Below are 70,501 nucleotides of genomic sequence, written 5' to 3' on the forward strand. Positions count from 1 at the left end.
CCCAGTAAGCCTGACCAGGATGTAAATTTACTATTTTAGTAAATAATTAGCTAACTGGTATTTGTTTCGTTTGAAGTTTCTGGAATGACATCGCGTTTATAATCTGAATTATCTCCCTACACCGAAAACGCAACAGATCGCAACAGATATAATGAACATATCACAACGGAGTGGAGGGCCTCTATTATAAGCACAGAGCGGGAAAGAAATTAGTTTTATGCACCAGAGATAGGCGTCTGAAGAAACACCCATTGGATTACACAATACAGTTTCCCATTCAGCTCCCTGCAGGATTTTGTCAAAAAATAAATGAAAGCATGTGAAAATCGGAGAGAATTAACAATATTGCATTGGAAAAGGTTCCAAAAAAACACAGTTGGCCCGTACGGGGATCGAACCCGCGACCTTGGCGTTATTAGCACCACGCTCTAACCAACTGAGCTAACCGGCCAGTTACGAAAGAGTTGTTTCCTGGATAGCTGTTGAATGTAATAGGGGATGTTAAAATCGTGAAAGTGAACGCTAGATGGCGAAATCACACTACTGAACTTTACTCTCGCCTATCACCACACGCCATTATGCTTACATAAATAGAGCACTCCATATTCCTATTTCAGGCTTTATTCCAGATCAAACAAATCAACCAGGAAGTCGAATTTCACATTTGCCCGAAACGTGGGGCAAAACGGGAGAGAATGAGAGAGAGGAAATGATAAAACACCGAAACAGAATGATTTAAGCAGTTACATTCTGTGCTGATCTGCAAGCTGCTTAGTCACATACAGTAATAATGATAGTAATTTTGGGGGTATTAAAACTGCAGTTAACTGCGATAGCGTACAGGGGTGTGTGAATTGTACGCAATCAATTTTCATTGAAGGATAGCTATCCACAGTGCGCCCAAAAAGGAGAAGGAGAAGAATACAGTATCTCCAGCCCGTTCTTTGGGAAAGGCACCAAAAATAGCTTTTTGTCAGAAGTGGGATTCGAACCCACGCCTCCAGGGGAGACTGCGACCTGAACGCAGCGCCTTAGACCGCTCGGCCATCCTGACAGTTGTTGGCCACTCTTTGCTGTGTTGCAGTATTAATAATTTGTTATTATGTAATTCTGTTCCAGTTTTAAACCGATAAAATATGTATAATAATCATTGAACCACTGGGTTAACAAATGACTGTCTCTCTCTTCTATCTCAGAACTATTAGGGCTCTAAGTTAGCGGCACCAACCTGGAAGGCTTTGAACGATGGTTAGTCGCAGTGGCTACGTTCTCTGTCCCCTGTTGGAGGCAGTGGGTCTAGTTCCTGAGAATCACAAGTGGGGAGAATGCTGTGCACCCCCCCCCACCCGAGCCCCTCCCCACCTCCTGCTTTTAGGCTTCCCATGGGCCCCATGGCTGGACCAATGTAAGGACAGGTTGCCGGACAAGGTGGGCCACTGGCCCGATGCAACAGCTGGGCTCTTCTTGTGTTCTTACCTTTCCGGGAGGAAACAAAGGGAAGGACAGTGTGCCAAGAACCTGCAAGCTTGCTATGCCAAAACACACTACACTACTCCTGAAACAAGGCACTCTCAGAGCCCGGATAGCTCAGTCGGTAGAGCATCAGACTTTTAATCTGAGGGTCCAGGGTTCAAGTCCCTGTTCGGGCGGCTGAATTTTTTAAAATTCTTTTTTGTTTGTTTTGTATGTTTGTCTTTTACCTTTCTTAAGGAGATTGCTTTGAATCCTCTCCAAATAGCAAAAAAAAAAAAAAAAATTAAAAATAAATCAAAGAAGTGCCCTTTTCGATAATCAAGTATGTTTTGTTCTTTCATTTCCGCATCTGGCTAAGCAGCCCCTCCCCCTCCTTTGCCTAACTAAGCATGTATATAGAAACACAAGAAACACATTTTTTAAAATATGTTGGAAGTTGGCCGTTGGAAGGAGACCTCTTTTAACGATGAATTTCATCCTAACGCCGTTCAGCTCAGCTTGCGCGTTCATAAGTATCTGCTTTTATAAACCGCAAGGCTTGGCTTGCAACCATTTGTGATCACAGTGAATTGCAAACGTAGCAACTAGTGAATCCGAATGATTTTTTAAAGCATCCTTTCCTTTTCTTCTTGGATCACATTTCGTGCATCACATTTCATTGGGGCTTGTTTTTAAAAAGCTGCGGGCTTGTTTGCACCTTTGCTGTCAGAGCATATCAAATTAAACTGTGTGAAGGGGGTCCCCCATCGAATACTATCACGGGCCATGAGCTTGCAGCGAAATCTTAAGCAAGCTTACTCAGAAGTAGATCTGGCGTTCAGTGAGGATACGTAAGTGTCAGGTTTTGAGCCACAAACTCTTTTTCTGCTATATATATAAAATCGCATTTGGGTGATGCCCAACTCACAATGCAAGCCTCAACCATGTCTACTGCTCAGAAGTAAGTCCTATTTAATTAAGTGGGGCTGCTTCACCCCCATTTACGCGGGAGCGAGCCCCGTTGAATGCAATAGATTTTTAAATGCATTTTAAAAAATGCTTATATACCGCAATTTCATTCAAAAAACAACACAAAGCGATTTACCAGAATGATATATACAATTTTTAAAAAACCCACACAAATCAACGGCTAACTATTACAGAAAGACATATTTTTCAATACCTTTTATGAGTAATCATAGTTAAGTTTGTACTGCTCGAGTGGACCCTGATATAACCCATTGATTGGCGTCTTCCTTTCCCTGAAGGGGAAACAGAGTTATTTAAACAAAAGACTTCTGTCTCCAGACATCTAAACTGGAAGGTATTGCAGCTATTTGAGACTCGAATTGCCTGCATATTAATTTCAAGGAGGTATTTGTCTTCTTCCACATTGCTACCAAATTAAAATGTCACCCTCAAAAAAAAAAAAAAAATCAAACTTAGCAGAGGATGGTTTCGATCCATCGACCTCTGGGTTATGGGCCCAGCACGCTTCCGCTGCGCCACTCTGCTCCACGAGGATAAGGTTTGCATTACATTCCTAAATAGTCGTTGCTGCGTATTACAAAGCAATGAAAGACTGTCAATTGAAATAGGACCATGGATTTGAAACGATGCGGTGCATTTTAGAGCCAGCGAATTCTGACAAGCAATTCTGGGTCTAAAACATATTGACTTCCTCACCTTTGCATACTGATGGGCATTGGGAGGGGGAAGGTTGGCTTTGAATTGAATTTGCAAATTCCCCAAATGTGAGGTGCTAAAAAGTTGAAACATGACTTGGCAATACAAATGATATTGGTTATATTAATATAATTTAGGGTTTTTTTCTTGGTAAGTAAAATGCATGTAAACTTGCATGGAAATATTTAAAAATGATTGCCAAAATATGCAGTTATATTATATATCCATATATCTTTATATCTATATATCAATATATATAGATATAGATATATAGATATATTCTTTATTTAGATATATTCTTTATTTATTTATATTATTATTATTCAGCATTACCTGACATTTTCAGAAGTTAAAATTAAAATTCTTTGGTTCCCCAAAAGCAGTTTATATGCTTCCTCATCATTTACCAAACTAAATGCTGCCCAATAGCAGATTTGAGTTCTTCCCAAGCAAAAACATATTTTTAAGACCCCCTTCACTGACAAATCTTGCGAAAATTAAGCTTCATCCCCTAAAATGGCATGGACTAGGCTCACATTCCTTTGGCGCCACTCTTGAATGCAGCCGCCTGTCACTGCCAGTGCCGGTTTTCTGTATTCATACAAGGCAACAGCATAGTGGCAAACTCAAAAGTGTTGGGTCCCTTCATGAGAATTGCAGCCACAGCTGTTCTAAGATCATACAATAATCTTCTAATTATACATTTAATAAAAATTAGGAGTGTGTTGCAACAATCCAGGCAGATCTCCATGTGTTGCCCTTCAGCTTGATGTACTATTTTCTGTGCGCATACATGATTTGGAGTGCTCCAATATCTTATTTTGGAGTGACTTTAAGTTGTTTTCCGTAAATCTCCCTTTAAGTAACAGATCTTGAAGTACCTTCTTCTGAAACTGAAGCACCTTGTATTTTCAGTGTTCCCAAATGCTTAGCTTTGGGGCATATAGTGGCTAAAAAGATCCCTTTTCATGCTGGCTGATAGGATAGGAGTCAGGAATACAATGAAATATGTGTAGTATTCCCCACATGAAGTGTACATTGGGGTCATCAACATTGTGGTGAATTGCCTGAATTTTCCAAGCATGAATCCCTATGTGGGGGGGGGGGATCCACAAAGGAGGTATCAGCAGGCTCAAGTGAAATCCCAGGTACGTAGATGTACAAAACAACTTTAGGGGAGAGACTTCGTCAGCCAAGGCCTCTTTCCACCTGCCTTGCTCCACCCTCTAGTCTCGGCTTCTCAAATTTTTTTGTTTGTTTTATTGATTATAGTTTAGAAATTATTTATTGTAACTGTTGAGTGGATTTCTGTTTAACTTTTATGTGTTGATATTATTATTATTTTATATTATCCTAATGGTTGTTGAATGTTACTTTTGTGATGTAGGTTATTTTAAAGTTACGTTTTGTGTTGTTTTTATGGTGTTAGCCGCTCTGAGCCTGGCCTCGGCTGGGGAGGGCGGGATACAAATAAAAATTTATTATTATTATTAGAAAGAAAAACTGAGGGGACCACAAAACACCGATGAGGTCTGGACATGCTCAGTAGCTGTGGAAAGTTGACCAACTGCTGCAGATCAAGCGAAGGGAGGTACTGGCATCCTGAAAAAGGGCTTTCCACACTGCAACATTTTCTTGCAGGTCCCACTCATGAACCTCAAAACTGCACATAGGACCATTTATAAGCAGAGGTTTTCCCTAGTCATCATTTCTCACAATGCACAAAAAAATTCTCACAAGTGCCAAAAATCTGTAGAGGATCACTGCTCAGTTTCAGGTACTCCAAATTCCCAGTTACCACAGACACATGACTGTTCTTTAAATAATGTATTTCAAAAGAAAAAAAGAGAACAGTAAAAAGGGTTAAAATGAGAGACAACCCCACACACACAAATACAGTGGTACCTCGGGTTACATACGCTTCAGGTTACATACGCTTCAGGTTACAGACTCCGCTAACCCAGAAATAGTACCTCAGGTTAAGAACTTTGCTTCAGGATGAGAACAGAAATCATGCTCCGGCGACACGGCAGCAGCAGGAGGCCCCATTAGCTAAAGTGGTGCTTCAGGTTAAGAACAGTTTCAGGTTAAGAACAGACCTCCGGAACAAATAAAGTACTTAACCCGAGGTACCACTGTACACATTCCAAAGCTCCGCAGACACGCTACTTCTCTTAAAATAAGACATACATAATATATATTATAAAAAGTTTAAAAGGAAGCAGAACAAGAAATATCCTCCTCAAGGACTGTCTTTCCGTGATTCCCCGGGCACCGAAATATGTGCCAAGCTGCGGCACTGGTCTTCCAAAACGCCGTGGAACACCTCAAAGTGGTGGTTCAGGTCCTTGCGGCGGTGGATGTGGTAGTTGGTCCCCAGGGCGCCGTGAGCGGACGGCACGCCGTAGAAAACCCGTCCGATGCGCGAGTGCACCAGAGCCATGGCACACATCACACACGGCTCCCGCGTCAAGTACATATCGTAGCCGGTGCAGATATAGGGGAGCCCGTCGCCCGACGAGGAGGAATGGCCTGAGTCGCCATCCGGCTGAAAGAAGGTACAGGAAGGGTAATCTTTGTAACCGTACGCCCCACCTCCCTGGCCGCAGGCCACCAGGTCGATGCAAACCATAGCGGCGTGCAGCAACGGGTTGAAGCCTTTCCTGCAGTCATGCGCCGCCGCCAGAACTCTCCCAGAAGCTTGGTCAACCACCACGGCCCCCACTGGCTCCATGTTGAGCCGCGCACCTTCTCGCGCCGCTCGGATAGCCAGCTCCATATGGCTTTGCATGGCGGCCTTTTCCGAGGGAGTGAAGAGGCAGCCGCTGAGAGCCCGGCTGATGCGCTTGTTCTCATGGAAAGAGACAGGCCAGTGCGAGGAGGCTTCCTCATACTGGGGGCGGGTCAAGGGCGGGAAGGCTGGCACCAGGGTCAGAAAAGGCTCCCCCAAGCCACGTGGGTCGACCTGGCCATCGGGGAAAAGGGCAGCAAGGGACTGCGAGCCATCCTGCTCCGGTCTGGGGCTAGCCAGGCACAGGATCATCTCCAGTGGGTGGGCGCTCTCCGCGGAGACGCAGGGACGGACGCGTTTCAAGTGCGAGTGGTCCCCCAGTGGGTAGGCGGCAGAGACCTCCCTCACCAGGCGGCAGGCCTCCTTCTTGTCCAGGATGGGTGCAGCAAAGGCAGGGATTAGAACCACACTCTGGGATTCCCTCTCAGAAAGAACAGGAAGCACGTCCCATGTGGAGGCCCCGTTAAGCTCCACCGTTTTCCGGCGCTTGCAGCCTGGCTCCATTAGGATGGGTGCATCCCTGGCACACTCTCTGGATGGCGGGGTGAAGGAAGAGGAGAGCTGGTTATCAAAAATGCACGAAGTCTACACCACCTATGCAGTTGCTGCAGTCTTCCCCTCCCTCTTTGCATTAAGAAGCTGCATGTCATGATCATTATTATGTATGACTTCTAAAGGGATGTAAGTGGGAAGCCTGACCTAACTATGCCTGCGAGCTCACAATCAAATAACTAGATTACTGAAAAGGAGTCCGAAGCTATTGTTCTTGAAAGATAAACATTGGGAAATATCAATGCATCGCTAGAGCTCATCGAGTTACCAAACGCTGGCACAGGCTCTCTTAGTCAAACCTGTTAAAATAACTATAAGCAGAACAAGTTCTGCCCATTTCAACACACAGGCAAACACACACGCAGTGTTTTATTTTATAACCAGACTGATACTAGGACTTCAGGTTCTCAAATGTGGTGGGAGGGATTGTGATGATTCAGCCAAGGAAGGAAGTCGCTCTGCACATGCTCAGAGGTACTCTTTAGGATTGAGCCGCATGAGCCAGAGCGGTGGGAGAAGCTGAGCCCATGTGCACCTCTTTTCTTGCTCCAGTTCACTCACTGAAGAAATTCACAAGGACTGAATTTAATAATTCATAATTATTACATTTATGACTAGCAAGTATGATTATTATTATTAGGACGATGACGACCGGTCATCATTAGAATTTTCATTACCATCATAATCCCACCCTGCAAAAGTATCCCCCCATTATCGTATCCACACGTGCATCGGAATCTCACCCCCGACTTGGCTCTGCAAAGACCACGAAGCGCATCCGCCCACGTGGTGCGCCGGGACTTCATGTGGCGCTGATTGGCTATCTAAGTTCCACGGCATCCACGAAATGGAAGCTGATTGGCCAGCAGCTCCTTTCCCCCCTTTTCCCCCTGTCCCCTTTCCTTGACGCGATTGGAGGAGTAGGGAGGCCGAGTCGGCTCGTTGACGTAGCCTAGAAGAAGAGACAAGTAAGAGGCTAGAGCGGCCGGAAATGGTTTTCGCCGACGAGGAAGCGGAAGTGAGTTGGGTCCGGAGCTGGGACATGGAGTCCGGGCAGCAGCCGGTGTGGCGCGGCCTGGGGCTGCTCGGCAGAGGCGGGGACAACCCCGGGCTGGGCCCTGGGGGCTGCGAGAGGCGGCTGCTGTGGGTCGCGTCCTTGCTGTGCGTTTTGCTGGACCTGCAGTTGCCAGGTAACCATGGTAACCGGGAGGCGAGGGGTCGTTTCCTCTTTGCCCTCAGCGACAGGGCTTCTGCTGGCCCCGCCCCCTGCGTAGGCGGTCGCCCCGTCCCTTTCTCTCTCCCCTCCTCCTGTGTTGCCGGGTCCTCCGCGTCAGGGTTCGCTCTGACGCCCCCAACCCACCTTCTAAGCCCCGCCCGCCACGGGCCCCGCCCTCTCACGTTGACGCGCCTTGTAACCCCGCCCATATGCTTGTAGCCCCGCCCCTTTTCATTGCCACTCTCACTTAGCATGTTTCTAGTCCTTAGTGTTCTCCTCCATCTTCCGCAACTCATGCCTTGCACTTCTGATCTTTTGCATCTGGTGGAAGGTTCCTGCCGGCTGCCAGTCAATATTGGTTGAGGTAGTTGCTCCCTCTGCCCTACTCCCAGTTTTCTCCACAAGGAGTACACTTATTATTTACCCAAACAGAGGCAGGACTGTACAGGACCTGTCGGATAACCTAACTGAAGGGAACATCCCTTGATTATAAAACCATACGCATGTTTTCCTAATGTATCTTTAATATTTCTTTACGTGCCATACATAAGCAACGATAGCAGCTAGTATGTTGTTTCTTGGGGAAAGGTGTAACAGTACAGTAGTTTGAAGTTGGAACCGCCACTTGGAACAAGTTTGTGATGTATATTAAAGTCTCTAGTCCAATAGATCGCTCTAGATGTTTCCATGGGTCTGGGGAGATGGTGTTGATTGATCTTTGCATCTTATATGGGACACAAAGATAAGTGACAGGAGGCAGAACACGATGGATTTAGTTTTAAAAATGGTTTCATTGTTTGTTGAATTTATAAAAACAGCAAACCAGTTCTAGAGCTACTTGCCCTTCAGGCTTACGTCAGCAGGACACACCTTCTGGGTTTGCAGAAAGCTATGCAGTGTGAAAAAAACTGCGATTGGCAGAATACCTGGTTCTGGAACCAGTAACTGACTGGAGTTTCCAGAAGTGATCTTTCACATCTCATTCTACTTGATTCTCCCCCTGGAAATGCTAAGGAGTTTTTAACAGAGTCCCTTCAATAGCAGAGAGTCCAGAGAGAAAAGAAACTAATAATGCTTTAATGTGTGACCTGAACAAAAGCAGTACATAAATATGAGGAGAAATAAACAGGTTTTTCTGTTTCTTAATTAAGGCCTTGTTCACAGCAGGAAGATGTACAACTGCACATATAGGGGAAAACTCTCAGAACTACATAGCCAGTCAGAGCGTGAGTTACCTCAGCAAGCACCATGCCCTTCTGACTGGTTGCTAGGCAACACCTCCACCATTTTCTTGGTTGGCTGGCTATCTGTAAATAGAATTAACCCTTAGGTTGCTAACTTAATTATCCCTGCTGTTGTACTTCCAAGATCATCTTATGCAGAGCAGGTGTCCTGCTATTTTGCTTGCCCCTCCCCCCAAGTAGAGGCATGCATATGTCCTCTACTCACACCTCTCTTTCTCCTGCTCTGTTACAATGGCTATTGGTCTCACAAACCATTTCATACCTTGCAGGTTTGCTGGCTGCTGGCCAAGCTGAGATAGAAAACCACCTGGAAATGGGGCGGAAGCTATTGGCCGCTGGGCAGCTGGCTGAGGCACTATCACACTACCACTCTGCAGTGGGTGAGTAATATAGCCTGTTTTGACTGTCATCCCTGAGGCATCTAACTGACAGGTGTCTTATGGGCTTTGCTGCCATCTCAGTGTCGGTGTGTCACTCGACTTCTGAGCTCTCTCAAGGTATAAGTTAGAGGGCCCTTGGAAGGTAATGGTTCCACTACCTGATCTGTTGTTTTTTGTATAATTTTAAATCATAAATATAGCTGCAGTTGGTTCAGAGAAATGCATGTGAAAGAGCTAAACCACAGCAAATCCAGCCTATCCCTATAATTATTAGTTTATGTTGCTACTCATGAGGGGGCCAGGGTGCAGATGCAGATCCGTACGCATCTCACACAGGATACGTTCTGTTAAGCATACTGACATTTATTTCTGTTTGGTTTTTTCCCCCCCTCGACTCTCCTAGAAAGTGATCCCAAAAACTATCTTACCTACTACAAAAGGGCAACTATCTACTTAGCCATGGGCAAGTTCAAGTCGGCGCTCCCTGACCTCTCAAAGGCTATTGAGCTCAAGCCGGATTTCATGGCTGTAAGTTGTGTGTGTGTGTGTGTGTGTGTGTGTGTGTGTTCTCCCCCTCCCCACTAAGACCTTCTTAATGGGAAAGGGTGCAGGGAGAAGGGTTTGTTTCCAGCTCAGAGAACCAGTTTGAATGATTCAAATCAGTCCCCTGCTTCCTCTTTCAGTGCCTCTTGCATGGGTGGAGAATGATTCTGAATAGCATGGGCATGCTGGCAGATGCCGTTGATACGGGTTATAGCTAATCCGCAGCCATTATTCGTTTTATTTTTAAAGATGTTCTATCCTGTCTTCTGATCAGCCGATTTCAGGGATAGCTTGCAACACATTAGATCCATATGGTTTTGTTATTTTAAATTGCCTAGCAGCCCTTGTGTGTCTTCCCCTCAATACTGCTGTCCCAAGGCAAGCGGCACAGAGCAAGTTCCCTTTTTTTTTTTTGGAGGTGGGGGGTAGCGAGCTGCAGGGAGATAGTAAGGTCCCTGCAGCTGCTCACCTTGTACTGATGAATGAGGCCAGGCTGGTCTTCCCTTTGCCATGGTGTCCTTCTAAGGAATCTGGATGCATGAGCAGCTTTGTGCGGTGGGTATATTTGTGAAGTTTCCCGTTTTGCTATATAATCGGGGCCCTGCATATTCTTACTCTATCCTTCCTTGTGTGTGTTTGCAAATGTGCACAAGCGCAAACGGTTTGTGCACAAGCAGTTTGTGCAACCCAACTGATAAGCTTCCTGTTTCCAAGCAGGAAATGATTGCTGTCACCCAAACCTACTTCCCCGTCACACTTGTCTTAAAGGATCTGGGGGGTTTTCTGTCCCACAGGCCCGATTACAGCGAGGCAACATCCTCCTGAAACAAGGCAGCACGCAGGAGGCCAAGCAGGACTTTGAAGCTGTGGTAAGCAATCTGCCCACATCCACCTCACAGGTGCAGGAGCCCCATCTAGCGATGCACATTCATTTTCATGTCTGGCAATGGACCGCTGGTGAAATATATTCTCTTGCCTCCTTAGAATTCCATTTCAGGGCCATCAGAAAGGCTGTGTAGCTCAGCAGCAGTAGCCTTCAGCACCAGTCTCCGCTCAACACTGGCTGCATACACACCATCCATTAAAATCTTCCCACAAAGAACCCTGGGAATTGTAGTTTAAGAGTCTAGTTTAGTTCTGTGGGGGTAAACTACAGTTCTCAGGATTCTTTGGGCTTGTACGTTCTAGCCAGTTAGGAAGTTGCAGCAGCACACATTGGATTCAAACCTTGCAGTTATGCAAAATATTGCTTTCACTGTGGTGTGCAAACAATACCACGTATGATTCTTTGGGGAAGCTCACTTTGTAACAAGCAGAAATGGTCCAGGAATGGTGGGATATCTGCCCAGCTGAGCACCTTGGGAAATTACCTTTCTCATAATTTCAAATCCCCAAATACATCGCAACACCATTGTTCTTTCTGTATTGGCCCCCATCTTTTCTCCCTGTTTCATCTACATGGACATTTTCGGACCTGCTCAGAGATTTGGATTGACTCCTTAAAATATTCAGTGACCTAATACATGCGTTCTGTTTTATTTTATTGAAAAAATGATCTCATCAGCTCCAAAGTAATCCGGAAAATACAGAGGCCCAAAGGCAGCTTGCGCGTGTCTCTGAGCTAGAATTTTCCATGCAAGAAGCCCGTACTGCCTTCCAGAGGAAGAACTACCTGGGAGCAATCAGTATTTTGGATCAAGCAATTGAGGTATGTTGTCTTCAACTCCTCCTAGCTTTATATTCTTATTTAAGCAGCGTCATGGGTCAGGTTAACGGGCCTCAGAAACTTGCCATCCTGTCTTTATAATGAGGTAGTTGGTATGAGAGTGCTATGAGAGTCTTAAAAAGTCATTCAGCTGTGTTGAAGTACAATCACACAGTAAGCACCTCTTGGGCCAACATGTGGGGGTGTTTAACTTGTCTATTGCTTGGAATGGCTGGGGAGAAGTGGTGTCTGTGTGAGCGAGAGGACGGATCCTCTTTTTAACCTGCGTTGTTAGAACATTGAGACCAGAACCTGGAAAACCAGGCTTCCAAACCCCATTCAGCTGTGAAGCTCATTGTGTGGCCTTGGGCCAGGCACTCTTTCTCACCCTCACACACCTCATAAGGTTGTTGTGAGGATGAAGTGGAGGAGGAGAAATCCTTGTACACCACCTTGGAGGAAAAATGGAAGTGGAATAAATAGCATGGTCCTTGTCGTCTTCTGCCTCTTCCAAAGGGAGTGGGTGGTGCTGTGGTCTAAACCACTGAGCCTCTTGAGCTTGCTGATCGGAAGGTCAGCGGTTTCATGGGGTGAGCTCCCATTGCTCTGTCCCAGCTCCTGTCAACCTAGCAGTTTGAAAGCACACCAGTGCAAGTAGATAAATAGGTACCACTGCGGTGGGAAAGTAAATGGCATTTCCGTGCGCTCTGGTTTCCGTCACGGTGTTCCGTTGCACCAGAAGCAGTTTAGTCATGCTGGCCACATGGACCTGGAAAGCTGTATATGGACTTAACTGTCCAGAGGTCCTTTGCCTTTTTACCTTTTACTTCTGTCTCTTCCCTCATCTCCACCCACCCCGGTCACCTGAAGCTGGAAAAGAGCAGTGAAAATCTAATGGGCTTGGCACACTATCAAGTCCTGGGGAGGGGAATAATAAATAAATTTTATTTATACAGACACACAAAACTCTGAATAAATATAGCAGAAATGAGTTTTTGGGTTGGGAGGGCCATAGCTGAGCATTAGAGCACCTCCATGCAATGAGGCCCAGGTGCATGTTAGGATTCCTGCTCCTGACAGTGTAATCCCTGGCATTTCCAGGTAGGGTGGAGAGAGACTCCCTGGCTGAAACCCTTGAGAGCCAGGGTGGACAAGTCAGGGTGGACTATCCTGAGCTAGATGGACCAGCCACCCAACTCTGTGTAAGGCAGCTTCCTCTGCTACCAACCAAGGTTCTAAAGTAAACACAGCAGGAGGCTTTGAGGATATTAACTTCCTCTCCTCTGTGCCCCAGATCTCCCCCTGGGACCCAGAAGCAAAAGAGCTGCGTGCTGAGTGCTACCTGTACCTTGGCGACTACAACAAAGCCATCATGGACCTGAAACCCACCACCAAGCTGCGTAACGATAACAGGGCGGCCTTCCTGAAGCTCAGCAAACTCTATTACAACTTGGGGGAACACGAGGAGTCCTTAAAGTGAGTGGTGCGTGCATGCATATGTTGTGCGGTGTGTTACAGACACGTGCAGGGGGGCCGTTCTATACTTCTTATCCCAGGCACTGTGTCTGGATTTAATAACAAAGCAGCTGGGGAGCAGCAATGCACAGGCAGGGAGTTTCTGCACCCTCCTGGCCTTTCCACTGTCTTGGGTCCCTCCTGTTGCATCTAGACCCGGTCTCTTTTCCTCCACAGCCAAGTGCGGGAGTGCTTGAAGCTAGATCAGGACGACAAGGACTGCTTCTCCCACTACAAGCAAGTGAAGAAGCTCGCCAAGCAGCTGGAATCTGCCGAGGAGCACATCAGATCTCAGAGGTGCGCTGAGTACCTCCCTATGTCCACCCGCCTTAACCTTCCTGGGTTGCTTGTTTGCATGTGTGGCTGGCTAGAAGTCGGCAGCGCACATTGAGTGGCTTCTGTGCCCATCATTATGCTCTAAGCATGTGCAAAGGGTGTACAGAGGAATGCTCTGTTCTGTAGCATTTTATGAGCTTGCGGGTTGAACCAGTATGCATATATTTGTTCAGCGTGTATCATCGCTTCTGTTTCTGCTGTTCACAGAGAGGGGAGGACACCTGTGCAAGACTCTGTTAAGTACATAAACAGTTTCTGAGACTTCAACAGGCAGCATATTTACAGTACATTAAGTCTAGAAAATGTAAACTGATATTCTTGAGATAAGAAAACAAGAACCAAGTTGCTGGTTCAGACCAAGGATTCATCTAGGCAGCCATCCCACACAAAGCGTATTTCTGGGAAGTTCACTCCCAAACCATGGGTATCCTTCATGAATCTGTCTGCTCCCTTTTTTTTTTTTTTTTAGAAAGTCACATGAAGCTGCCTTTTATCCTGAGTCAGACCGCTAGCCCAGAACTGGTTCTCTGAGGTCAGGTCAGAGCGTCTTTTCCCAGCTGTGAAGCCCATGGTTGTTTTAACTGGAGATAGACAGAACTGAAAATGGTGCTTTGCCTGCTGAGAACACCCGGCTCTCTAACAAGGCAGATTTGTATGACTTTAAAAGGGGAGCTATCAGACAACTTTGTGGCAAATGGGTCTTATCAGCTACCCATGGAGCCATCTAAGTTGGTCACCATTTCTTGTAGTAGTGAGTTTTGTAAGATAATCATGTGTTGCGAAGTGCTCCTTCACCTATTGTCCATCTTGTTTCTTTCATTTCCCCAGTGCTGTGAGAAAAGAAAGCTCTCTCTTCTGTACTATTCATAATTTAATAGATGTCTATCGTGTGGTTTTGTTTGTGAAAACACAATGTTGCTGCACTCCGGGGCCCGGTAGCAATCTGCACTTGAGTAGAGTGATAGCAGAATAATCACAGCCTTTCTGTTACACAGATGGACCACAAAATCAGACAAATCACATTCAGTTCTTTGGCTGCTCGTTATCCCTTTGTCGATGAGAGCATTGTGCAGCCTCAAGGTTCGCATGCTCCTTTCCTTTCCATATACAGTTGTCTTCTCTGTCATTTCCCGGGGACAGGTACGAAGATGCCATTGAGAAGTATAAAGCAGCCATGAAAACTGAGCCCAACGTGGAGATCTATACCAGTAAGGCAAAAGGACGCATCTGCCACTGTTTATCCAAGGTAAGGCAGTGTGGTTCAGCCTGTCTGAGGAGATGAATAGGAAGTAAAACAAACTTGTCTTTGTTTTGTTGTTTAATTAAAGGAGTAAACAATCAAATACAACTACAAGAGTATTTGGCATAAACGAATGAAAATTCATACCACTAGTATTGCAATTTTGTCCATTTTAGAATGAACTCTGACAGCCTTAGAAGTAAGAGAGATGTCAGTTTTGAAATCTAGGGATCTGCATTGGGTTTCCTGGTCTGCCGCTGGTATCCTATCTGTGCCTGGTCATGTTCTCAGCCTTCTCATGCTTCTTCCGTCCTGTAGAAATGAAACTTGTTGGCCTACAATCAGAGTAGCCAACAGGGTGACCTCCAGTTGGTGTTGGACTCCCTAACAGCCATCAATTCCCCCAGCCAGCACGGCTAATGGACAGGGTTGACCAGAATCATCCATCAAGCATCTAGAGGACACCCTGTTAGCTGCAACTGGCCTGTATCTCAGGAAAGATTTGAACCACCATCTCTCTACTCTATAACAGTGATCCACTGGATCAGAATAGACAATGGGGCAGATATGGTGGGGGGACATGATTGCTGGGAAACCAGTAGCAAAAAAATTCCCTTCCCCTTTTTGTGTGCCACAGAGCAAACAGCCTCATGAAGCTATAGACATCTGCACAGAAGCCCACCAACTCGACCCCAGGAACATCTTCATCTTGCGTGACAGAGCTGAAGCCTATATCCTGAACGAGGAGTTTGAAAAAGGTAAAAGCGTTGGTGATGCAGGAGGACCATGCCAGGACCGCAGCTCCGTGGTAGAGCATCTGCTTTGCATGCAGAATCATAGAGTTGGAAGGTACGCTGAGGATCATCTGGTTCAGGGTTTTCCCATACTTGGGTCTCCAGCTGTTTTGGGACTGCAGTTCCCATCATCCCTGACCACTGGTCCTGCCAGCTAGGGATGATGGGAGCTTGTAGTCCAAAAACAGAAGGAGACCCAAGTTAAGAAGCCTTGATCTAGTCCAGCCCCCCTCTGCTCACTGGACCAAGCACAGGGTCATTGCTTGAAAATTTTCAAAATTTTCCATTTTATTTTATTACAGTAATAAAGGATGTGGCTGTTCTTTTTAAAGGAATATTTTATTTTCTCTGGATTTCATGCACTTTGGTCAGATTCCAGGTGCGCAGACCTGTGAGATAATGATGTTAAGAGACAAAAGTTCAAAAAAGTGGCTGCAAAAAAGTCACTTTTCCTCCTGTATTAAAGCCAACTCTTTCCTTGTAGCGGTTGAAGACTATCAAGAGGCCAAAGAGTTTGATGGTGAAAACGAGGAATTAAAAGAAGGGTTGGAGAGGGCGCAGAAACTGCTGAAGCAATCGAAGAAACGGGACTATTACAAAATCCTTGGGATCCGGAGGTATGGCATGTACTTTCTGTAACTCTTTCCTGGTCCAGAATTGGACCTGGAAACAAATTGAGAGACAATACAGCTGATAGCATCGGTTTAATTGAATCAAGAAACTGGGCTCACAACCTCCTCATTTATTTTGAACCCATTGATGCTGTTGGACAGTTTTCAAGGGCAGCCCCATGTAGTATGCATAGCAGTAGTCTAATCCAAACGTGACTTCTCTCTATGTGTAACTGTGGTAAGTTCAGCCTTCACCAGAGAAGGCTGCAATTGAGACACACCAGCCCAAGCACAGCCACCACCTGTCTATTCTTGAATTCAATGGGACTTGACTTTGACTGAATCAGACCTTAAGTGATAGCTTTGCCAGAGCATAGTTTTAAACTTTTCAACTCTTGCCCTCCCCACCCAGCCACCCGGCGCTCACAAAAGGATATAAATATTGGAACGACTTCAATAGTTTTAAAGACAAAGTCAGCCTGGCCAGGTTTCGGGTAAATATTTGATGCGGCAAAGTAGATGTACTGGTTGGTTGGCAGAGTGTTTTTATGAGGTGGCAATGGGGAAAAACAACTCTCTTGCGGCTCTAATTAGGTTGCTGCAGGAATATGCAAGCCTTTGGGTTTGCACAGGAATCTCTGGTAGACATGAAAGATTTCTGTATATCTCCAGAGCTTGCATACACTGAATGCTGAGCTCAGTTGGCCAAACATAGCAACGTCTTTTTACTTACCTACTTTGCTTCTCCTATTCTTCTGAAACCCATGGCACTGGAACCCATGTCCGAGCTGTACAGTCTGTGGAAACTTTCATGCTTAAATTTGTTATCATTCACATCACTGAAGAAAATGAAGGAAAAAATTTAGTTTCTGTTTCCCCCCTGTCCCCCACTCTAGGAATGCAAATAAGCAGGAAATCATCAAAGCCTACCGGAAGCTAGCTCAGCAATGGCACCCTGACAATTTCCAGTCTGAAGATGAGAAAAAAGAGGCTGAGAAGAAATTCATTGACATTGCAGCTGCTAAAGAGGTCCTGACAGATCCAGGTAAGGCCTGCCTGATTAAATTCAGGTTTGCGTGTGCTTCACTGTAGGCGATAAATTGGTTGTTTTGCACAAAGAGTGCAAGAATACATATTTGGCATGTGTTCTTCTTTGCTAAGATAGCCTGCCCCTTAACCACTAGAATTTTGGGAGTATGCAATGGGTTACAACTGTACCAGTAGAATGGTGATTGCATCTAATTTCCCTGTACTTGCTAGCATTTAAACTCCAAGTTTCCTCCAAGGAGCTCAGGATACTGTGCATGGTACTTCTTCCCCTTTAACCTTGCAACAGTCCTGTGTGGGCAGATCAAGCTGTGAGTTGGTGATAGTCCCATCATCACCCTTATAACCTTGGTGAATGGGTGCGACTTGAATCCTAGTCTCTCCTAGTCTAACCTCTGCATCTCACTGATTCACGCAGACAGAGACCACGTAGGGTGTGTGTGTGTGTGTGTGTGTGTGTGTGTGTGTACACCATCTAGCACACAATAAGTATTTAAATGGGTCTAGAAACATCCACGTATGGAGGGGATGAGATCTTTCAGATTTGAAGATAACAAGGAGTGCTTGAGAGATACGAAGACCAGAGCTGGCTCCCTCCTTTTCTCCCACCCACATGTGTCCACCCAGATATGCCTTGCACCTCTTTTGACCCAGGGGCCGTCTCTTCAACCTCTTTCCCACCCTACGTTTTTGTTCTCTGTTTTCTTCCCCCTTCCAGAAATGCGGCAGAAGTTTGACTCCGGCGAGGACCCCCTGGACCCAGAGAACCAGCAGGGAGGGGCAGGACACCAGCACCAGTGGCCCTTCGAATTCAACCCTTTTGGTTCTGGGAACTTCCACTTCAAATTCCACTTCAATTAACTTGGGACCGAGCCTTGGAACAAAAGGCAAAAAAAAAAAAAAAAAGACCCTGTGGCTAGCAAGCAGGTGCCTGGACCTCTGGGCTGTGCATTGTCCATGCAGACACTGCAAAAGTTACCAGCCCCCATCAGAAAACAACCGCTATACAATGGGGGTGGGTGGAGGTGGCCTCCCCGCTGCATCCAGACATCCCCGGCCCAGATGTCCGGATGCTTTTTCCGACTAGAGCTGAGGCCTGAAGAAAGATAGTGTCGTCTTGCCTCTGGTTGTGGTTCCAAACAATGTGGGGCTGCAAGGTGAGATGTAACCATGCATGCAGGGCCTTGCATACCTTTCTGGAAATCCTGCTTTTCATGGGAGTCCTTGCAACTCTGGATTTATGTACGCGGCTCGACTTAGTTGGCCGATGGGCTGTACCTCTCGTGTCTGCTGAGATTCATTTTTTTTAAGCTGGTGGTAAGGAAACTGATTCCTCATTCCCTGCCCCGACTCCCATCTATCCTTAAAAAAATCCTTCACTGCCATATAACTACAAACCCGTTTAAATTGTAAAAAGAAAAGAAAAGTGGGCAGGAGAGTATACCATCCTGTTCACCTGTTGGCATGCATTTGAGTTTGCCTACCTGAGAAAATATTTGCGTAATGTGAAGTGTGGGGTGATCTCTGCTGATGGCAGAAAGCACCGCTGAGTCCTGCAACGGCCTTCCTCCGTTGCAACACCCGTAATTTCGTTGATGCAGCTATTCATCTTGAAAAGGCAGTGAGAAGCGCCTCTTTATCAACACCCACCAGGTTTTGCGGTGGTTTGGGCCACCCTATGAAGTGGCAAAATTCATCTCTTCTTTTGATGGGGTGGATTCCGGTATTGCACATTTGACTTCTCCCTTCCCCCAAATACAAAGGGAATAATGGTCAAGAACCCAGTCTGGATTTGGGGGAGAGGAGCTTAGGTCATACACCTTGCCCTAAAGTTAATCCCTGTGAAATCACCCTCCTTCCTTGCCACCGTTTGACTGTTACAGTGTGTGAATTGCGAGTCTGCTATTCTACCATCCAAATGAGGGATTCTTGCCTCCCTCAATTTACTCCAGTTAGGCAAATTTTTAACTTTTCTTCCTCCTGCTCCAGGGCAAAAGGGGGAGGCACTGCTGTCCCCTTACCCCCCACCCACCCACCCCAAGACAGCACAGTACTTCTATAAAGCCTGAACCTGCTCTAGCCATTGCCCAGGGGCCGAGGGAAGGAACATTAAGGAGGGGGTGTTAAACCACCACCTATTACCAAAAGTGTCAAGATTAAACGTTTGTATTGCAAAGCTCTCGCTTGTCTTTCTGTCTTGCTGCTTCAAGAAACGAGGGTTGGCCACGTCTGGAGGATCTGTCTCATCACAGCCCCACAAATTCTCTTGTACTTGGAAGCAGAAAAAGGGCACAAAAAGAGCCCTGGTTTATCAGATCAAAGACCCATCTAATCCCATCGTCCTCTTTTCACTGTGGCCAATCAACTGCCTGTAGGAAGCTTGCAAGCATGACTTCATTCTTCCCTAAATGTCTCATCTTTTGAAGCCATTCCCCCTTTGCTGGGGGAGACATTTTAAGTCCTACAAAGCAAGGCTTTCTGCAACAAAGACCTTTATCTGGCATTATCGAGCTGACCAAGCCTATTAAGGGAGGAATCCTTTGTGACATCCACACTCCCCTCCCGAAAACGATTTACTAATGCCTTCTGCACAGGTTTGCAAGGAGAGAGGTGAGTTGCAGGTACAAGCCTATACGGTTCCCTAGAACTTGGTGGGGCATGCATGGCAGGATGCGGACCTGTGGCCCTCTAGGTGTCAGTTTCATCCAGCATCACCCGTGGTGAGGGATGATGGGATTTGTAGTCCAATTTATGGACACCCACAGGTTCTTCACCTTTGCCTTCAGTGTGTTCCATGTTAGGGAGGGCAAGGTAGTTCAACCATGCCTTTCTCTGGTCTCTTGTGTATCAACGAACCCAGAACAACTTGCAAGGCTTTGCCAAATCCAGTATGTTATGCCTTGGGAGCAAACATAAGTGGATTCGGTACACCACGCTGCTGAAAGGACTTCTTTCCGGAGCCCCCAGGCACTATCGGGACTGGGGCACAGGAGTCTTTTGCAAGAGGATAAATAGAGGTTTTTTTCAGCCCTCCTGTAATTAGGGATGGGGAGATGAATGATAGGACCTCGCAAGGTTGTCATGACTATGGAGCTCCCTGTACCATGGTCCTTAAATGCCAAGGGCCTTTTTTGGTTAGTGTGTGTGTGTGTGTGTGTGTGTGTGTGTGTGTCAGTGTGTGTCAGTGTGTTAAGAGTTGGGGTTGTGATGAGCAGCTCCTGAATGAAAAGATCGGAGCATGGAGCATTGCCAGTGAAGTTTGGTCCGAAGTCATTTCAGAGCACTTGGTTGTAGGACGTTGCCATCAGTCCTGGCTGGGTTGCCCTACTTTAGTTCTGATTAAGAATCCTGCTTTTATTTTAGTTGGGTTCCTGCAGCTGGTTGTAAACAGCAGACACCAGTCAATTGTCATTGAAAACAATGTTCATTTTATATATATAATATATAAATCTGAAATGTACAAGGTAGTGCTTCTAGCGCACAGGTCATGTGCTCCCAGAGTTGTTTTTCTCAGCATTGAGTGAGCAAAGACTTGGTTCAAAGTCAAAGCAAAATTCGCGTTTTCTTATCTATAGGAGTCCAGTTGCCCCTCTTCTCAGATGGAGGGAGGCCAAGTTACCCCAGGCTGCCGTGTCTCCACAAGAGTATCTTTGAGTAATACTTATCACAAAGAGGAGCTGTTGAACGTTCTGTACAGGTCCAGAGTCCAGGTGCTATTATTAACCTCCTTATGTGTAATTGTCAGAAGTAGAGATCCCTTTCAACCAGAGCTTTTGGAGAGCTTTCAAGTCACCAGCTTGGTGTGTCATATCCTGAAATGCAAAACTTTTCAATATGCACCTCCAGCTGCATTTGAACTTCCTGCCCGCCGGGAGGAAGGCTGACACGGCCCTTTCAGCAGAAATATCCAAACCAGCAACACTGCATGAAAGGGTGACCTCAATTTTCTTACACACCCTGTTTCAGGAGCCAAGCCAGGAGGTGTTATTGCAGAACAAAGGCTTCTCCTTGGTTGCCAACTTTTCAACCAGCCCATGTTGCTGTGCCTTTCACAGGGCGATTTGTGGCTCTGCAGAGATGATAACATTGATCCCTGCAGTGGAGCCACTTTCCCTAACCTGATGCCCTTCAAATGACGCTGGACTCTCATCTCTAGTCAGCTCCGGCCACCATGGCCAGCGGTCAGGGAAGATGGGAGTTGTAGTTCAACCACCAGAGTGGGAGAGGCTGCTGTGGAATAAACCAGGGCATAGCAGCTAGCGCTGATCTGAAAGGTGGCAGAGGTGTGCTCTAAGCAGTAGTTAATGATTGGGGGGGGGAGAGAGAGAGACTCCTAGCGGAACCAGAAAGTACCCCAAACTATTTTCAGCTGTGAATTGCTGGAGGTAATATATACACCCAATGCCATGCTTGATGAATGATGACAAAGCACCAGGTCTTTTGATCTACCAGATCCCCATCTTCAAATACAAAAGGGCAATCAAAAAACCCTAAGGCTAGTAAGAGAGGGATGAGATACAGAAGCAATGCTAGTTGGTTTTACAACAAAAGACCTGATAGTTATTGTAAAAGCTAAAATTTCTACAGGATTTCTAGGCTTTTTGACATTTTGAAGCCACTTTGCTACTTCAGGGAGTGGGAATCAGAGGTCTTCTGTCTATGGTTGGACTTCCTATTACCCCAGACCAAGCTGACTGGGGCTGATAGGAGTGGAAGTCCAATGGGGAGGACACCTTTAAAAAGCCACATCTTAAAAGTTTGTCTTACGAATCCCCGAAGCAATCCTATTCTGTATCAGTAAGCCTTATTCAGTACTGTCATCCTGATTCAATATCATTTCTCTCCCCCGCCCCCCATCCAGAAAACTCAATCATTGTGGGTGTTGTCGGGGTGTGCAGAGATAAGAGGTACAAAACCTACAGAAAATACTATTTTGTTGCTATTTACAAGTGAATTTGAATTCAGACTACTTCTTTCCCCATAGAGACCAATCCAAGTATTTGGCGCTTTGGGCTGTAGGAAGTAAGGATAAAAACCAGTTCTTCTGAGCACGTTCAAAATCTTTTTTGGCCTCTCTCCCGATCACCAAGCGCATATGACCTGTGCAAGTGTCTGGAACAGACGAGAAGTTATTTCTCCCAAGAGAAATGGTGTGATTTCATCCCCTGCCTCTGTCGTTTTAAGAAGCCATCTGCTCCCAACGACATGCTAGCCAAAACCTAGCAAGCCAGGGTTAACTGACCAACAGGGAACAGTTTCCATTCAGAGGAGAAGGAAGGCAAAATCATTATATGTAGACAGCTCTCCTCCGCATTGAAGAACTGAACACCGTGCAGCATTTTCCAGGGTCGTTGTGGAGTCACTGTCTTTGTCCAGTTCCTATTACCATCATCATCATCACCAGAAATGTCCAAAGGAATTGGAGCAGAGAGTGGGATATGAGAGAGAGAAAGAGAGCCCTTCCTACCATGGCTTGCGAGCTCCGTAAAAAAAGCCTTTGGGTTCCTGTGCAACCAGGAAAGCATCTGAAAACGTCTCTTTTGGAAAAATGCAAACAGAAAGGGGTGGTCACCCCACTGCAAAGGCTTAGACGTAAGCGTTCTTCCCATACTTTCCGTTGCTGCTGGCGTTAGACTCCCTGCGGGGGCGAGGGGCTGTGTTGGTGGGGGCTGACAGGACACTCTTGGGGGCCTTGTATGGATAAGTGTAGCTGTGAAGACACAAAAACAGATGTTGGGGGGTTACGATTCGATAAATTTTGACGTGGCTTCGGCCTTGTTGCTTCCTCTCAGAATTGCCTCCACCCCTTTTCTTGCTGCTTTCATAACCATCCCACTTTATAAGGGAACCTGTGGCCTTCCATAGATTTGTGAGACTACAACTGCCATCATCCCTGCCCATTGGGCATGCTGGCTGGAGCTGATGGGAGTTGGAGTCCAGCAACTTCTGGAGGTACCCAGTCTCCCCGTCCCTGGAAAAGACAATTCTAAGCTAGATGGACAAATAGCCAAAAGGCAGGAAGTCATAACAACCTCTCATTGCCTTCCCTTTTCTTTCTGGGTAATAATAATAATAATTTATTACTTATACCCCATCCATCTGGCCAGGCCTCCGCAGCCACTCTGGGCGGCTCCCAACAGGATATTAAAAACACAATAAAACATCAAACATTAAAAGCTTCCCTAAACAGGGCTGCCTTCAGATGTCTTCTAAAAATCAGGTAGTTGTTTATTTCTTTGGCATCTGATGGGCGGGCGCCACCACCGAGAAGGCCCTCTGCCTGGTTCCCTGTAACCTCACTTCTCGCAGGGAGGCAACCGCCAGAAGGCACTCTGAGCTGGATCTCAGTGTCTGGGCAGAACAATGGGGGTGGAGACGCTCCTTCAGGTATACCGGGCCAAGGCCGTTTAGGGCTTTAAAGGTCAGCACCAACACTTTGAATTGTGCTCGGAAACGTACTGGGAGCCAATGTAGGTCTTTAAGGACCAGTGTTATATGGTCTCGGCGGCCACTCCCAGTCACCAGTCTAGCTGCCGCATTCTGGATTAGTTGCAGTTTCCGGTCACCTTCAAAGGTAGCTCCACATAGAGCGCATTGCAGTAGTCCAAGTGGGAGATAACTAGAGCATTCACCACTCTGGTGAGACAGTTTGCGGGCAGGTTGGGTCTCAGCCTGCGTACCAGATGGAGCTGGTAGACAGCTGCCCTGTACACAGAATTGACCTGCACCTCCATGGACAGCTGTGAGTCCAAAATGACTCCCAGGCTGCACACCTGGTCCTTCAGCTAGGACCCAGAGGGGGAAAGGGAGGAAGGCACAAGACCCTCTACCCACCCCACGAAAAGTTTGGAGCCAGGATTGCTCTCACCTCTTGTCCTGGGACAAATGGGTCTTACACGAACTGAACAGGCATCCTCCTCCAATTATCACAAGCAGTGAGGCGCTCCAGCCGAGGTAGAGGGCAGGTCCAATTTCATACCTGCATGTTGGAAACCATCCCAAAGGAATCTTGGGTTAAAATCCTTTCGTCACATTTTGTCATCCAAAAGGAATTCAGTTTGCAAAAGCAAACATGGGGGGGGGGGGGAGATGTTTGCAAAAAACATGGCATGCCAGTGATGATGCGGTTGGACTCCAGATCCCATCAGCCCCTGCAGCCAGCAAGCCCAAGGGTCAGGGATGTTGGGAGTTGTAGTCCAACACCATCTGCAGGGCAACAGGCACCCTGTGCTGAGGTCAACTAAACTACATGGATAATAAAACTCTTTACCCTCAACTCTTATGATATGCAAAAGCAGTCAAGGGCATGTCCTGTAAAACAGGGGTCAGGAACTGCAGGCCCAGGGGCCAAATGCAGCCCACCCAGTCCTCTCTAATTGGCCCATGAGACTCTCCCCAGGCCACTCCCCCTCTCCCCAGGCAACACCTCCTCTCTTCAGGCCACACCCCCTCCCTGGTCCCGCAAGGCACCCTAAATGCTTTTGCCTGGGTCCTTGAAGTCTGCTAATGCTAATGCTAATTTATTTAAGTATTTTATATATGACAGTAAAGTCATTGTAAAGAAAGATCCAGTCATTAAGACAGTCTAGAAGGAAGCACTGCCTCTCTTCCCCTATTTCATTGTTGTTCGGGGTCCTTTGATCTGACACCCCATCCCCACCCCTCCTGCCACTTGGCAGACTTACTTTGTGCCAACGAAGAGGGGGTTAAAGAAATCCCGGGTAATATTGAAGGCATACCAGGAGATGGTCACCATCCCGCAGATACCTGAACAAGGAGAAAAAGAAAGGTTGTTTAGGACAGGACGAAGCCCTGGCACATCTCTGCGTACTAAAGAGGGATGCTTTTGGTAGCTCAAGCAGACTGTCAACAATCGCCAGCAGAGGAGGACAAGACTTACTTGGGAAAGAACTAGGGGTCAAATGCGGCCCTTAAGTTTCTTCAGTCTGGCCCTTGAGATCCTCCACAAGTCACAGCCTTGCTCTGCACCCTCCTTGAATGTTTTTGCAATGCTGGATTGTGTCCCTGAACTGTGATGATGCCCAGATGGAGAGGGGTGTGTGTGTGTGTGTGTGTGTGTGTGTAAGCATGTCCATGTATGCAGAAACTTCTACTGGGCATATGGTCCCAACAACATTTTTTATTAAGGAGATGAGACCCTCAGGCTGAGAAAGGTTCCTCCTCCAGTTTTATTAAATCTCCCGATGTGGCAGGAGGTAAAATAATGACAACCTTCCCTGCTTGTTCTGTGTCTCCTGCGCCGCAGGGAGACCCCAAGCAATGGTGGGGAACCACTTTCAGACGGAGGGTCAGGTTCCCATCTGTCGGACCTTCCAAGAGACACATGGCAATGTTGGGTGGAGCCAGAGGAAAAAATGGGCATGAGCAGCTGGTGTCTATTTTGCATCTAGCTTTCTACAGTTGGCTAGTTCCACCACACACCCCTCTGTGAACACAGCACTTCTTTTGCCTTTAGAGCAGCAATTTTAGGGAGAAAAGTTTGTAGGGTTGATAGTTAAAATGCTTCCGAGCAGCAGACTCTTATGACAGAATGCCTGGTTTTAAGAAATAGTTTGGCTGTGCAATGCATTTAATTCTGTTTTATGTATTTTGTTTTTGCACTGGCTTCAGCTACACAAATAAATAATATCTGTACATAATGTTCATACCCTCCCCTTTCTTATTCTCCATCCAAGCAAGCAAGAGGCCTTGTCAGAATTCAAGGACCCATTGCAGCCAAGCAAAAACACTCTGGGAAGGATAGGTAAGCGTCAGGGACTGGGCAGAGGAGGAATGGTGGATACTGCCTCCCCATCCTGACCCTTCCAGGGAGGAGGAAGAGGAAGACAGTATAGATTTACAACAGGGGTTTGAGGGAGGTCACAGCTCAGAGGCAGATGAGAGGAAAAGCTGGGAAATCACGGGAGAGCCAGAACAACACCCGGCTGACACATTGTTATTAGAAAGCATTGCAGACCCTCCATCTCCCAGAACCCGGCGAGCCTTAAAAGTAGGAGAGCAAAGAGCTCAAAGACAGAGGCACCCATAGAGAAGACAATGAGAATGACGAACGAGGAAGTGGGAGACGTTCATTCAGGACAGTGCTATTATCCAAAGGACTGGGTTCTATAGCCTCTCTCTATGAAGACTGAAATAAAAAAGGGTGGTAAAAAACTATTCCTTGTCTTTATACTTTCCTGGGCAACCAGCTAGGAGCCGCTGATAGCATCCTGACAGTAAGTAGGACTGCTAAGTGGGTGGGGCTTGAGGAGAGGGGTGTGTCCAGGGGGCAGAATCCCCAGTGCCAGATAAGAGAGGTTCCCCACTCCAACCAAAAGGCTTATGAACAATCTCCAGCTTTGAATCCAGGAAAATTGCTCAGCAAGTAATTTCCGTCTTGGTCAACAGTCGTAAGGCTTCCTCTTTTCGCTCCACTTACCAGCCAAGATGAACATGCAGCCCGCGAGAGCCGCCATCTTTGCCTTGACGTTGGGGTTCCCCTCTGCCACCTTGGTGCACTGCAGACCCAACATGCCACACAGGATCCCCAAGAAGCCCAGCACCAACGCACTGATCATGAGAGCTCGGGATGCCTGCAGGTAAGCTGGAGAGGAATAGCGAAAAAGCTGATCAGTGTTGACCCAGGCAGAACTTTCCAACACAACCCTGAAATTTGGGTTCGAGTTTCCCAACTCAGGAGCTGCCACAGAGAACGCACACTCCAGGGCCACAGCCACCATCCGAACTTCTGAGGGTGGTGGAACAAATGAGAGGGTCACAGAATCATAGAGTTGGAAGGGACAGCAGGGTCATCAAGTCCAACCCCCTGCAATGCAGGAATCTTTTGCCCAACATGGGGCTGGAACCCACAACCCTGAGATTGAGAGCCTCATGCTCCTCCGATCTTAGGGTCTGTAGGGAAGGAGGTAGTCTCTCAGGTTATTGGGGGCCTGAGTCATTTAGGGCTTTAAACACTAACGTGAGCACCTTGAATTGGGCCTCACAATTGCTCAAAGTGCAGCTGTTTTAAAACAGGAATGAGTTCTAAACATGCAAGCCCTAAACACAGTAATCTGGCTGCTGCACTTTGGAGCAATTGAAGAGCTCTTCAAAGGCAGACCCACGCAGAGCGCATTGCAATAATCCGATCTGGAAGTTACCGGAGCGTGGAGTTCAGTGGCCAAGTCATCTCAGTCCAAAAAGGGCCATCTCCCCACCTCCTGGATGTGAGAATTCGGGTCGCCTCACACCTCTGTCTATTTGGGATTCAGCGTCAGTTTACTGACCCACATCATCACCGCCTCCAAGTATTAGTCTAGCAGTTTACAAGTATAAAATCAATTATAAAAACCCATAGGTAACTAAAATACGCAATAAAGCAATTTCTTTGGAACACAGGAAAACATCGGTAATTGAGATTTGTAACACAAAAACATGGCAAAACAATCCCGTTATACAGTGGTACCTCAGGTTAAATACACTTCAGGTTACATACGCTTCAGGTTACAGACTCCGCTAACCCAGAAATATTACCTCAGGTTAAGAACTTTGCTTCAGGATGAGAACAGAAATCGTGCTCCGGCAGCGCGGCGGCAGCAGGAGGCCCCATTAACTAAAGTGGTGCTTCAGGTTAAGAACAGTTTCAGGCTAAGTACGGACCTCCGGAACGAATTAAGTACTTAACCCGAGGTACCTCTGCATTTTTTTCTGCCTCCCCCCAACCCCCTGGACATGGTATTAGCCTCGAGTTCCGGAAAGGTAGCTTTTGGAGTAAAGCAAAGGTGTCATTTGAGGAGTTTTTCACACCTGTGGTTCTGCCCAGTAGTATAGCTCTCTCTCTCACACAGACACACTATACACACACTGAGGGCTATTGTCATATAAACAATGAAACCGAACTGTGCATGCCAAAACCACAAATCCCTTTACCTTTTCTTTGGGGGGGTGTGACTGTTTGAACTCTGTTGATAATGCTTCCCACAAGCAAATAAGCCAAATCAATGGCTCTTTAAAATGCCATTTTTAACCATTTGACCTTCCGCATATCACTTTTTTGTGTGTTTTTTTAAAGGTACACAGAGATAGAGGCCGGGTGCATGAAGTTGTCGCCCTGCGCTACTGCTTCGTTTTGCTCCATGGTAAAGCCAGCCTTGGTTTAATTATCCATTGATCTTCTTGCTTTTTGATCCTGCCTTTCTTCCATCAAGGAAACCAAGGTGATACATTGTGCAGTTCCCTGGGCACAGACCAGACCCAGATTTGCTTTACAGCAATACGCTTCAGGTTACATACGCTTCAGGTTACAGACTCCGCTAACCCAGAATAGTGCTTCAGGTTAAGAACTTTGCTTCAGGATGAGAACAGAAATCGTGCTCCAGCGGCGCGGCGGGAGCAGGAGGCCCTATTAGCTAAAGTAGTGCTTCAGGTTAAGAACAGTTTCAGGTTAAGAACAGACCTCCGGAACGAATTAAGTACTTAACACGAGGTACCACTGTAGTTCCAAACAAGGTGGTTGCCTTATGTCCTCTCAAACCACCCCCTAGAGCAGAACTTGGAAAGTTCCTTTTTAAAAAGAACAAACTCGGGTTTATCCAAAAGGAACTAACGTTCACATTTTAAGAAGGCAAGCATGGATGTAGCCGGGGTGGGGTGGGGGGTGAGGCAGCTGCCCCTCCACCAAATCAAGGAAATAAATTAAAATACTTAACTAAAATTAGAAATTGAGGAAGAAACATCATGGACAGAATAATTGCCACACACAAGAAGAACAAAGAGAGAGTTTGAATGCTTTGCCTGTGGGACTCTAAATCAATGTGTTAATGCAGATGGAAGTCATTAAAACTGCAGTTGCGGTATAAGGGTTTGTTATTCAGACTGGAGTATAATGGAAGTTTATAAGATTTTGGAATCCAAAAATATAGTAAATCATCAAATCATCAACTCTAGCATTGTATAATTTGGCTTTTGAATGATTGGCATTATTAATGGTATTATAATTTGGCAATGTTAAAATGATCCTTTTATTGGATTATTGTAATTGAAAATTAATTTAAAAAAAATTCAAGAAAAAACAAAAACTAAAAGTAGAAATGGTACAAAGATTTTGACAGCTTTTCTGAGCCCTTGGGTTCAAAAGAAAGTAATTGGTAACAACTGCTGCTGAGACATTTCATTCTGAATCTGGTAGACAGAACCAGACAGAGGAGGCGACAGCAGGGTGTCCCGCCCCCCCACCCCGCACAACATAAATCCTGGCTGCTACGCCCATGAAGGCAATGGCTTTTAAAAATGTGGGCAATAATTTGCAGCAGACAAGTTGCCTGCTGAAAAGCCCCCCAGGAACAACACAGACTTTCCCTGGTAAGATAGGAACAGCTGGAGCATGTGGATTACACTACCCAAACGGCCTCGGTCCAGTATACCTGAAGAAGCGTCTCCACCCCCATCGCTCTGAGGTCCAGCGCTGAGGGCCTTCTGGCAGTTTCCTTGCTGCAAGAAGCCAAGTTACAGGGAACCAGGCAGAGGGCCTTCTCAGTAGTGGCACCCGCCCTGTGGAACACCCTCCCACCAGATGTTAAAGAGAGAAAAAACTACCAGACTTTTAGAAGACATCTGAAGACAGCCCTGTTTAGGGAAGCTTTTAATGTTTAACAGACTATTGTATTTTAATATTTTGTTGGATGCCGCCCAGAGTGGCTGGAGAAACCCAGCCAGATGGGTGGGGTATAAATAATAAATTTTTATTATATTATTATTTGACTCTGAATCCTTGTCCAGCATTGTCACACATCTCACTCTGTCGCTATAGGAGATCTGCACTCCTCTTCTTCCATCACACTTTCTGCTTCAATTCCAGATCTTTGCTGAAGGGTGGTAGGGGAGACCGATTGTGCCAGAGGAGGTGTGTCTCAGAGAATAAACAGGGAAGTAAAAAACAGGTTCTGCCATTCCCCGCTCACATCCTTTTTTGGCCCAGACTCTCCTATCTGCCAGTCTGAGGACAGCTCTGTGGTCATCAGTCCTGCCTCAGTTCATTGTCCAGGTGTTGAAATCTCTTTCTTCCCACCTCCACCCACCCTTCTTTCCTGTGGCAAACACGCTGACTCACACATAGGCCAACTACCAATGGCTCCCACAGCTCAATAAACTCCAGCTGAGCTGAAGAGGGAAGCCAAACTCTCCATTTGCACCTCTCTGAATTTTGCAGTGCCGTTCTCCATCCCACTAATGTGTACAAAATGCATCAGGGTGATGTGTGCATGAAAAAAGGCATGTTGTATTTGTGAAAATAGCATGCAAAAAAAAAAAAGTTTATTATTAGTGGAAAGTGCTGACAAAAATGTATATACAGTGGTACCTTGGTTCTCAAACGTCTTGGTTCTCAGACGCAGAAAACCTGGAAGTAAGTGTTTCAAATGTTTTTCGGAAGCCGAACATCCGATGCAGCTGTCGGCTATTGTTTCCAGGGCACCTGCACCAATCAGGAGCTGGACCTTGGGTTTCAAACATTTCGGAAGTCAAACGCACTTCCAGAACAGATTAAGTTTGGCGCTTTTGTTTTTACTATTTATTTTGCATTTTTGTTTCTAAGGCTTTTTCGGTTAATTTGTTTTTGTGACTGTGTGGAACTCAGTTCAGCTACTGATTGATTGATTGTGTGACTGTGGAAATGGATAAAAGCCCCCCCATCCAAACAATGACTATCATCAGTGCAGGTAAGAATTTTTTTAAAAAAAATTTTATCATCTATAATACTGCCTTATTTATTTTATAGTACAGTGCATTGATTATTGCTTTCATTATAATGATCAATAGTCTTGTTAGATAGTACAATTCATGTTAAATTGCAGTTTTAGGGGTTGTTTTTAAAAGTCTGGAATGGATTAATCTGTTTTGCTTTACTTTCTGTGGGAAAGCACGCCTTGGTTTTGGAATGCTTTGGTTTTGGAAAGGACTTCTGGAACGGATTAAGTTTGAGAACTAAGGTACCACTGTAGTAGGCAAAACCACATACAAAAATGTGTATATTGGGTGGGTGGGTGGGAATCACTGGTGATTTTTTTCATGAGACCTTTTTTAAAAAAAGTTGGATTGAATTTAAGTTTACTTATTTATTCGCAGAGTTAAAAATTGGTAACTGATGTCAAAATGTAGAGAGCTGAACTTGAAGACTGGAAAAATGAAACATTGGGAGAGAACAAAATTGACAGGTTAGCTGTTCCCTAGCAAGGAGGATGAGAGATAAGTGTGCCTCACAGCCTGTCCTGCACTCCCTAAAAACTGTCCTGCTGTCCTCAGGTGCCCTGAAGGATGCTGTCCTCTTGCCAGTGATGAACCAATATTCAGGTACCAGGCTACTCGTCATCTTTATGTGACATGGAGGATGTTGGAGGCACTAGGAGGTCCAGCTTGTCCTTTGCCCAAGGCAGCAAAATGTCTTCCGGCTGAGCCTGTTCCTGCTCATGATGGGGTGATTGATGACCCAGCGGGAACAGATCCCAGGAGAAGGAGGGATTCTGGCGAAGAAGACCTCAAAGCCTCCTCCAATTGATTGTCCCCCTCCCACTGACCTGCACCTAAAGATGGGAAGGGATCCCATTGGCATTTAAAGGTGAACCTACCTAATGCACACTTTCAAAGAGAAAAAGCGAGCCAAAACACAGCCGGGAGCCATCCTTCAATATTCACACTTCTGTGAGTTTGGCACTGCTGTTCTTCAGCTTGGCAATGTGTACAAAAAGGCAAACACCAGAGTGAAGTGTGCACGAGAATTCATTTATAAGTGAAAACAACCTATTCAAATGTATTTGTGAGTCTAACATATACAAATGCATTCTGCTGGGGAGAATTGCTTTGCAAAAATGACAGATTTTCTCTTTTCTTTGGTATGTTAAGCAAAATTGCATGCAAAAAAAGTGTTAGGATAAATTCACACTAAGAATGCTAGTGAATTTTCATGAGTTCTTAAAAAAACCAACTGGTTTTTTAATATTATTATTATTATTATTATTATTATTACATTTAGATCCTGTCTTTTCTCAAGGAGCTCAGGGTGGTGTAAGAGGTCCTCTCCAATCTATCATTTACAACAACCCTGTAAGGTAGGTTGAGAGTGAGTGACTGACTTAAGGTTGCCCAGCCACTACACCACTCTGTATCTCAGTGCAAAGTTTAGAAAAAAACCCGAGATGCTGCGAGAAAGCAACGTGGCCAGATTATTCCATCCCTACCCGCACAGGACCATCTGCTACCAACTGCCTCCTCTGCTTTTATATTAGTAAAGCACAACAAAGCGGTGCCTGTTGAAACGCTCCTGTTCATGATGCAAGCCAGCCAGCCAGCCATGCCCTTTCCTAAGTTACCGGTACTCCATTCCATCCCTCTCTCCTTACTGTCGGTCAGCATTCTGAAGCCACTAAGTTTGCTCGGTTCTTATTGGGCAGAAGCTCTTTTGGGGGGCGGGGAGTTCTCTCCCTTAGTCCCGCCCCCTCCTAAAGCGTTCTACATATCCTCAGACTTTAGGGTTCTTCTAAGGCTGCCTGTGATGGATCCCCCTTGCGCAGGGAGGTTCCATTTCGGCTACATAACCGACGCATTCAAAGCCTGGACATCGGAAACAGAGGGAATGGTCATAGGCAGAGCAACTGAATACACTTAGCAGACAGCAGCCTGCAGCGGTTTGGAGAGGAGAGATCACAAGCATCGGTGGCAATTCGCGAACAGTACGCGCCACGCCTTGCATCGAGCTGCGGTTAAAAGCACAGCCGCGCGAGCAGTTGGCAACCTCGGTTTGCACACAGTCGCCAGCCCCCTTCAGCCCCCCGGAAAGGACGGCTTTTGTTTTGGGTTTTTCCCATGATGTTACCTTCCCCACGTGCCAGCAGATACACAGCTGTTCTGAACGTTTGCAGCTAGCAGAACCATTCTGCAAACAACCTTCCAGGATGCAGACTAACACAACAACCCCGTTTGGCGCATGAGGTGACAGTTGCAGCCAAAAGGCAGTTTACTCTCTTGTAACCTATTTTCCTGTCGGAGATCATTTCATTGCTCATCGCTGTCCCCTGCAGGGCCTTAGGAGAAACGCTCACAATCGGCATTTCCCCCCCCCCCCTCTAAGACGGAAGCGCTTCCCCAAACCCCAGATGTGTAGGGGTGCGGAGAGAGAAAAGCACTCTGCACATGCCCCAGAACACTGCATCAAAATGGTTCAGGACTGTGTGGGTTTTTTTTGACACAGAAGTCTAATTCCATCATGGTCAATCGAACCGGTACTGTACCCATATCGCACGCCCCCCCCCCCCCCACCGCCCAACAGTGCTTAGCTGGGAAAGGGAAAGGAGATTGCTTTCCCAGATTGTCTCTTCCGCAGAAATTCCACGGAGGAAACTCTTTGTAGCGCTACCTTAGCTCGATGCTGATGGAAGCTACATCTGTTGGATTTCTGCCTGTCATGCAACTATTCAAGATCCGGGAGAATCTTGGCAGAAAGATGTAACAGAAGGTTTCTAGCCTGCATCGAAGCCAGATCTAATGGGAAAAGGAGATTGCTCTGCACATGCTCAGAGGAACTTCTGTCATGGCTTTTGCATGCCCGCTGAAAGGTCCGACTGGCCGTTAGTTATATAAGCTAGTATAATACATAGGGCATGCTGACTTGGCAGTTTATCCCGGGGCAGAGTTTAAAATTCTGGATCACCCTTTCTGGCAGCCTTGGCGAGCTCTTCTCTAGATTCGCTATACAAAATGCAAACTAATTAACAAAGCGCCTCTGAGCATGGGCAAAGGATTTAAATATACCCAGCTAGCACTCCTTTGGGTTGCCTCCCAGCTGCCGCAGGCAGGTGGTGTAACAAATCTGGTCCCCCTTCACCCTGCTTTTCCAGAAATGAATGTATAGGCGAGGCATCCAGCCTGGAGGAAAGGGGTAAAGAGAGGAAGGGATCTCTTAGGAATTTGCTGCAACAGGTTCAATGGGAAGGGACTCAATCTGGGTGGGTTTTGCCCAGAAACCTCCCTAATGCCTACTAAGAGCTGCCCAGTAGGAAAATAGACTGGGGCCTGTGCATGGGTGGAAGCGGGTAGAAAAGAAACTATTCTGGGATGCCCAAACAGAAGCAAATGCAGCTGTCGTTCGGAGCCATTTCCATGACCCCTTGGTGCCGTTCCCATGGCCACTCGGAAGCATTCTCCATGGCTAAAGTGAAAGCTCTTTGTTAATCTAAGGAACTCACTGCCACAGGAGGCAGCGATGGCCAACCAAGGTGGTGTAAAAAGAGGATTCGACAGAAACATGGAGGAGAGGGCTGTCAATGGCTCCTAGCCAGGATGGTAAGCTCTGCCTCCTCTACAGCTGCAGGCAAGAATGCTTCTGAAAACCAGTTGCTAGAAACCAGGGGGAGAGAATGCTGCTGTGCTTGAATCCTGCTTGCTGGTTTACCACAGGCATCTGGTTGGCCACTGGGAGAACAGGATGTTGGGCTAGACAGGCCATTGGCCTGATCCAGCAAGCCAGGCATAGGCAAACTCGGCCCTCCAGATGTTTTGGGACTACAGCTCCCATCATCCCTAGCTAACAGGACCAGTGGTCAGGGATGATGGGAGTTGTAGTCCCAAAACATCTGGAGGGCCGAGTTTGCCTATGCCTGCAGCAAGCTCTTCTTGGGTTCGTATGTCATATAGTGTCTTTCCCATAGACAACGCATGTCATTCCCATGGTCACCTGGTGCCATTCCCATGGGCATTCACTGTCATTCCCATGGCCACCTGGTGCCATTCCCATGGGCATTCAGTCATTCCCATGGCCACCTGGTGCCATTCCCATGGGCATTCACTGTCATTCCCATGGTCACCTGGTGTCATTCCCATGAGCATTCACTGTCATTCCCATGGCCACCTGGTGTCTTTCCCAGGTTATTCAGTATCATTCCCATGGCCACCTGGTGTCATTCCCATGGGCATTCACTGTCATTCCCATGGCCACCTGGTGTCATTCCCATGGCCACCTGGCGCCATTCCCATGGGCATTCACTGTCATTCCCATGGCCACCTGGCGTCATTCCCATGGACATTCACTGCCCTTCCCATGGCTACCGGATTCACTCCCATGGGCATTCGCTCTCATTCCCATGGCCAATCGATGTCCTGCCAACGGTCACCCAGCTGCCACTCGCCTTCCCACTTCCCTTATGCATGGATGCCAACCTGCCTTCCTGTCCTGCGAGATCCGAGGACCCCTCCTCCGCTTTCCCTTCCCTGCCGCTCACCTGGCAGCTCCAGCAGCGACTGGAACTCCCAGCAGTTGTAGACGCCCGTGGAGTCGGTGGCGCAGCTCTGCCACAGGTTCTCGAAGATGGTGGAGGTGGTAATGACGTTGCCGGAGATGGTGGAGACCCTCCAGTAGCTGTTGAAGAGCGTGATCCCCAACATCCCGCAGCCGATGGTCGCCATGAAAAAACCGACGGTCTCCAGCATCACAGACATGGTGATGGAGAGGAGGAGGAGGAGGACGACGAGAGGAGGATGGCGATGGCAAAAGCAGATTATGGGATGGCGAGAACCGGGAGGGGAGGGGTGGGTGGTCTGGCAAGCAGGCAGGCAAAAGGGAGAAGCTCCGACGGCGAAGACGCGCGGCTGTAGCAGTGACACCCTTCGTCGAGGTTTCCTTTGGACTCGGATACTGCGCGGGCTGGCAGGTAAAGGCAGAGGCAGCCCCCCCTCCAAGTGACGTCAGGATCTGGACCAAAGTCCACCCCCCTCTAAGAGGCATGGGGAGGAGGGATCAAGAAGGCAGGTGCTTTTGGGGTGGGGAGAATAGCGGGGGTGGAGCCGCAGTGAAAGTTTCCCCCCTCCCACCCTCCCACCCACACACTTTCTCTCCAGATGTTTGAATGCGCTCGCAGGATCGGGCAGGACGATCGCGTATCTGCTCGGGCAACGCTCCTTTTTGTAATGGGGGGGGGGAGGCGGGAGATGTAAGACGCTACGTGTGTGTCACAGACTTGCACAGGCACCCAAGAACGCCCCCAGTCTTCTTTCAGGTCCGGGAAAGGCGTGGGAGGGTGATGAAGATCCGGCGCGCGGAGCTCAGCGACCCCTTGGACGCGAGAGTCCCGTTAATATTGGACAGTTTCGCTACCTGTCCTGCTAAATTTAACAACCCGAGACGGACATGAGACGGTCCTTTGTGTGTGAGACACTGGGATGAGTCAACGCTCCTGGATCCGGCCACACGCAGAGTCCGCTGTGCCGGTTGCACAATATATTAGACCATCGAATTGCATTGTATTCCACGGAGCTTCCTCCTTGGTTAGGGCGCGCAGGAGTGCGGCACGATGCTTACTGATAACGCTGAACGCACATTTAAAGCCCTTGGGGGGGTTTCTCAAAAGCATCCTGGGAACAGTAGTATTTTTAAGGGTGCTGGGAGCCGCGATCTACAATTCCCAGGATTCTTTGCGGGGGGAGTCATTAAATTCTGGAGCGCATCCTCGAACTCCGGTGAAGAGAATGGAGGCGAGATGTATCCTTGCATGTATAGCCTACGGTACAAAGGTGAGAGTCACTCTTTGCCTCTGGCTCCGCCCACTTTTTTTTACCTCTCATCCTGTTCGCCACTGACACGTGTCAGAGATTGGGAAGAAAGAAGGGGATCATGGTCATAGACAGGCTTTATGTTGGGGGGGGGGCAGAACCTCAGTTAGTTAAGTATTTTTATTGATTTACTTGATTTAGGGAAGCAGCTGCCCCCCTGTCCCCCTTGGCTATGCCCAAGGGGGGGATTGTAGAATCTTAGAGTCAGAAGGGACCTAAGGGTCATCTAGTCCAACCCCCTAAATTTTCCTTCTTTTACATAGTGTGTGTGTAGGGTTTTTATGCCAGCGTCACATGAATAGGTTCTTCATCCATCCATTTGTCAGTATTCATTGGCGGTAAGCGAGATTGGGGAGCCCAGGGCCTGGTCAGTTGTGTTGGGTTGACTGCAGGGAGTTTTGTTTGCATGAGAGGGGGGAGGGGTTGTAGGGTCAAATTAGCCATATCGATTCGTATGCTGCTGGCGGGGTTATGTGTGCAATAAAGGGGAGCCACACTGGAGCGAAGGCATCCTCTTCCGTTTGTCCCCGTGCTGATTTCAATTCAGCAGGGCTCTTTATGAAGTCTTTATCATCTTAACTTTGGCTGGATCAAGGCCCACATTTGCTGAATTGGAATCTCTCTCCCTCCCCACTCCTCTCATAATAAGCCTGAGCTACACATGTTGTTGGGTGACCCTGGTGTTAGAGGCTCTGTGTGTGTGTGTGTTACCATCTGCTTCCTAGCTTTCCATCCTGTGTTTGCTTTCCGTATGTGCTTCCTAGAACATTTTCCTATTTGCCATGTGGTCCCCCACCTTCCTCCCATTTATTTATTTAATATATAGTCCTCAAATAGAGGACATATCAGATATTAAACTGATAAGAACAGATACTACACTTGATCTTAGCCAAAAGGCCCAAGGGAAATGGGACACATAGAAAGCCAGAGACAGATTTAATTGTCTTTGACGAAGACCCCCGATGGTCCCAGCAATTCAGAAAACACCGTCGATGCCGGGAAATTGGGGAAATGCTGCAAATCAACCCCGAGAACAACAACACAGTGCATATCCTAAGAACGGTTGAGAGAGCTGATAACAATTTCCCCATCACAATGAAGCCAAGCCAGTTATGGAACGAGCAGCCTTAACTTCATCTCATGGAACATAGCGGGTTGGGCCAACAAACTAGGGACGAGCCATTTCGTGAATATATAATGGGGTTTGACATAATAGTGCTGCAGGAAACTTGGGCAACTGACAACATAGTTTTCGACGGTTACGACACCTATGAAATCAAGGCCTCTAAACCGCTCGGAAGGGGATGACTGAGGGGGGGCCTAGTAACTCTGGTTTCCACTCAATTGGCGTCACAAGTTACTGAGTGCTCAGTTTTCGAGCAGCTGGCACTGGGGATCACTTTGCATCTGGAATCCAAGAGTATCATTCTTGTTTCAGCTTATATCCCACCATATACAGTGCAAACACAGATAGAGAGTACGTGGCGTAAATTCCATAGTTCCCTTTATTCCCTACAAATTAGGCACCCTGGATCGCCTTTTTACCTAATGGGAGATATGAATGCCAGAATAGGCTCAAATGATGATAGCCTGGAAATAAAATTCCCAATATTAAGAGATCTAAAGGAAAATAGCACCCTCTTTCTAAACCCACCCCCATGTAGACATTCGAAAGATTGCCAAATCAACTATGCTGGATTCTGCCTGGCTCTTTTACAAATAAGCCTTGACCTCATCATTGCTAATGGGGCATTCCCCGGGGACAGAGAAGGTGAGTACACATTCATAAATACAAATGGAGCCAGCACAGTAGACTACTGTCTCACTAACAGAGAGGCCTTCGAATCAATTAAAAAATTCACCATAGATAATAGGACTGAAAGCGACCACCTACCTCTAATCATCTCCACTACTGGCCAAAATTCAATTCAGCGCTCTCACATAGAACATGAGGTCATAGATAAAGCAAATTATCCAGCATTGCGTAGGAAAAAATGGACACCTGAGATAGCAATTGCAGTTGAGAATAGATTGAATTCACAAACTGCAATTAAGTTAAGATCAATTATAATAAACAATCTATCAATAGACTCCTCCCTGACGGCTTATGAAAATCTCATTGAGTCCTTGCAGGATGTGGTTTCGGTTAACATAAACTCAGCCGGCAAGCCACGCACTGCAAAAGGGCACGGTTGGTTTGACCAAGAGTGCCACACAAAGAAGGAAGCCTTAAGGAACGCTTATTTGGCCTGTAGAAACGCTGGATTAAACTACTTACCTCCATCTTATTTCAAAATCAAAAAAGAGTATAAAGCCCTTTTGGCCTAAAAAAAAAAGGCAGTCCGAACAAAATTCCTGGTCCCTGCTACTGAATGCCTCACTAAACAATGAAACTAAACTCTTTTGGCAACTGGTCTCCGACTCAATGAAAAATAGTTCCTCAGCCCCCAGCTGTGTCATTCCAGCTCAGGTTTGGGAGAACCACTTCAGAAATATATTTATGGAAAATCCAAACCTCCCTTCCAGCTTACAGGAGGATGACAGGGCAGAATTGTCACTGCTCCCTAATTGGAGGCCGGTTACTGTGGAGGAAGTCCATACATTAATTGGGAATCTGAAGAGTGGAAAGGCTCCGGGGAAAGACTTTATCCCAGCAGAGTTGATTACATCAAACCAGCACTGGTGGGCTCCGCTTCTGGCAGCACTTTTTACGGTAGTAAATAATTCGGGTAAGGGACCATATAGCTGGAAACATGCTATAGTAGTCCCAATCTTTAAGAGAGGCCATCCAAATGTACCCTCCAATTATAGGCCAATTAGCCTGCTCTCAATAATTGGGAAGCTGTATGCCCGTTTCCTCAGTAGCAAACTGACAACTTTTCTAAATGAACATAATATACTATCTGAAGCCCAGGCAGCTTTCCATGAGAACCATTCAACAACAGACCACTGTCTAATGCTGTCCTTCCTAGCTGAGAAGTATACCAGGCCTCTACAGGGTAAACTCTTCATGGCCTTCATGGATCTGAAATCAGCATTTGACTCCATCCCCAGATCCCAGCTATGGTCCAAATTAAGTCTGATTTTGCAGGACAAGCAACTTCTCTTTCTCATAAAAGCCCTGTACAATGGAACCAAACTGCAGGTCCGATGCGGTCGACAGGGACAGCTATTGAACAGCATCAAGATGACTAGGGGGGTGAGACAGGATTGTATTTTGGCCCCCACATTGTTTTGTCTATTCTTAAATGACCTAGAAGAGAACTTAATGGACCCAGATGGACACACTCCAAAAATAGGAATGAGAAGGACCCCCTTGTTGTTATATGCTGATGACGCGGCCATCATCTCACGTTCCAGACCGGGTTTGAATTATCTGTTGAGGAAATTTTCTGATTACTGTTCTGGAAATGGTTTATCCATTAATTATGAAAAATCTAAAATTTTAGTCTTCAAAAGAAGATTCTCCCAGTCTAAATGGGTGCTGGATGGCCATAACCTTGAACAGATAAAATACTTCAGTTATCCAGGGCTCACATTCCATCATACAGGATCTTGGAAGCACCATTGGCAAACCTCCCTTCAAAAGGCGGAGATTACAAAGCTAGCCATACTTAGATTCTTCTTCACAAAGGGCGGCAAATATGTTCCAGCAGCCTTAAGGGTTTTCAACGCAAAGCCCGTTTCCCAACTCCTGTATGCAGCAAATATCTGGCATAATGGGGACCTGCTAAAGCTAGATGGCTTTCAGGCAAAATTTATACGATCTCTGCTGCAGGTACCTCTGTTAGAAGCTGGTGAATGCCCAATTTCAACTAAAGCGTGGTGGGCTGCCCATTGGCTCAGGATTTCAGTGTTTAATCTAGGGAAGGGTCTGTACCAACATCTGACCAATGAGGAATTTGTCAGCAAATGGCAGAAAACCATGGCTAGAAAAGCCACCTCTATTGGTCTGTCTCCCCCCCCCCAACTGTATTACCTGGGTTATGAAGGCGCCCAAAAGGTTTTAAAGCAAAGATTATGGGACAATGCACACAGTGACTTGCGATCTCGATCACATGCAGTCTGTAGTCCGCTGGCAGCAGGAGTTCAATATGGGTATGCCTTTAAGTTAACATCTTACATTAAAAACCTGACAGTACCTAACTACCGAAGGCATTTCACCAAAGCCAGACTAAATGTCTTCCCCTCTGCAGTGTTGGATGGTAGGTTGAGAGGAGTTCCCTACCAGGACAGACTTTGCTCGTGTGCTCAAGACATCAATTCCATAAATCATATTTTGTTGTATTGTGCAAAATATGAGCAGGCCAGGGCTGAACTGATACTACCCTTGCTGGTACCTTTCCCGGGATAATCAGAGGCTCACTTTGTCAGGTTCCTACTGGAAGACCAGACAAAAGCTAGAACGTTAGCAGCGGCAAAGTTTTTATCAGTGGTTGCAAGAACAAATGACCCCTATATTCTGAACGAAATGCTTGTTTAACCTGGAAGTAGGCTGTATGAATTGTGTATTGATTTGTAATGATTTGTTGGGTCTCTGGACCGTAATAAAGATTGTTGTTGTTATTTAAAATGTCAGCTTCCCGGAGCTTGATGTTTTACAGGCCGGGATCCTGTACCCCATTGAACCATATTACAATACCAGGATTCCATGGTGCCATCCATGGGGAAGCATCATCAATGGGATTGTGTCATCTCCTTGCTCTCCAGGTGCACACTTTGCTCATATCATGTTCCTCCATGCTGGCTGAAGGGCACGGGGGTGCTTCTGAGCATGTGCAGAGTGAAATATCCTCTCTGTTAATGCAGGCAGGAACTAATGCTCTGATTCAGGAAGACAGATAGGTCCACAAAACAGATTTCCAACAACAATTTTTAAAAATGCATATGCTAATTTACATGCATTGATGCCACTGGTTGGGGGAATGGATGGTAAGATTGAGGCTGCATCTGAACTATACATTTAAAGCAATATCCTACTACTTTAAAGAGTCATGGATTCCCCCAAATAATCATGGGAACTGTAGTTTATTGCTTGGTACAGAGAGGGCTTGTTGTTTAGTCGCTTAGTCGTGTCCGACTCTTCGTGACTCCATGGACCAGAGCACGCCATGCACTCCTGTCTTCCACTGCCTTCTGCAGTTTGGTCAGACTCATGTTTGTAGCTTCGAGAACACCATCCAACCATCTCGTCCTCTGTCGTCCCCTTCTCCTTGTGCCCTCCATCTTTCCCAACATCAGGGTCTTTTCCAGGGAGTCTTCTCTTCTCATGAGGTGGCCAAAGTATTGGAGCCTCAGCTTCACGATCTGTCCTTCCAGTGAGCACTCAGGGCTGATTTCCTTCAGAATGGATAGGTTTGATCTTCTTGCAGTCCATGGGACTCTCAAGAGTCTCCTCCAGCATCATAATTCAAAAGCATCAATTCTTCAGCGATCAGCCTTCTTTATGGTCCAGCTCTCACTTCCATACATCACTACTGGGAAATGAGAGGGCTTAGGAGACCCATATTCTCCTCGCAGTGACACAGTTCAGAGTGGTTTAACAGTCTATCCCTCTTAAGAGAGAGCTCTGGAAAACTGTGACTCTGTGAGGGGAATAAGGGACTCCTAACCACTCTCAGCACCATAAACAAGCTACATTTCCCAGGGTTATTTGGTTTAGAGTGGTATAATAGTGCACTGAATGTAAGATGCAGAAGTGACCCAAGCAGAGGAAGAGGTGGGCTAAGGGCTAAACAGCCACTTTAGTTTGAACCCCCTCCCCAAGGCCCCTTTATAGAACTAAACCAAAATGTAATAAAATAGTGTGCAAGCTTTTGCAACCAACAGAACTCTTCAGCAAAGCAAGATGGGGGCAGGTGAGAAAGAGGAAAACGCTGGCCTGACACTGAAGCTGTAGCCGGCCAGTAATTAATTCATGCTGTATATCTCAGAACGGGGGTGAGGAATTTGTGGCCGCCCAGATGCTGATAAACTCCACCTCCCATCATCCCTGATCATGGGCCATGCTGGTGGCATCTGATGAGAGAGAAGAGTCCAGTCACATCTAAGAGGACCACTTATTCCCCATCTATGTCTCAGAATGGGGAACTATGGGGCTTAATCAGGAAGAGTCCCTAGTGGCTCACTGCTGCAGCCTTGTCCCTATTTACAAGAATTTAATGGGGGATAGAAAGGGATGTTGAATCCAAACATTAACAGAAGTCAAATGGGAGGAGAGACTGTAAGGAAGATTGAAATATACTGGGAGTTGAGTGTGAATTTCATGTTCTTTATAAAGCTCGTAGTAGCAACGAATGAAACTTTCCCCAAAATGTCTAGCTATATATACCGTACATTATTTACACAATGGGCCCTGCGTGATTGGCTAATTACGGGCTGCTCCTGTAGGCCAATCAGGTTGTGGATTCACTTCCTCCAGAAGCCTGATTGGCTGCTCCTGCAGTCCAATCAGGTCGCTGGTTCACTTCCACCTGGAGCTGGATTGGGTGGCTCCTGCGGACCAATCAGACTGCTGCATTCTGGATCCTATTGTTCTAGCATTCAGCTCAGTACATAAAAAAGATTCAGTTTGGAAAGAGGCCAGGAGCATCTGAAGTGAGAATTATGGTAGGTTTGCCATAGCTCAAAAGTGAAAATCAGGACAGAGTTGTTGAGCTTTTATTTATTTTTTTGGCCAATGTTGTTGAGTTCTTTTTGTTTTTGTTTTGTTTTTTATGGGAACCAAAGTTGTTGAGCTTTGTTTAGCAAAAGCTACAAGAATTTCTGAGTTTGGGAGCTTTTCTTAGGCATTTTCGGCACGATTTAACCCCCATTCCTGGTTTTCCAGGACATTTGCGAAAAATACTCCAGGACGCCATTTTCGGAGGTGAATTCCAGGACATGTCCTGGAAAATCAGGACGTATGGCAGCCCTACATTATGGAGATGCACAAGGGAGAACCATGGTGACATTACCAGGGGCTCCTCCTTATGATCTATTTACTGAGCACTCATCCGGATTTGTTTGCGCAAAGCTGACACAGAGTCATCTAGCCCAACCCCTTGAAGGGAAGGAATCTTTTTCTCAATGTGGGGCTCAAACCCATAACCCTGAGATTAAGAGCCTCGTGCTCTACCAACTGAGCCATCTAATTCCACCCAGTTTACGCATCTTCCCATTCCTCATTCATTCATTCATTCCTTCATCCCAGCTGGGAAGGATTCCTGCATTGCAGGGGGTTGGACTAGATGAGATCCCTTCCAGTTCTACCATTCTAAGATTTTTTGATCCCATACTTTTCAATGCATTTCCCAGTCACTTTCCAAATCTCAAAAAGTCTGGCGTATTTCCCCCTGCTCCCAAGAGCATTTCTTGTGCTAGCCTGGCGTAGCCCTTTAATCCACTTTAAACTCATGAACTTAACTATTGTTGTTTTTGCATTTATATTTCATCTGCCCTCCAATGAGCTCAAGGAGGTGGCGGACTTAGTTCTCCCCTTCCCCAGTTTATCCTCGCAACAACCCTGCAAGGGAGATTAGGCTGAGAGAGAATGGACTGGCCTAAGTCCAGTGAGCTTCTTGGCTGACTGGGGTTTGAGTCCTCTTCTCCCAGATCCTAGCCTGGCCACTATTGCCACACCACCTCTCCTGGTGCACTTGAATCACTCCTGGAAAATACCGGCAGACTGGAGGTTCCCTTGGTGTGTGACAGCAGAGTGGAGATAGGAAAAAGCCATCTTTCGTCATTTCACCTCCACATTTATTTTTTTGACTGCCTTGCTATGTACACGTCCATCTTTCAAGCCCTGAAGATGGGATCGCTTGCCTTTTCAAGTTGGCACCAATCACGCTCTGCAAACACATCATTTCCTGCCGACAATCTATGGGCAGAAGGCTGGATGCCACCCCTGGAGGGATTGCTGGCTTCGTTCCCCTCTCCTCTCGGGATGTGGCAGATGAACGGTGGGTGCTGATGCCAGACTTCTCCCCAGACATCCGCCTTCTCTGCAGGAAGGCATTAGGAGAGCTAGAAGAGCATTGCACAACCTAAAGGGCATTCTTAGCAATGTTTATTTTAAGAGAAGAGGAAGAAAGGGCTTGAGGAGGGGGAGGAGGAGAAGGGCCTGGGCAGGAAGTGGGTTTCGAACAATAAGGGAGCTGTTCAAGCGCCACAAGACTTGTCTGTTGTCCACGTGTGTGTGTGTGTGTGTGTGTGTGCGGTTGTCGCGTTGTCCCTTGGGAGAATGCTGATAACCTCCCTCTTTTTCACAGTGACCCTGTTCTGGATCCAATCCTCTTGGCACTCACCATCTGAGTTCAGTATTAGAAGGACTATGAGGCCAAGAGAGCTGTTAGACAGCAAGGACAACTTCCCATGGGCTCTTAGGTTTTCTAATATGTAAGTCAATACACGGAGCACAGCGGTTAAATGCATCTCATTCCTGAATGGGGATGGGCAATTCTGTCAGTTTTGGTTTCTCTCCGTTTCTCATTATTGCAATCTAGGGTTCAGTTCTCCACGTCTGCATATCAGTTTGCTGCTATTTATTATTATTATTATTATTATTATTATTATTATTATTATTATTTACACGTTTCCCCTAAAGTACATGCTTTTGTATAAAGCTTTGTCTCATTTACAGTGGTACCTTGGGTTACATACACTTCCGGTTACATATGCTTCAGGTTACAGACTCCGCTAACCCAGAAATAGTGCTTCAGGTTAAGAACTTTGCTTCAGGATGAGAACAGAAATTGTGCTCCGGTGGCGCGGCGGCAGCAGGAGGCCCCATTAGCTAAAGTGGTGCTTCAGGTTAAGAACAGTTTCAGGTTAAGAACGGACCTCCGGAACGAATTAAGTTCTTAACCCAAGGTACCACTGTACACACTATTGCATCCCTATTTTTGTATGCCTTACTTGCTGGCCTGTGCCTTTATATGCATACTTTATCCTAGTATATGCATTTTTGCACACATGACTTGGCTGGAGAACTGCACAGCAAGATTCGAGAAAGCGTGGATTTCAAAGGTCTGAGCTTCAGCCTGTATGTTCTTTCACAAAGTAGGGATTAGGTAGGTTCCCCTTTAAAACTGAACTGAACTGAACTCTCTCCCACAACCTCTTCCTAAAATGCATTTCTGGATACCGTGCAAGCAAAACGTTAGCATGCCAACCAGAGAAGGTTTACAGAAATTAGGGGTATTTATTTAACTCCTCTGTATATGAGCCCATCTTCATGGTCAGGAGCATGAATAAGGCAAACAGCAGACCCAATGCATTGAATTCATGTATAGGAAACAACCTACTTCATAGAATCATAGAATCATAGAGTTGGAAGGAGCCATGAGGATCATCTAGTCCAACCCTCTGCAATATGCAGCTGTCCCATACAGGGATCGAACCTGCAATCTTGGTGTCATCAGCACCATGCTCTAACCAACTGAGCTACTGCTGCATCACATAATTTACTGTGATATATACACTCATTGGTGTGTATATCCCTTGCCTCTACTTGGAATCATTCAGTACAACCCAATGGCTTGTAGATTTCAACAAGTAAGGCCTGCAGCAAAAGGTTGCAGTACATTCTGACATCCTCCTGCTCAGAGTTTAAGCTACCCAACAACCCATGCATGCCATCCTCCCTCAGGCTATTCTATTCTCCTCCCAGCCGTTTTCTTTTCCGGATGCCAGTCAACCTTCCACGTCAAGTGATTCAATGGTCCAGAGTCAGGGGGAACAAACACCTGTTATTATTTCTACAGCAGGGTCCCCTTCGGGGGTCTCTTCAGCACCATACAGCTGCCCAGTCAGCACGAAAGGGGGGCTATTTAGGAACTGTATGCTCCAAAGCCTGTTGTTCTTGTCCATGGAGTTTTCTTGGCAGGGATACTGATGTATGGAAGTGGGAGCTGGACCATAAAGAAGGCTGATCGCTGAAGAATTGATGCTTTTGAATTCTGGTGCTAGAGGAGACTCTTGAGAGTCCCATGGACTGCAAGAAGATCAAACCTATCCATTCTGAAGGAAATCAGCCCTGAGTGCTCACTGGAAGGACAGATCCTGAAGCTGAGGCTCCAATACTTTGGCCACCTCATGAGAAGAGAAGACTCCCTGGAAAAGACCCTGATGTTGAGAAAGATTGAGGGCACAAGGAGAAGAGGACGAGATGGTTGGACAATGTTCTCAAAACTACCAACATGAATTTGACGAAACTGCGGGAGGCAGTGGACAACAGGAGTGCCTGGTGTGCTCTGGACCATGGGGTCACAAAGAGTCGGACACGACTAAACGACTAAACAACAACAATATGCTCCAAAGCTAAGCATTTGGGGACATTGAAAACAGGAGGTGCCTCAGTTCCAAGACAACGGAGAGCAAGTTCTGTTGCGTGCAATGGCACATCGCAGAAGACACAACTTAAGTCACAAATAAAATATCAGAGCACTCCAAATCATTTGCCCAAGAACATGCAGAGAAAATGGTAGATCTAGCTGCAAGCAAACGTGTTGGAGACCTTCACTGATTGTTGCAATGCATCCCTAATTATTCTACCATTATAAGATTATTGTATAATTATATTGTATAATCTTAGGAGGTTATATAATCTAAGAAGGGGTGTGGCTGTGGCTGCCATGAAGGGACCACGTCCTTCTGAATTTTCCCACACACTAGTTTATCCTGCCCTAGTTTATCCTGACACATTATCCCTCAACGACACTCAATGAGTTTTGTGGCTGAGTGGGAATTTGAACCCAAATCTCACAGAGCCTCATCAAACCATCTAACCGCTGCATCACACTGGCGTATATTTTCATCAAGGGAATACTTCCCCCTTCAAAAGGCTGCTTTCTTTGCTTTTTAACATGCTTACTATTATCAAGACACCCCAATGAAGTTAATGCAGTTAATGGCAAAATATCCCAAGGTTAATCAAAAAGAGGATCTAATTTTTCTCTGGTTCTCCCCCCCCCCCCCCACCTCCTGATTCAGGAGGGAAGCAAATGTTGGGAAATGTGCAGGGAAACAAAACTTCAGTGTTTGGAGCAGCTTTGTAAAGTAGGAAAGTTTGAAAAACTGGCTGGATAAACAACAAGACTTTTTATTTGTCCCCAGGTAATAATGCCTTTGATGTTGGCACAGCACGGATTTGGCACATGCAGGGGAGAAAACTCAGCTAAACATTGTGCGTGCCAGCAGTGCCGGATTTACGTATAAGCTAAACAAGCTATAGCTTAGGGCCCCACTCTCTTGGGGGCCTGCAAAATATTTAAAGGGGAAAAAACTGGATGCACATTTCCAAAATATAAGATAAAAAACAAATAAAGGCTACATACAGCAACAGTGTTTTGTGTTGTGTAGGCTCCTGTTAGGTCCATAAATTACCATATAGCATATATTCAACACAAAAAACAGCGACAATTTGTTGTTGACAAAGGACAGCTGGACATAAAAAGGGCCCCCATTACCTTCAGTAGCTTAGGGCCTCATCAAACCAAAATACGACCCTGCGTGCCAGTGTAACCTTTGGGGAAAATATTTCTTCCAAACCTCTTGAGTAACCAACTGCTTCACTGGCCAGTTCAAAAAGTTGCCAACTGATGGGGGACGATGACAGGAGGCTGCCTTGGGCAGAGCCAGGCCATTGGGTCTATCTTGATCAATCTTCTCTACAGGGGCAGCGACTTTCCAAGGCTTCAGACAGGAGTCCCTCAAACTTGCCTGCACTTGTTCCTTTAACAGGACTTGGGACAAATATTACCCCAACCTCAAGTCTGTCGAACAAACTGCCATTAAAAGCACAGCAGCAGGGTTGGGCAGAAAAAGTTGGCAACCAGTCACAGTTTAGAACATGGCTGTTTCTATTTTAATGCTCTACATTTGTATTTAAAATTGTTTGTGTGCATCTGGGGGCATGTGCTCTTTAAACAGGATTTTTGGGCAACATATGGCTGGCTCCTGTGTATATACCGTAATATCTGTACAGCTCTTCTGTCACGCAGCTTTCAAAGGCTGTAGCCACGCCTGCCCCTACCTTCCAAGGTATTCCAACTCCTCCCGCTGAACTTTTGGTTTTCTCTTTAAAGGAAAAAATGTGCCTGCTTACAGTGTTCTTCCCAACCCCTGATTTCTGGTGTTCTGAAGCCAAATACATCAGATAATGGTTTATAGACGTATACACTGTATTTGGTTAATATATAACATCAGTACAAGGGCAAAACTTTAAGCCCGTCTGGCTAAATAAACAACAGCAATATTTGAACCGGGGTCTTCCAAGGAACTTGTCCGACATTCTAGCCACTTCCCCATGCTGCCCCTGAAACAGATTTAGCTCTCTCTGCCCAGTGGGCGGTATTCAACATTACACACACTCAAGAGTAGACCTACCGAAATCAATGGAGAGGACTTTGTCCTTTGATTCTGATGAGACTACTTGCAGTAGAACTTAGTCAGCTGCTACCCAGTGGTGTCCCTTTTGGACCCATATAAATGATCAGTTGCCATGCCTAAGAAAAGTCTAAATGGCCCATTTAGTCTAGCATCCTGTTCTCACAATGGCTGTGCAAAGCACGCAAGAAAGATCTGAGTGCAACAACACTCGCCGCTCCTGCCATTTCCAGCAACTGGTATTCAGAAGCATACTGCCTGAAAGTGGAGGCAGTACACAGCTCTGTATCTTCCTCTTGTTCATTCATCATAAAAGCATAGAATTGTAGAGTTGGAAGGGACCTCAGGCAAAAATAATAATAAATGCCTTAGGCCAGCCCTGGGGAAAAGCCCAGTCTAGGGCTACTGGAGTTGGGGGTCTTGTTCTTTCTAAACTAATGCTATTTGGCATGTTCTGTCAGAAAAAGACTGCAAACCTATCTACCTGAGGCTCAGGGGTTGACTGGATTGGTTGTTGAAACTTTTATTATTATTTTTGAATTTTATTTATTGAATTTATATACAGCCCTGGACCCAGGGGTCTCAGGGCAGTTCTCGGAATAAAATAAAAATATATAAAATACATAATAAAAATAAAAACAACAACCCAATAGCCAAAAAGAACACATTTTTAAATGGCATAGGATGTAAATCAAATCAACCAAAGGCCTGGTTAAAAAGGAACGTTTTTGCCTGGTGCCTAAAGGTGTATAATGAAGGCGCCAGGCGAACTTCCCTGGGGAGAGCATTCCACAGACAGGGAGCCACTGCAGAGAAGGCCCCGTTCTCGTGTTGCCACCCTCTGGACCTCTCAAGGAGGAGGCACACAAAGGCAGGCCTCAGAAGATGATCTCAGGGTCTGGGTAGGTTCATATGGAAAGAGGCGGTCCTTGAGGTATTGCAGTCCTGAGCCGTTTAAGGTGACAACCAGCACTTTGAATTGGGCCCGGAATCTTATTTCACCGCTCACGACAAGGCAACATCCTCCACCGGCCCTGAGGCAGCAGGAATATAAGGCGAGGCATGTGACACATGTACACCTTGCTGCCATCCCATAGCTCCTGCTGCCTGAGGCCACTGCCTCACTCTGCCTTGTGAAAGAGCCAGTCCTGCTTTCGTGCCATTACTCCCTTTGTGTTTTGCACTAACACACCAAAGCTTATTCTCATGATTAAATATGTTCCCATTGTGAAATATATTCAAACCCTAGAAATTAATAAATTGTATGATTTTGATTGTTTGGGATGTGAAGGGAGAAATACAAGCCGCAGAGGAATTCTTGAGCTAGCCTATGCAAAAACGACCTGCCCAAGGTAGGGTTATTAAGGAATAATGTGGGGTCACTGAGGGCCATTGGCAATGCTAGAGAACTGTCCTTCCCCCTTGCCCTGAGGTGTGAACAGAGACTGGGGGTTTGAAAGGTTGCCAGTATAACTGGGTGTGAGGTGACAGAAAAAGAGAGTTTTTAGCAAGGTGTTCTGGGAAGAAGGAGGAAGAAGAAAAACTGGGGTCCATCTTGGGCTGACTGGGAGAGATTTCTTAGATTCCAGGGCCGTCTTGAAATGACCATGTTGCACGATCTGGACTCCCTACACGCAGACCAAAGGTGTAAATAGGTGAATAAACCATCTTTCTTATATCTACAACAGTCTCCACCGTGCCTCAATTCTCCAAAGGAACATAGACCCTGGGTGGAACCTCATGGGCTCTTGCTACCTTTTGGCAGAGAGAGTGGGTGGCACCCAACTTTTGTAACAATATTACTCGTCCTTTGCTGGTCCAGGGTGGGTTACAGTTTAAAATACAGTCTGAAAAACAGTTACAGTCACAGAATAGGGTGGGTCCTGAAAATACACCGCTTAGGTGTCAAAGGCCAAAGTAAAGAGGCGTATCTCTTGATGCCTGAACCTTCCTCAGCATCCGAGGTTGAGGCCCAAGGTTACTCTCACCTGGGTATATGCCCCAAGCCTGTTGCTTGGCAACCGAAAATGCCCTTCTTGGAGAAGGGATTCCGACAAAGGCTTTCTCTCTGGCCTTGGCGGAAGCAACTAATTATTAACTCTCTAGGCCTTGAGTGACGCAGACATCTTTTCCTCAGCTGTTGAGTTTTCCAGAAGTCCCCACATACACTCCCTGCAAAGGCAGCAGGAGGATAAACAAAAGGCCCATCCCTCTAATTTCTGTGTTTCTTCTAAAGGACCGTGCAGTGTTACCGTTCGATCACAGTGACTTGGCGTAGCAAAGTCCAGAGGAACTGATGTGACTCCCATCTCACAAGGCATTTGATGGCAATAGCTTCCTTATAACAAAGAGCAAGACATGGTGTCAGTCAACTCTGTTCCAAGCAGGAATGTCTTTACCCAGGGGTGCAAGTGGTGTGGGGCACCTGGGCGCAAAATTCTGGGGGGCGCCAGGCGCCCGCTGCTGAAGCCGCCTAAGCTCTAAACTATCTACCTGTTGTGAAATAATAAATAAATTTGATTAAGCTAGAAAAACAAAATACATATATACCTAGGCATTACCAAAATGTATACCTACTGTTTCACTAAAGGACTTTCGACTTTGTGCGCTCATTTACCAAAGACGTGCTGCGCCAGTGGCAGCGCTTGCCATTCACAAAGGCGGCACTTGTCCGACTCAACGATGGCACTTGTCATTCACAACGGCGCCGTGCATGCGAAATTAACTCTTACATCAAAATATTATGTTACGTATTGTATTGAGCTGCTATGCGGCAGTGGGGACAGCAGCACCTTTGACATGACTGATGTTTCTCCTGAGTAGGTGCCTAAACAATGCTTATAAGTTTAAGTGTGGTGGTGTTGTATACTTAAGTATAAGTGTATTGTAAATAAATGAGCAAATAAAAAAGTTTCTTTCTTTCCCCTCCCTTCTTTCGTAAACAAGAGATAAGGCGTCTGACATAAGCATAATAAAAGTTGATTTGGGGGCGAAATGAAATTTGAGGGCGCTGGGCGGATCTTTGCACCCCTGCGGTGCATATGCTAAAGATATTGCTGGTTCCGAGACACTGATTTTAAGCTTCCCATGAGGTTTCGGTTTGTGGCTTTGCTAAGTGGCTGGAAAGAGATGCTGGGTGGAATAGACACCTGACCAATGCTGGCCAATCACGACTCTTGGTATTGGAATAGCGGTGCCAATGGCAGCTCAGGGAGGCCCCAGGACGCATATGCTTTTCTGGCGCTGCTCTGAGATCAGAGCAGGTAGGCCAATAGCAGCCAGAGTGGGGTGTTACATCAGAGCAATCAGCCTATAAGAGAGAAGGAAGGGGAAAGAGAGAAATTGTTGAAAAAACAGGGAAATATGACTGCGCTCACCTCCTGTGCTACAAGCAGTTACATAAGTGAGGGAAAGCAACTAAAATGAACAGCAAATATTCACGAGAAATCCTTCCAAGTTGGCAGCAGAGCACAGGGAAGGAAATGTCTTGTTTCACCCTTCCTACACTACTTAGAAATTTAATGCCCTTCTAGTATCCGTCCTGATTTCCTGGCTCCTGTTTCAGAGGCCTAATCCAGTGGAGGAGCTGAGCGCTTTCACTACACCCACAGGCGGAAGCCAGCACCATTTGGCTGGAAAGTTTAGAACCCTGTGAGGCCATTTTTGCCCCCCTCCCCTTGTTCGGGAGCCCTGGCTCTACAGAAGAGAGCATTTCCTTATTATTTTAAGCTTCTGGTTGACAGCTCTTAAACACACAGTGCAAGGGAAAGTGTACAATCTGTGTTTTTCAGCAGAGCTACTGGCCAGGGAGGAAAAAGGAAAGTTTTGGGGTTTAACTGCAAGCCACTTTGGAGCCCAAAGTTAAATGTAAATAAAGTAAAGCATTTGCTTTATTCAGCGGCGTAGCATGGGTTGTCAGCACCCGGGGCAAGGCAAGTAATTTGCGCCCCCTAACCCCTAACCTGCCACCACTGCCAGCTTCTTCTTGCTGCTGCCTGGGCTGGTCTGGTGTGGTTCTCTCCCGCGCTCAGCGCTGCGCTGGGCGGCCGCTGCACTGTCCCTCCCCCAGATAGTCCCTCGCTCTCTCTCCGCACCGCACGCCTGGCACCCACCCCCTCCACAGTGGGCGGCGACCCTGCGGCTCAGATCGGATTCGCACAGCCAGCACTGCAGTGAGAGAGAGTGAGTGAGCCAGGTAGGGGCAGAGAGCTGCGAGTGCGAGCGCCCCCCCCCAGATGTTGCGCCCGGTGCGGCCAGCCCCCCTGCACCCCCCACGCTACGCCACTGGCTTTATTTTTGTTCTGTTTTGTGTTTGTTCACCCCCAAAGAGTGGTTAGAGTGTTTGGCTGAGCCAAAGGTGAGGACTCAGTGCTGGCTGAGCTGGAAATCCGCTGCATCCTAAACTGGGTGAAGGATCCTGCCATAAGAGTCCCCCCTTGGTCTAGGAACTGCGACTGCCATTGATCTCAATGGCTGCCTGGCAATTCTACTGGATTTTCCTTATCAGCCACATTACCACTTATCAGTTTTTATTGCACTAACTTGGCAGAATTGCTTTTGTTTTTGTTGCCATTAGTCACCTTGGGGTGAAGGGTGGAGAGAAAGGCAAGATGTGACTGTTCTAAATAAACAGATATGTGCATTTTTATTAATTTACGTACTTCGTGCAGGTCACAGAATGCAGCTTTGCAGTTATTGTGGTTTAGAATTATAGGGTTGGGTCCAGTGTTTATCAGGCATGACTAAGCCACATACCATAACGTTAGCTTTAAAGTGGATCGACACGCTCAACTTTAAACAAAAAGAAAAGATGGGCAATTTGTGGTTAGGAAAGTGATGGGAAAATGCACTGCAAAGAGTGGGATGGATAAATAATTAGCAGGAAGGTAAAGAGTCGTGTGATGAGAAAAAACTGCTCCTTTTCCCTTATGGGGTACCCAAGAGTCCATATAGAGTCCTTTTGTAGGTTCTCTATCGGTAGGAGAAAATAACAGAGACCAGCCAGAGAATATTGAGACGCAAAGCAGATAGTAAGCCTGATCTTTATTAAATCTGTTGCAACAGGGTGCTCCCCCACACACACACAGGAGGGAGGGGAGGGACCCCGAACCATGCGCACAAACCCTTATACAGTGTAGACTTTTGAAGTGCCCACCTTGGAGCCCAAGACCACCCCCCAGATACATCATACCTACATCACAGAAAAGGTGGTCTACAACAGAAATCTGAGTGCATTGTTTTTCTCCTGTCTGCTAGGTTACTTGATTGGATTACCTGGGCATCCTGGTGACTCTTTCGTTATTATAACTTCTTAACTCCTGGATCCAGGTCACAGATTCACCCTATTCATCTCTTAAATGTGCCCTTGAGACAGGATTTGTGAGCAAAGAGACAATGGGGAGGCTCCTCATTTCCTTCGACCTTGCAGAGAAATATTTGAGGTCAATTTGGAAGAGAGAAAATGGTTTCAGGACTTTTCTGTGGGTTTCAGACATGTGGTTTACATATTTGTATGTGTTTGCTTGGTACATTTATGAACACCTATTTTATATATATAAGACCTTAAAATTCTTATACCAGTCATCACACGAGCAAATCAGGATAAACGCAGGAGATGTGTTCTTGGTTATATAACATCCTCACAGAATAGTTCAGTTGGCTAGAGTGTGGTGCTGATAATGCCAAGGTTGCAGGTTTGATCTCCGTATGGGACAGCTGCATATCCGTGCATTGCAAAGGGTTGGACCAAATGATCCCCAGAGTACCAACTCTGCAATTCTATGATTCTTTGATATCAAAATGAATGCTTAGTAGCAAATGCTTAGTAGCATAGGCTGCATGTACACCATATATTTATAGCACATTTCCTGCCCCCATAGAATCCTGGAGACTATAGTTTACCCCTCACAGAGCTACAATCTCAAGCACCCTTAGCAAACCACATTTCCCATGATTCACAAACGTCTGGTGTGGAAACCCAGCCATATGGGCGGGGAACAAATAATGTTATAGACAGGATAGACCTGTCTATAATCAATAAATGCTAGGATTTTTGTTATTTGTGGTATGAAGGGAGGAGGCAAGCTGCAAGGAAATTCCTGGGCTGGCTTATGCAAACCAGCTTTCTGAAAGCACGAGAGTCTCCGCCACGTCTTCTGTTCTCTGAAGGCACAAAGACCCTGTATGTGCGCCTGTGACCCCATGCGCTCTTGCCACCGAGAGGGGCAGGCACCGGGCTTTTGTAGCAATCTTATTGTGTACACAGCCATAGTTTAACCTCTAGGTAAGCTTTGTGCAAGAAAACCAGCCTAGGTTGTTGGAGAAGTCCCAAGCTAGCTGAACCTAGTCTTTATGGACATCAGTGGGACAAGTTCATCATGTTCATGGCTTAAGTCTTATTGATTTTGATGGGAACACAGTGTAACTCAAGACCTTTTGGGGCATAGTGATAAAGTGCTAAGCAAACATGGGGGGGGGGGCAAGAGCGCTGCCTCTACCACCCCCATTCTCATCACCCTCTAACAAGATCCTCTTACATTCACCTTAGGGACCAGAGCGACCTGCTGAATTCACCTGTGCGTGTCCCTGTGTGTGCTGAAACCACCAATAAATGTCAAAATGCTAAATGGCTTTGCATTGTTCCGGCAGCATGTGGCTCTTCCTGCAAGGACAGAGTTAAATGCTGTCTTTATTCATACCTAGAGGAAAGGGGTGGGAGGGACACATGCACCACGTTGGGAATGTCAGCCCAGCTCACGTATTTTTTTTAATATATTTTTTCCTCCTGTTATGTTTGCTCTTTTGTCCCTATATAAGACGGATGGGATGTTTCGACTTGGCAGCTTATTAATTAGGTGCCTCAGATAAACACCATACAATAAGGCCTCTATCTGTGGGGACTGGTTTCCCATCGCGGTGGGCCGCTTACTTCCTTCTTAGTGTCACACGGCTACCGGCAGCCAGTGCGGCCTGTTTTTTTCCACCGCTGAGCAAGCTCCTCTTCCGTTTTGCAGCCAGCCTGTGCTCATTTCTCTGGGGTCCTTTTTTCCACAAGGCCAGCATCCCTGCTCCCCTCGTCTCATATGGACTTGCACATCCCTCTCCGTGCCGCTCCCTTCCTGTTTTCCAGCCATTTCTGTTTTGTCTCTCGGCTTCCTCAGAAGAGCAAGGCCGAAGCCACATCTCCCCACCCCCACCCCACGCTTTGATGCACAATAGGACCCCCTTGATTCTCCTCTGTCAGCCGCTAAAGCTAATCTCTCTCTGGAGTGCCGTAAATCTCTCCACTCTGCCAGTATAATGTACCAAAGCTGGAAAACATTCTCCCATCCATTATCCCGCTTGGGCCAAATGGGAATCAGTTGTTGGCCGCATTTGTTACACGTTCATCGTCATCATCTATATGTCCTGCAAACACATAGCAGCCTCTCTGGATCAGGGACACCCTCTCCTCGGACTGTTTGCCAGCAAGATAAGAATTGCTGGAAAGGCGTTGCAATTGGTGTCTGAAGATGATGACGCACAGGTTGTCTTCCTCTGGGAAGCTTGGAGCAGAGCAGAACTGCTAACATCAAAACGCCGTTGTGCAAATCTGTGTTGCGGCCATGCTTTGAATACTGGGCGCAGCGCACCTCTCTTCGAGAAGGATACTGTAGAGCTGGAAGACTCAGTACAGATAAAAGAAAGTACTTAGAAATCCTGGAATCATAGAATTCTAGAAGAAGAGGAGGAGGAGGAGGGGGAGGAGGAGGAGGAGGAGGAGTTTGGATCTGATATCCCGCTTTATCACTACCCAAAGGAGTCTCAAAGCGGCTAACATTCTCCTTTCCCTTCCTCCCCCACAACAAACACTCTGTGAGGTGAGTGGGGCTGAGAGACTTCAAAGAAGTGTGACTGGCCCAAGGTCACCCAGCAGCTGCATGTGAGGAGCGGAGACGCGAACCCGGTTCCCCAGATTACGTGTCTATCGCTGTTAACCACTACACCACACTGGCTTTTGTAGAGTTGGAAGGGACACTAAGGATCATCTAGCTCAGGCATCCCCAAACTTTTGGGACTACAACTCCCATCATCCCTGACCACCATTCCTGTTAGCTAGGGATGATGGGAGTTGTAGTCCCAAAAGTTTGGGGGTGCCTGATCTAGCTCAACCCCCTGCAACGCAGGAATCTCAACGCAAGAACCATCTTCACACAGTGCACAGTTAGACCATGGAACTCCCTCCCACAAGAGGCAGTGGTGACAACCAACTTCGACGGCTTTTAAAAGGATTGGACCAGTCCGTGGGGGATATCAGTGGCTACTAGCCATGCTCTGCCTCTAAGGTCACAGGTGGCAATGCTTCTGAATGCCACTTCCTGGGAGCAGCAAGAGGGGAGAGGGCTCTTGTGCTTGAAGGTCCTGCTTGCATCTGGTTGGCCATTGTAAGAACAGGACGCTGGGCCATTGGGCTAAGCCAGCAGGCAATTCTTAAGTTCAGAAAAAGGCAAGGAAAAGGATCAAGCGGCTGAACCCTATAAGGAAAAGTTACAATATTGGGAGCTTTATAGGAAAGGCAAGAAAAGAAATCATGACAGAGGCGTATGCAATTAATCATGGTGCAGAGAAAGCGGATAGAGAGGTGTTCTTCTTTCCCATAACACTTCCAGACTGTCGCTATTTTCAGGTGGGATTCAGCAAATTCTGGTTGCAATATTATAACTGATTGGGAGGTCTTGAACAACAAACATGCTTGAACAACAAACACACTGAGAGCCAGTGTGGTGTAGTGGTTGAGAGCGGTAGTCTTGTAATCTGGGGAACCGGGTTCGCGTCTCCGCTCCTCCACACGCAGCTGCTGGGTGACCTTGGGCCAGTCACACTTCCTTGAAGTCTCTCAGCCCCACTCACCTCACAGAGTGTTTGTTGTGGGGGAGGAAGGGAAAGGAGAATGTTAGCCGCTTTGAGACTCCTTAAAGGGAGTGAAAGACGGGATATCAAATCCAAACTCCTCTTCTTCTTCTTCTTCTTCTTCTTCTTCTTCTTCTTCTTCTTCTTCTTCTTCTTCTTCCGCAAACGATCAGACATTTGTGATAAGGAAAGTGATATAAGTAAAAAACAACAACAACCACTGGTCCTTTTTCCTTATGGGGTGCCCAAGAGCCCATATAGAGTCCTTTTGTATGTTCTCTATTGGTAGGAGGAAATAACAGAGACCAACCAGAGAATATTGAGAAGCAAAGCAGGTAGTAAGCCTGATCTTTATTAACTGTTGCAACAGGGTGCTCCCCCACACGCAGGAAAGAGGAGGAGGACCCAGAACAAAGGTGTGTCCGCCCTCATATAGACATTTTAAACTGCCCGCCCTGGAGTCCAAGACCACCCCCAGAAACATCATACCTACATCACAGAAAAGGCGGTCTACAGCAGAAATCTGAGTGCGTTGTTTATCTCCCGTCTGGCAAGTTACCTGATTGCATTATCTGGGTTTTGGCCACTCTTTTGTTATTTTGTTGTTGTTTAGTCGTTTAGTTGTGTCCGACTCTTCGTGACCCCATGAACCAGAGCACGCCAGGCACTCCTGTTGTCCAGTGCCTCCCGCAGTTTGGTCGAACTCATGCTGGTAGCTTCAAGAACACTGTCCAACCATCTCATCCTCTGTCGTCCCCTTCTCCTTGTGCCCTCAATCTTTCCCAACATCAGGGTCTTTTCCAGGGAGTCTTCTCTTCTCATGAGGTGGCCAAAGTATTGGAGCCTCAGCTTCATGATCTGTCCTTCCAGTGAGCACTCATCTTTTGTTATTATAACTACTTAATTCCTGAATCTAGATCACAGGTCACAGGTTCACACCCTGTACATATCTTGAAAGTGCCCTTAAGACAGGATTTGTGAGGACAGGATTTGTGAGGAAAGAGACAATGGAGAGGTTTCCCACTTTGACCTTGCAGAGAAATATTTGAGGTCAATTTGTTCAGAACCTAATCTGTGGGGTTTCAGACGTGGTTTATATATACAGTAATGAATATATGTGTGTGTGTGTGTGTGTGTGTGTGTGAGAGAGAGAGAGAGAGAGAGAGAGAGAGAGAGAGAGAGAGACCTTAAAATTCTTATAACAAAAGCAATGGGGGGAAATGCACTTAAAAGTGTAGCAGAACGCCGGCTTTTGACCTAACATGCTCTAACCTCCCTGCAAACTAACCACTCATTAAATAGCCACTATCATCCCATCAAATCAGGCTGAATGCTCAATAAACAGGTTGTCTGAACGTACCTCCATAATACAGTAGTGTCATGACAGGGCATGCGCAGACATTGTGACCACCGACACAGCATATACGTTTATTCTCCCAAAGAGTCCTGGGAACTGCAGTTTGTTAATGGTGTGCGCAGAGCTTTGTTCGTAATCATAGGCAGGTCTGTCTCAGCCCCATCTGCTCTCCCTCAGGGAAGGACTGAATCGGCACCTTGACAGCCTCAAGATGGAATCTGGCTTGGCGATCGCTCCATCTCGCCCGTCGCTTGGTCACCTAACAGGGCCTGCAACGAAACTTCGGCCCTGAGGGGAGATGGGAGCTGCCTGATAGCCGCCTATTACATAACTCAACAGGGCCTGGGAATCCGAGCCAGGAATGAGATAATGACTCTGACACTTCTGTGTCACCTATGTAGGTCTAGCACAGAAACCTCGATTACCAAATAGAATGGGAAATGCCCATAAACACACGTACTACATTCAGACCCTGTCTGTTAAGGGCTGAAGTAACTTTTCTAACTGTCATTTCATTTCCATTCTTTCTATTCTTTACGCATTCATTAATTTGGAGGGAAGGTGGGGTATAGATGATAGATAGATGATAGATAGATAGATAGATAGATAGATAGATAGATAGATAGATGATAGATAGATAGATAGATAGATGATTGATAGAGATAGATGGATAGATGATAGATAGATAGATGATAGATAGATAGATAGATAGATAGATAGATGATAGATAGATAGATAGATAGATAGATAGATAGATAGATAGATGATAGATAGATAGATGATAGATAGATAGATAGATAGATGATAGATAGATAGATGATAGATAGATAGATAGATAGATAGATAGATAGATAGATGATAGATAGATAGATAGATAGATGATAGATAGATAGATAGATAGATAGATAGAGATAGATAGATAGATAGATAGATAGATGATAGATAGATAGATAGATAGATAGATAGATGATAGATAGATAGATAGATGATAGATAGATAGATAGATGATAGATGATTGATAGAGATAGATGGATAGATGATAGATAGATAGATGATAGATAGATAGATAGATAGATAGATGATAGATGATAGAGGATTGATAGAGATAGATGGATAGATGATAGATAGATAGATAGATAGATAGATGATAGATAGATAGATAGATAGATAGATGATAGATAGATAGATAGATAGATAGATAGATATAGATAGATGATAGAGAGAGATAGAGATTAGATAGATAGATAGATAGATAGATAGATGATAGATATAGATAGAAAGAAAGAAAATGAAAGCCACAAGCAAAAAATAAAAAGAGGATTGGTTTTTCGATGGGCTGGAAAATGTGGCATCCTATGACTCACGCGACTGCTAAAATCACTGTTCCCTTATTTTTGCTTCACGGAAATTATTTCCTAACACACACACCGCGTTCTTGATACTGTAAAATGAGCATACCTTCCTCACCCATTGTTTATGCAAGTTATGTTGTATAAATTGTATTTGTATTTTGCTATTCTGAAAACTAATAAAAATATTTGAAAGTGGGGGCGGGGAACGAGAAAAACATCCCCCCCCCCCCGGGCTCACTTTGTTTAATAAATATTTTAAATTCCATTTTATAATGTGTATAAAACATGATTGCTAGTACTTGCCACTACTTACCTTTTACTACTGGTAGTAAGCACTACTTGCTGTTAATACTGGTAGTAGCCTTACCACTATAGCCTATTTGCCATTGCTGATAATAACTGCTAATAGTGGTGGTAAGACTACCACTGCTTCTACTGCTCCTAGTTTTAAGTGCTGCTGCTACAGCTGTTGTAGCAACTACTGCCTCTGCTATTACTGCCGTACCTACATCGTTGGAAGGTGTGGGTCATCAGCCTGCTGGGAATCAAGATGTCCGCAGCAGTTCTTTGGGAAAGCCCATGGCAGGAGGACAAAAACAACAGGTGCATGCCTGACCGCCACTGACCTCCTTATCACCTGACAAGAGGTCCATTGTTATCAGCTGAACCAGCTCAGCCGGAACTGTCAGCAGGGACACACACAAGCCACTGGGAAAATGAGAGGGCAGGGATGGCGTGCGTGGAAGAGGAAATTCCAACAAGCGTGGTGTCAGCATCTGCAATGCTGGTATTTCGTCTGGGCTGTTTTCCCTGCCAACCTCCATGAGGACTGGAAACTTAAAACCTCCATAAGAATTTTGAGGACGTTGGATTCTAGCTCCCAAGACAGTAGCCAACCCTCCAAGTGTCCCTGTTTTCCAGGGAGAGTCCTGGATTTACAGAAGCAGTCCCGGTTTCCGATTTGACCTGGAATGTCCTGCTTTTCCTTAAAAAGGTAAAGGGACCCCTGACCATAAGGTCCAGTTGCGGACGACTCTGGGGTTGTGGCACTCATCTCGTTTTATTGGCCGAGGGAGCCGGTGTACAGCTTCTAGGTCATGTGGGCAGCATGACTAAGCCGCTTCTGGTGAGCCAGAGCAGCGCACGGAAATGCCGTTTACCTTCCCGCAAGAGCGGTACCTATTTATCTACTTGCACTTTGATGTGCTTTCGAACCGCTAGGTTGGCAGGAGCAGGGACCGAGCAACGGGAGCTCACCCTGTCGCGGGGATTCGAACCACCGACCTTCTGATCAGCAAGCCCTAGTCTCTGTGGTTTATTTTATTTTTTTTAATATAATATTTATTGGAGTTTACAATAAGAATAAATGTAACAGACAATATAACAAATATCTTAACATAGTTTCACATTTTTTTGGACTTCCTCACATCTCCCGCTCCCACTTTCATCGTTATAACTTTTTACCAGCAATTTGTTATCTTATTTGCATTCTTATATCCCTTCTATATTTCATAGTCTTCTAGTTCTCAAAAAGAGTTATATTTTCTCAATCTCACTTATTTTCTTAAATCATCTAAGTTAGTGGTGCTCAATTATTTATGATCTAGCATCCTGCTTAGCATTCACTCAAGTTGCAATGTTTTTGTAAATAGTTCTTAAATTTCTTCCAATCCTCTTCCATCCTCTCTTCTCCCAGGTCACGAATTCTGCCAGTCATCTCAGCTAGTTCCATATAGTCTATCAGTTGCATCTGCCATTCTTCCAGTGTGGGTAGATCTTGAGTTTTCCAGTACTTTGCGAGAAGTATCCTTGCTGCTGTTGTTGCATACATAAAAAATGTCCGGTCCTTCTTTACCACCCCTTGGCCGACAATACCCAAAAGAAAGGCCTCTGGTTTCTTAGTGAAGGTATACTTAAATACCTTTTTCAGTTCATTATAAATCATTTCCCAGAACCCCTTTACTTTAGGGCAAGTCCACCAGAGGTGGAAGAATGTTCCTTCACTCTCTTTACATTTCCAACACTTATTATCAGACAGGTGGTAAATTTTTGCAAGTTTGACTGGGGTCATATACCATCTATATATCATTTTCATTACATTTTCTTTCAAAGCATTGCATGCAGTAAATTTCAATCCAGTACTCCACAACCTTTCCCAGTCCTCAAACATAATATTATACCCAATGTCCTGTGCCCACCTTATCATAGCCGATTTGACCATTTCATCTTGTGTATTCCATTTTAACAGCAAGTTATACATCCTTGAAAGTACCTTAGTCTTTGGTTCTAACAATTCTGTTTCTAGTTTCGATTTCTCCACCTGGAACCCTAGTTTCTTGTCATTTTTAAAAACTTCTTTAATCTGAGCGTAATGTAACCAGTCTCGCACTTTATCCTTCATTTTCTCCAAACTCTGTAGTCTCTGTGGTTTAACCCACAGCGCCACCCTCGTCCCTTTTCCTTAGGACGTCCTTATTTTCACCCGAGAAATGTTGGGGCGTATGGAGCTATGCGGCCCCTGAGCCAAGGAAATAAGCAACTATGCAACCTTTAGGAGACCTCTGAAGGCAGCCCTATATAGGGAAGTGTATTATTTTTAATGTTGATTATGCTTTTTTATATGTTGGAAGATGCCCAGAGTGGCTGGGGCAACCCAGTCAGATGGGCAGAATAGAATAATAACAATAACGATGATGATAATGGAATAGGACATCCCTATTGTCATCAGAGAAATGTTGGAGGGTATGCACTAGGTGCAGGGCAAGCAACCCCCAATGTCATTTTGGAGTCATAGACTTGTGGAGCTGGCCCAAACACAGTCCAAGACGTGAGAGGCATGCCCGGGCTGAGGTCCACTTCGGCTGGAGGTGAGGAAGTTCATGTTCCATAAGGCCATCCGTGGCGCAGTGAAGATTCCTTCCCTCCCACTCTTGGCTGGCTGAGCAGCTTAACCCACAGGATCAGGTGAAGGGCTGAGCTCCTGGCGAAAGGCCACGCAGCTTGGGACGGGAGCTGCCGGTACCTACCATCTCCCACTGAAGGGGCGTTCCGCCAATCAATCAAGCTTTTGGGCAAGAGCATGTAGCACATTCCTGAGCTGTTGCCCCGAGCCAAGGCCCTGAAGGCAGCCCCAGGGCATAGTCTGAAAGCCCATGATGCAGGAGCTTTGTGGAAATTAAACAGGAGGTCGAAGGCTGGTCAGTCTTCCTGAAACCCTCTGGGCCTCGAGTTCTGTCTTTTTCTTCTTTGGCGATCACTCATAGCCGAGTAAGATTGTCTTCCATAAACACGGTTTTAACAATGAGTCTGTAAGGGACTGTGGAGGCCAATTCTAGATCCACAAGTCCTTCCACAGTGGGGACATTGGTTTCCGGGCGGGAGCTGATCACGGTGTGGATTTGCCAAGTGTGCCTTCCTCCTAGCACGTTTCTCCCTTGCGTCCTGAATTTGAGTGTCTTAAAAGCCCATGACACCTTTGGTAAAGGCTGTTTTCCAACTGGAGCGCTCGCAGGCCACTGTTTCCCAGCTGTCAGTGTTTATACTACATTTTTTTTAGATTTGCCTTGAGACAGTCTTTAAACCTCTTTTGTTGACCACCAACATTAAGCTTTCCATTTTTAAGTTCGGAATAGAGTAGTTGCTTTGGAAGACGATCATCAGGCATCCGCACAACATGACCAGTCCAACGAAACCAGTCCAACGAAATTGATGTTGAAGAATCATTGCTTCAACACTGGTGATCTTTGCTTCTTCCAGTACACTGATATTACAAGGCACTGCCCCACCAACCTCTGGGCACCTTCAGCCAGCTCCCACTGACCTGCCTGCAGGTCAGCCTTCTTGCTTACAACCACTCAGATCACAGGCTCTGCTGATCACTGGCTCTGGCGCCACCTACTGTCCGCCTCCCTGCCTTCTGCCCTACCAGTCACAATCAGCACCATGCAGCCCCCACCTGCCTTGCAGGGAGGTCAGGGAGGCTGCCTCAAAGCAAATGTTATCCCACACCTCCCATCAGTTCTCCTTATTGCAAAATAAAGCCCATATCTTTTGGACAAGTGGGTTTGTTACGCAAGACCTCCTAAACTTTTCTAATTGTGCAACCTGAATTTGCCGGAATCCACAAGCGCACACCCCACCCCCAAAAACAGCAGTCTGGAAGCTCCCCTGCTCTATTTATTTATTTTTTAATTTAAAAAAGCACGACCACCCTAATAATGAGCAAGCTGCAGCAGTGCTGGGCAGGAGGCAGCAGCAGGAAACTAGCCCCTCTATGAAGAGGGTCCAGGCTCTTACAAAAATACTTACTAGCTGTTTTCCTTTCAATACAGATAAGGAATTAATTGGAAATATCAAGATGTAACAGTCAACAGATTCTTGTTGATTCACTCAGATTGATGGGAGCCGGGCAGGATGCTGAGTACTGAGTAAACACCCTCTGATTAAGAGCAGGGAAAGTGGTCAGTTTTTTTCTGGCATTTCTTCCTCCTTCTCCGATCAACAGTTTCCCAAGTGTAACGTTTCACCATTTAGCAAATATGGGCATGCCAGGGCTCAAACATGGGACCTTCTGCCTGCAAAGCACATGCTATTCCACTACGCTACAGCCCTTCCCTATTTCATTAGTTTATATCATTTTAATTTCCGTAATGATCTACATACATTTTATACACAATTATTTTACTTCAATTTAAAAAAAATAAATTAAGCCTAGTTATTTCAGAACTATGGCACATAGATAGCTTCTCGGATGAGGACGTACCACTGCTGCAAGCAGACTTGAGGGGTTTCAAAGTCCATTAAACAAGGCAGAGCATCGCTGCTCCAAATGGGGCTTCAGGGCCTGCCCTACCATTAGGCAGAGTGAGGTGACTGCCTCAGGCAGCTGAGGTAGAGACTAAGGTGGAAGCAGCTATGTGGCATGGCCAACACAAACACACAGAGACGCACACATACAGCCACCTCCAGGTGGGGTCAAGGATTCTGTCCCCGTCATTAATTGCCAGCCTACTCAGCTTTTGTAGATGAAACGAGGGAAATTTTATAGATGAAACCATCTTGCCCTTCACCTCAGCCAGCAAAATGCCTCGAGAAACAGCCTTGCTAGGCTGATAGCCATCATGGCTTCCCAACCCTCGAAAGAGAGAGCATGTGGTACCTCAGGTTACATACGCTTCAGGTTGCAGACGCCGCTAACCCAGAAATAGTACCTCAGGTTAAGAACTTTGCTTCAGGATCAGAACAGAAATAGCGTGGCGGCAGCAGCTGGAGGCCCCATTAGCTAAAGTGGTGCTTCAAGGTTAAGAACAATTTCAGGTTAAGAACTGACCTCCAGAACGAATTAAGTACTTAACCCGAGGTACCACTGTATATCTTCGGGGCGAGCAAAATAAAGTAGCAAGATCTTGCTTCGTAAAATTATACTGCACATACCACAAGCACTGATAATGCAGAGGAGCTTCAAAACTCTCTCTCTCTCTCTCTCTCTCTCTCTCTCTCTCTCTCTCTCTCTGTGTGTGTGTGTGTGTCCCTCCACAACCTGACACCAAACACAGGAAGGGTAGCCCAAGTCAGATAACCCCATCCTAATGCAATGCAGCTGAATACACTTTAACTGTTTTGATATGCAGATGGCTACGCTGAAGTCACTATATGTTGGGGTGGGACATGATGGGTTCAGAGATCTCAGCCAAGCAGAAGAGATAAGCACCTGTTATGTGTTAATGCGGCAGCCCAAAGGGCTTGTAGTGCGGGCATAAGAGGAAGCGTCTGACCTGCAATGAATTGTTGAAGAGTAAAGTGCTGCTGTCCTGAATCCTACCTGTTCCATTGGGTCCATATTCCACACCCCCTCACCCATCAGTCAGCATTTCCATGGCCACTGAGCATGTGCAGTTTTCATTGAGCTGTTCCCCAGCTCTCAGCCCCAATCAGAGTTCCCTGCGAGAAAGGTTGGTTGTGAAACCCAGTGCTTTTTTTCTAGGGGGACGCACAGGTGCGCATACCCCTAAACATTTTGTGAATCTAAGTTTGGCCTCATTGAGGGGCAGTATTTCAATATGAGTACGAAAATGAGAGTACCCCTAAACGTGGTTGTTATTTTTTAGGAAAAAAAAGCACTGATTAAACCACTCTGGAAACTGCTGTTCCTAGGGAGGAATGAGGGTTTCCTAATAACTTCCTAACAAACTACAGCTCCCAGGAGTCTTTGGGGGAAGCCATGACTGTTTACAGTGGCACTGCTCACTTGTGGTGCTGATAACAAAGTTGCAGGTTCGATGAGACAGCTGCATATCCCTGCATTGCAGAGGACTTGGGCTAGATCAAGGGTAGGCAAACTAAGGCCCAGGGGCCGGATCCGGCCCAATCACCTTCTAAATCCAGCCTGCGGACAGTCTGGGAATCAGTGTGTTTTTACATGAGTAGAATGTGTCCTTTTATTTAAAATGCATCTCTGAATTATTTGTGGGGCCTGCCTGGTGTTTTTACATGAGTAGAATGTGTGCTTTAATTTAAAATGCATCTCTTGGTTATTTGTGGGGCATAGGAATTCGTTCTCAACCCCCCCCCCCCCAAAAAAAATATAGTCTGGCCTCCCACAAGGTCTGAGGGACAGTGGATCGGCCCCCTGCTGAAAAAGTTTGCTGATCCCTGGAGCTAGACGGTCCAACCCTACAATTCTACAATTCTATCATGCTTTAAATGCATGGTGGGAATGTGGCCTTTTAATTTAAAGGTACTCTACTGGGTCATTTTAGAAGGGCATTACCAATTTACTGGGCACGACATTACTGACAAGACAAATCTCTGCTGCCAGGAACTTGCAATTGCAACATAGGGAAGACAACAGATGATGACCAGTGATGAGTCCAGGTTTTAGAGATCCCTTTGGGTCCTCCCTCAGCATGTCTACCTCCTCACTTCAGCAGAGCCAAGGGGCTCTTGTCAGATGCCTAACTCTTGGCACCAGCCTTGGGAGGATAAACAGGGAGGGGAGGCAATTGATTCAATTAAACCGAATGGACTTTAGGCTTGCTTTTCGTAGGGGAGCAATGAGACCTTGGCAAAGAATTCATGGAAAAGGTGGGTGTGAAGGAGGGGATTTGAAAAGAGGGCAGGCATCCTGTGTGGTGTAGTGGTTAAGAGCGGTGGACTGGTGAACCGGGTTCGATTCCCCGCTCCTCCACATGCGGCTGCTGGGTGACCTTGGGCCAGTCACACTTCTCTGAAGTCTCTCAGCCCCACTCACCTCACAGAGTGTTTGTTGTGGGGGAGGAAGGGAAAGGAGGTTGTTAGCTGCTTTGAGACTCCTTCGGGTAGTGATAAAGTGGGATATCAAATCCAAACTCTTCTACTCCCGTGGATGGTCAGTTATGACTAAACCTGCCCCAACAGTTTTAAACCATTTGTGGGGGGTTTTCTGAGGTGTATTAGAAAGCGAACAGCCTTTGAAAGTTGCTCCACTGCCCAACTATTCTTATCACTGGAACATTCTTCCCCATACCCAACCTAAATCTTTCTTCCTTGCATTTAATCCGATTAGCTGCTGTGATGTAACTCCAGGGAGAACGATCCGTGTCCATTCTCCTTAAGCAGTGCTTTTAAAATAGGAAGGGATGTGTGCAAGATCATGCAAATGCAAGTTAAAGCACCCATTTGAGCTGTAGCTTCACCAAAGATGCCACCTTTAAACATTGGGAAGAACGGGATACGAAAACAGTTGCCTAGATTTTCCAAAGACCTGACCCAGAAAAACAGCAGCTTCCTATATACTTACAACCCTATTCATTCTAAAGCCATGTCATTAACTAAACATGACCAAGAAGTGTACAGAAGTCTGGACCATCAAAAGAAAGTTTCCCTAGATTATGCAACATAAAAAACGTAACGTCAACAAGAGATAAGCTAGAAAAACATTTCCAGTTTCTAGGAACCATCAATCTCCTTTCCGAAGGAGCTGCAGCCTCTGCTAGCACACCAATATTTTCCTCCTCTGCATTCAGCAGGTGGAAGCTCTTGCCTGGCTAGATCCAGCACTGGCAACAACTTTCCCTGGTGAATTTCTGCCTGCTGCACTTAAAAGATGCAGAAAACTCCCTGGGTGGGAAGCAGGGCAAACCACACTCCTCTGGAAGATGCTATGCATGGACAACCCAACACTGAAGGCCAAGACGACACAAAGCAAACCAGTGCCCCATTGCCAAAAGAAAACTAGAGGCCTGGGCAGGGAAGGAAGGGGATAAACAAAATTAAGGGAATCAAGCGTTTCCTAGTACAGTGGTACCTCGGGTTAGACGCTTCAAGTTACAGACACTTCAGGTTACAGACTCCGCTAACCCAGAAATAGTACCTCGGTTTAAGAACTTTGCTTCAGGATGAGAACAGAAATCGCATGCTGGCGGTGTGGCAGCAGCAGGAGGCCCCATTAGCTAAAGTGGTGCTTCAGGTTAAGAACAGTTTCAGGTTAAGAACGGACCTCCAGAACGAATTAAGTTCTTAACCCAAGGTACCACTGTATGCTGCAGTCTCTCTGCAAGGGCAAATGAGCTGGGTAGCTGGCATTTAACTCCTGAGAATATACCATTCCTCAAGCTCTCAACATCCTCAAACATTGCAGTCCCACAACATATGGGGATGCCAAGTTTTTATTAAAGGTTTCCTTGGGTTACAAAAAGAAAGCAGAACAAGATGTTTGGTACAGTGGTGCCTCGCAAGACGAAAATAATCCGTTCCGCGAGTCTCTTTGTCTAGCGGTTTTTTCGTCTTGCGAAGCAACCCTATTAGCGGATTAGCGCTATTAGCTGTTTAGCGGCTATTAAAGGCTTAGTGGCTAAAAGGCTATTAGCGGCTTAGAAAAAGGGGGGGGAGCGAAAAAAATCGCAACTCATAGGGAGCAAGCCCATAGGGAAATTTGTCTTGCGAAGCGCATCGAAAAACGGAAAACCCTTTCGTCTAGCGGGTTTTTCGTCTTGCGAGGCATTCGTCTTGCGGGGCACCACTGTACCAGCTTGGCTGCAGTTGTTGCTGAAAAGATCAATACAAGACACCATCCAACTGCCTTAGGGACTCCACTCTGGATTTGTGTGGGGTTTTCTTCTTCCAAATATCCCGCAAGGCAGCAAAGGTTTAGGACCAGAGTTTTCCTTTTCCTAGATGAGCTATCCTCACCTGGTTTAGCTGGCCAGTTGAAGCTGTTCCCGGGGTGGCCGCTGTCACATGCTGACAGCATCTAGGAGCCACAGGTGAGAACAGAGTGGGGGGGCGGGGCAAAGGTGGACAAACTACCCCAGGAGTACAATGCCCCCCCCACTGGAGGTATTATCCCTCCCTTGCCACAGCACACACGTCTACCACAACTATTTAAATCACCTTAATATAAACCCAATTCTGCAAGCTGTCAGAAATGGAGAGCAAGGACTGGAAAGGGATGTTTCAAGACACAATGTCCTAGACAGATCCTGGCGCAATGGGACGTTCACAGCTCGCTTCCAAACGCACGTCAGCTGCAGAATGGGAAAGAGGCCCATCGAATCAGGCCATCGCTTTGCTTCCACTTGCTCAGCAACTCTTGCAGCCAGCAGGGTGAGGGGGAATTGCAGTTTGTCAGGCTCGGTCCAAAGGCTACCGTGTAGCCTCTGCATTCACTAGGTCAAGAGGCATTTGCCAGGATGCTGGCACACAACATCTGCATGCACAGCAGCCAGGTTTCAGCTGCTCCGCAATGTGAAATTAGCCATCTTGCTCACTTCTGAAAATCACTTGGGGCTGCCTGGGTGTGAGCTGTCGTACAGCAATTAAGACGCACGGTGCTGCCAAGGATCCAGAGTTC

General features: G+C 46.3%; 3 protein-coding genes across 5 annotated transcripts; 1 reads left to right on the top strand and 2 right to left on the bottom strand.

Annotated features, from left to right (window-relative positions):
- Positions 1-4,950: 4,950 nt before the first annotated feature.
- On the bottom strand, positions 4,951-7,400 carry ADAT3 (adenosine deaminase tRNA specific 3). 3 transcript variants are annotated; one of them, XM_080977732.1, is made up of 2 exons: positions 7,225-7,400; positions 4,951-6,461 (listed from the first exon to the last, which is right to left on the bottom strand). In XM_080977732.1, the coding sequence occupies exons 1-2, from the start codon at positions 7,257-7,259 to the stop codon at positions 5,381-5,383; spliced, it is 1,116 nt and encodes a 371-aa protein (XP_080833858.1). In that variant the 5' UTR covers positions 7,260-7,400; the 3' UTR covers positions 4,951-5,380. The 3 variants fall into 3 exon arrangements, with proteins under 3 accessions (XP_080833858.1, XP_080833860.1, XP_080833859.1); XM_080977734.1 differs by having other exon boundaries at positions 7,173-7,257; XM_080977733.1 differs by having other exon boundaries at positions 7,159-7,242.
- A 57-nt stretch (positions 7,401-7,457) lies between these two features.
- On the top strand, positions 7,458-19,288 carry LOC308461102 (dnaJ homolog subfamily C member 3-like). Its single transcript, XM_080977727.1, has 12 exons — positions 7,458-7,671; positions 9,211-9,321; positions 9,725-9,849; positions 10,659-10,733; positions 11,429-11,572; positions 12,864-13,045; positions 13,262-13,381; positions 14,561-14,666; positions 15,298-15,418; positions 15,939-16,071; positions 16,962-17,110; positions 17,831-19,288. Exons 1-12 carry the CDS (start codon positions 7,473-7,475, stop codon positions 17,971-17,973), a joined length of 1,608 nt encoding a protein of 535 aa, XP_080833853.1. The 5' UTR covers positions 7,458-7,472; the 3' UTR covers positions 17,974-19,288.
- Positions 19,289-20,517: 1,229 nt separating this feature from the next.
- CLDN15 (claudin 15) lies at positions 20,518-35,779 on the bottom strand. Its single transcript, XM_080977745.1, has 5 exons — positions 35,379-35,779; positions 26,552-26,716; positions 24,798-24,879; positions 23,981-24,091; positions 20,518-22,822 (listed from the first exon to the last, which is right to left on the bottom strand). Exons 1-5 carry the CDS (start codon positions 35,593-35,595, stop codon positions 22,699-22,701), a joined length of 699 nt encoding a protein of 232 aa, XP_080833871.1. The 5' UTR covers positions 35,596-35,779; the 3' UTR covers positions 20,518-22,698.
- Positions 35,780-70,501: the final 34,722 nt, after the last annotated feature.

Source organism: Podarcis pityusensis (assembly GCF_964106645.2).
Source record: "Podarcis pityusensis genome assembly, chromosome: 13".
In the NCBI taxonomy this organism is placed as follows: Eukaryota; Metazoa; Chordata; class Lepidosauria; order Squamata; family Lacertidae; genus Podarcis; species Podarcis pityusensis.

What these genes read in the sequence shown, in the direction of transcription:
- ADAT3 (XM_080977732.1), bottom strand. Translation starts at nt 7,259, where the DNA reads ATGCGCTTCGTGGTCTTTGCAGAGCCAAGTCGGGG. An exon ending in TTTGCAGAGCCAAGTCGGGG is followed by an intron (nt 6,462 to 7,224) that starts GTGAGATTCCGA and finishes CCCGCCATCCAG; the next exon opens with AGAGTGTGCCAGGGATGCAC.
- LOC308461102 (XM_080977727.1), top strand. Translation starts at nt 7,473, where the DNA reads ATGGTTTTCGCCGACGAGGAAGCGGAAGTGAGTTGGGTCCGGAGCTGG. An exon ending in GCTGGACCTGCAGTTGCCAG is followed by an intron (nt 7,672 to 9,210) that starts GTAACCATGGTA and finishes CATACCTTGCAG; the next exon opens with GTTTGCTGGCTGCTGGCCAA. An exon ending in AGAGGTCCTGACAGATCCAG is followed by an intron (nt 17,111 to 17,830) that starts GTAAGGCCTGCC and finishes TCCCCCTTCCAG; the next exon opens with AAATGCGGCAGAAGTTTGAC.
- CLDN15 (XM_080977745.1), bottom strand. Translation starts at nt 35,595, where the DNA reads ATGTCTGTGATGCTGGAGACCGTCGGTTTTTTCATGGCGACCATCGGC. An exon ending in GTCGCTGCTGGAGCTGCCAG is followed by an intron (nt 26,717 to 35,378) that starts GTGAGCGGCAGG and finishes ATTCCTCTCCAG; the next exon opens with CTTACCTGCAGGCATCCCGA. An exon ending in CTGCATGTTCATCTTGGCTG is followed by an intron (nt 24,880 to 26,551) that starts GTAAGTGGAGCG and finishes CTCCTTGTTCAG; the next exon opens with GTATCTGCGGGATGGTGACC.